Here is a 72,089-nt window from a genome sequence, read left to right as displayed (position 1 = left end):
GAGAAACAAAGACCTAGAGGAGACAGAGATCAGAGTGGACCAGGAGCTGCCCAGAGAAGGGGAGGTGTTGAGTGGGCCCTGACTTTATCACAGCTAGGACCATTTACCCCACTGGGGCCCTGCACTTCTTCAGAACTGGGTGCCTGGAAGGGGAAGCAGAGACAAGACCAAGTCACACATCCTACCTTGGGAACCCATGCTTGGGAAGGTGAAACAAGTCTCAGATTAGCTCTGAGGCCCCCAGAGTGCAGCTCAGGCCCTGACCAGCCAGGAGGAGGCTGAGGGGCGCCTCACTCAGCTTTGTGTCCAGCTGCCTGGATGGAAACAGCTGAACTTCAAAGGAAGCATGGGGTTTACCCGAGGGCAGCTGTGGATGTGTGGGTGGATGGGACGCCAAGGGGAGCTGAGGAAAAAACTGGAGAACAGAGACAGAGAGAGAGACTGAGATTCCGGAAGGAAATTAACAGACTTTCATTTGGGCTTTATTTACGAGGTGAGGTGGGTATACTTGGGATTGTCTTCCACTTTTGTGTTTTAATCAGCACTCAACAGTAAACTCACCCCGATCATCTCTTGAATATCCATGCAGAGAAACTGTTTCATGGTAATTCCATCTGAAATCCTTTCCCTCACTCATCCTTTAAGCACCACTATTAAAACTCCCTGGAAGCCAGAAGGTGAAGAACTTGGGGCATCCACGTCATACCCAGCAGATGCTTTTGTGAGCTTTTTTTTTTTTTTTTTCATGAGATGCAGTGATTTGAGAGAGTTTGGCTAAAAGATGTTGAAAACTTCAAACAAACAAAAGCAAGCCACTCAGGATTTGGAAGACTGAACAGTTAAGAGCCTGAACCATGTTCTGTCTCAGGAAGACACGGGAAGACAGACGGGGCCCCCTAGCAGTTTCACAACAGGTGAGAAGATGTTATCGAAGGAATTGCTTTCAATGGCTTAAGTTGCAGGAGGGAAAACATGGGCTCAGAGCTTGTAGAAGTTAAAACGAAACAAAACAAAAACTAACAACAACAACAATCATGGATTGTGCAGAAAAAAAGAACTAGTAAAACAAGGGAAGGAACTGCCAAAGAAAGTGGAATTTCTATCCCTGGAGCTATTTTCAGTGGGAGGAGGGACCTCTTTATTACAGGTTGTTTCGAGAAATGAACTCCATTCCATCACAATGCCTGGGAATAAACTAAATGACCCAGGCGAAGCTCCTTCCAGCCCAAACGACTCCGTAATTATTGACCCAGGTGGCCAGGGGTTTGTCTCAGAGGATGAAGAGTCCGTTTTCCACTGACTTGCAAAGCCTCTGTTGCCAACAGTGCTTTGTCATTGCCTGGATCGTTTTCAAGTCATTCTGTTCAGCAAAAACTCCAATGGGGAGTCCACACAGCAACCCGCTAAGCACTTGCTGAGGGACTTTGAGGCCTCAGTTCTTTCTGGCCAAATTTAATTCCCAATTGCATTGTGCAGGCTCAGGAAAAGTCCTAAGGTCTGCTGAAGAATCCTGCAGAATTCTCCTGGGAGAAATGGAAGTAGCAAATACCCTCCATTTTTTTTCTTGCTAAAAATTTCCAGCTATTTGCTTCTAAAGCTGGTGGCTGGAGTCCTCCCACCCCCAAGGACTGTAGAGCATAGCCTACCTCCATCCTGTTAATGTGAAATTACTCTGCATTTTCCCATGTTTTCTCACCCACAGGCTTGGCATGAGGATATCCTGTTCTCAAAATACAGTCAGAAAAAACTCCCAACCCATTATCCCCCTCTCCTTCTCCCTTCATCTTCCAGTCTCAGAAATGTCATTTAAAAAGGGGTTTTAGAAAAACTGTTTCATCATTTTATGTCACTAGACAATTAATATTTTGTAATAATAATTTAAAAAATAAAAACATGAGCCTTAATTTTCTCAGGCTTTACCAGCTTGAGGGGGTAAATGGCCCCTTCGCTAATGAAAAAAACCACACACGACCTGGCTCCTGCCCCACCTACTTAATACCTGGGGCCCTTCAGTGTGCAGCTCCATCTGGGGGATCTTAGAGGGTTCTAGAAAGAGCTCTCACAGACACAGGAAGTCCACCCTGACTCCCCTCCCCAGGAGCCACTCCGAAGGGGCAATTCACTGTCCCCCACTGCCAGGACTCATAGTGACAACATGGATTTCCAGACTAGAGTGCTTACTCTAGATGGTTCCAAAGTGGCCAACCCAGAGGCTGCAGCAGAGCTGTGTTCCTTGGGGCTCCTCCAAAATGCTGACAACACAGGTTCAAGTCCTACTGACACATGGTGACATGGTTTGGCTGTGTTTCCATCCAGATATCTTCCTGAATTGTAATTCCCACAATTCACATGTTGTGGGAGGAACCAGGTGGGAGGTGATTGAATTATGGGGGCAGGTCTTTCCTGCGCTGTTCTTGTGATAGTAAATAAGTCTCATGAGATTTGATGGTTTTAAAAATGGGAGTTTCCTCTCTTTTTGCCTGCAGCCATCCATGTTAGATGTAACTCACTTGTCCTTGCCTGCTGCCATGATTATGAGGCCTCCCTAGTCATGTGGAACTGCAAGTCTGTTTCTTCGTCGTTTACCCAGTCTAGGGTATGTCTTTATTAGCAGTGTGGAAATAGACAATACACTTGGGAAGACCCCTGTCCCTGAACACCCATCTGTGAGACTCAGATACCAGTCATGGGGTTTAGCCAAAGTGCTAAAACTTGGGACAGATGAAGCTCTACCCATTGTCCTCCCCTACCAAGGATCAAGAGCAAAATTCCCTCTTGCTCTGGGCTCCCAAAGACCCCACCCATCAGACAACCAGTTATGAATTCAGCTGTGCTTCTTGCAGTCACTATCCAATTCCAAAGACCATTATACTTTTTCTTAAGTTATGCCTGTTGACCCAATAATTCTGTGAGTCATATTTTTCTAGGAAACTATTCTGAGTACAGAAGAGCTAGTATACACAAAGATGTGTACAGAGCATCATTTAGAAGAGTGAGAAATCAGAAATTACCAAAATATTCAACCATTAAACAATGGTTGGATAAATTATGCCCTTCAAAGGAATAGTGCACAGCTATGTTTGTGATGCCTTAGAATGGTCTTTTTATATCTCTCAGTTATCTAGTTAATAAGCTTTGGCCTTACTAACAATTCTTTATATTAAATTATCTGTGTTTAAATAGCTGGAGTGGCTTCTGTCACTAGGGTGAGATTGCAAATCTCCAACTGCAAATACCCCGGAACCCTCACCATGCTACTTCTCCTACTTCACAGAAAAAGTAGACACCTTCAGCTGAGAATTACCCACTTCTCACAATCCACACCTAAAAATGTACCCACATCTCCTCTCACCTCCTTTCCTGTTTTACAGTAATTAAAGCCATCTCTCCTCCTGTTTAAAATGCTGTCCTACTTGTGTGGTTTTGATTCCATCTTCCTCCTGCCCTCTGAGCAAACGTACACTATTGACGTTTGCTCAGAGGATGTATAAACGTACATCCATTTCCTCTCATATATTCAACATTTTCTCAAATGGATCCTGTCTATTGGCTTTTGAATATGTGCAAATCTCACAAAGTAAGAAGAATCCTTCCTCGATTCCCACCCTCCACCAGCTACCATTCCCACCCCCCACTCTACAATCAAACCTCTTCAAGAGATGCCCCAACGCACTGTCTCCATTTCTTCCCTTTCCACTTAGTCCTCGGTCTACTGCAATCCAGTTTCTGGTCCCAGCAGTCTGCTCATGCACCCATGAACCACATGCCGTGGTTATCTTGAGGGAAGTCTTCAGTGCTTCTGCCTGTGGCTGCCTCAGACACGGTGGCTTGTACGGCACAAACTACCTGTGGTCAGAGACACTTACCACAGGTAGGATTTTACATTTATGCATGGGGTTGGTTCGTTGATGTTGGTCTCCCCACAAGTTGCATGTTCCAAGCAGTCAGGGAGCATACCTGCCATGGTGTCTGCTTGAATTCTCAGGGCCTGTCTCTTTCTTAAGATAGGTGAGCATTTGTGGAATGAGTGAATTAATGAGTTTGAACTGCAGACCACTGCTCTTGGTACAATACTCTCTCAATCCCTTCACATCAATCCCTTTACATTATTGGGCTACAATCTTGGAAGAGATAGCTCCGAACTCCATAATCCCAAAGGTTGAAATCCCAAAAGACCAAAATGCCAGAAATATAATTCAGAAAATTAAATCTAAAAATTTCTTTAAAAAATATTTATTTACATTTTAAAAAGGGGATTTGAAAAAAATGTAAAACATGACAATACTTTATCCATCACTTTAAACAGTAAAATAGACAGTAATAACATATATATTTTTGCAAGCATACATACTCAAGTACTAAAGATGGTCACATGGATATAACAGTTGCGAGCAGATGAACCATATTCGTAAAGGAATAGGTCAAAAGAAAAATGTAAAAACCCATTTACACCTAGCTTTGTAACTGCAGTCATCTGAAATACCTTGACAAACAACCTAAGCCTTTTGAGAAGATAACAAACCAAAGGAATCACCACCATATGCAGTTGTCTAAAGAGCTGAGATGTAGAGGAATTTCATCATTCACAAGTGTAGATGTACAAAAAACAACTCTTTGTTGAGGAAGTTTCAATGTTTGTGCGCACATACATTATGCTTACACACAACGTCAATATTGTGATGATACACCACTTTTGTGTATTCAAATTTGCAAAAATTGCATAAACCAAAGTAGACCTCTAAAAGTCTTTATACAGTGTATACCTCCAGTATTGGAAATGATGCCAGGATGCAATACATAGCACAGTGAGTTGTAAAAAATAATGCCAACATTTAAAAATAGTGGGGGGGTGGAGAAAATAATATAATCCCTCTCTTTAAAAAACTTAAAAGAAAATTTGACGTATGCAAAAGTGCATTACAGGGATAGATTGTGGGCAATTAATTTCAGAAGTAGTCTATAAAAGCTGGCTGATGTTCATAATCATTAACAATATTTTGAAAGCTTATATCTTGACGAATAGTTGCTTTTTTCTTTTATGGCGTGGCTCCTCAGAAAATATGTTCCCATTCATTTTCTATGTAGCATTGCTCTTTTTGAAGTTCTGTAATTCTATATGCACTGACACGAGACTTCTCCATGACATTTTCCCATTTTTTTGTGCCATGCTTCTATGCTGTTTTGTATGTATGCATTCATGCATATGGAAATCCATTCCCCGTGTTTTTGTATGCAGGCCACAGAGTTGGCAGAAACAATACAGGTGATGGGACAGCAACACCACTGGGAAAGTCACTCTTACTGTATCACACACATAATTATTTTCCAACCAGTTAGTAACTTTGTTGTCTTCCTCAGGCAGATGCAGCTTTAGTTCATCAGAAAGCTCCCAGAATTTCATCAGTGGAAAGGAATTTCATCAGTTGGAAGGAATGCCAATGCAGATAAATGATGGCATGATATTCCTTTGTTGGATGAAGCAGTCCTAGAGACCATCTGCGTTTAAGAGAAGGGAACATCAACTCCACTTCTGGATGTGAAAAGTGTGACAAAAGCTGTGGCTGTTTCATTGTATCGTAATCAGCTACATCAGAATTATCTTTCAATGCTTTGAAGATTTAGTTATTTATTTATTTTTGAGATGGAGTCTTGCTCTGTCACCCAAACTGGAGTACAGTGGCACAACCTCAGCTTACTGCAACCTCTGCCTCCTGGGTTCAAGCAATCTTCCTGTCTCAGCCTCCTGAGTAGCTGGGACTACAGGTGCTCACCATCACACCTGGCTAATTTTTTTTTTTTTGTATATTTAGTAGAGACGGGATTCCACTGTGTTCACCAGGATGGTCTTGATCTCCTGACCTCGTGATCCGCCCACCTCGGCCTCCCAAAACGCTGGAATTACAGGTGTGAGCCACCGCTCCTGGCTGCTTTGAAATATTTTTTACCTTAGATTTTATTTCTACTTAGAGTAAATACTGCCTATAAATTTAATTTGTCATTGTATTGTGCAAGTCTTCATGTTTGTACAATGACATCTATTAATAACTCAGACGTGTATACAGCAATCACAGCAGGCCATTGAGATGGGAGGTAACATAAAAAGAACAGAGGGGTAGCAATATTTTGTGACTAATGAGTCCTACTTGCTAAAATATAATAGCTCCCAGCAAGTCATGGACACCCAAAGAATATCTGAAATGGAATATTATTATTAGTGTTTTGATCACCTCTGTTTTCATGGTTTCTTCTCTCTTGCTTCCCTTCATTTTTTAAAGGCGTTGGGTTTTAATTGGTTTCATTTGTCTTTTAGTGCTTTATTCCTCAAATATCATTCTTTTGTCTTACAGCTTTATCAGCCCTTTTCTGTATTTTTTTAAAATTAAACTTTTTGAGATAATTCTAGATTCAAATGGAATTGTAAAAAGTCATACAGATCTCTTGTACCCTTCACCCAGTTTCCAAAATGACAGCAGTTTGCAAAACTATAGTAGCATTTCACAAACAGGATGTTGACATTGGTAAAGTCAAGATACAGAACATTTTTATCACCACAAGGGTCCCTCACGTTGCTCTTCTATAGCCACACCCATCTCCCTCCCATTTCCACCCCTCCTTAACCAGCAGCAACTACTCAACTGGTCTCTATTTATATATATATATGTATTTTTTCTTGAGATGGACTCTCACTCTGTCGCCAGGCTGGAGGGCAGTGATGCGATCTTAGCTCACTGCAACCTCCACCTCCTGGGTTCAAGCAATTCTTGTGCCTCACTCAGCCTCCCAGGTAGCTGGGATTATAGGCATGCACCACCACACCCAGTGATTTTTTGTTTTGTTTTGTATTTTTAGTAGAGACTGGGTTTCACCATGTTGACCAGGATGGTCTAGCTCTCCTGACTTTGTGGTCTGCCCGCCTCGACCTCCCAAAGTGCTAAGATTACAGGCATGAGCCACCTCACCCAGCCTATTTTTATAATTTTGTCATCAGAAATGTTACCAAGGGAAATCATAAAATATGTAATCTCTTAGGAGTGGCTTTTTTCACTAAGCAAAATTTCTGGCAATTCATCTGGATTGTTGTGTTTTAAAAGTTCATTATTTTTTTATTGCTGAGTAATAGTCTATGAAATGGATGAACCACAGTTTACCTGTTGAATATTTGGGTCATTTTCAGTTTTTGGTCATTACAAATAAAACTACTATAAACAGTCAAGATGGCGCTGTGAGAACAACCCAGGATTGGAGCTCTTGTTGAATCCGCAAAGAGGTGAGTCGGAGCTGCATTTCCAGACTGATCTTTGTTGCCCACAGAACGGGGAAACTCCCAAGTATAAAAAAGACATGGGACGCCAGGCAGTACATCTGCCTGGCGAAGCCGGCAGCTGGGGCGGCGGCGGCCGGCCCTACCCAGCAATCCCCATAGGGCGCGCTTGTCTGGGTGCCCTGTTGAACCGGCAACCTGAGACTTGAGAGGGCTGGACTTGAGACTGAACGAGACTTGGACAGTAGGCCAGCCCAGGGGATTGCAGGGACAGAGCGTTAGGGGTACCCAGTGGGACGAACAAAACCGTGATTTCAAACTATCCCAAGCAGACGGTCCGAGACGCTCTGTGGGGGAGGGGCGTCCACCACTATGGAGGCAACCCACCCCAACTGAGATACACGCCCACTGCTGACGCAGCCAGCCGTTGCGGAGGCAACCCGTCCCTACTGAGACACACGCCCACTGCTGACGCAGCCTGCCGTTGCTGAGGCAACCCGTCCCTACTGAGATACATGCCCACTGCTGACGCAGCCTGCCGTTGCCGAGGCAACACGCTACAACGAAGAGACTCCGCCACAGGGTGTGGCGGAGACCACAGCAGAGCCTGCAGGAACAGGGCGAATCACACAACAGCAGGGCGGAGCCACGGCAGGCAAACAGTGGCTAGTCTGCCTCCTAGCTGGGCAGGACACCTCAACGGACATCGAAAAATAAAGCCCAAACCCCCCAACACAGAGCATTTGAGAAAAAAAGGGTTTTTTTTTAATGAGCTCTGTTGCAGCAGAATCAAACATAGCGGCCTAACCGCCCTGAATGAACAACAGAGCTCACAGCTCAGCAGTTGAGCTCCCAAAAAGTACAGACTGTCTCCTCAAGCAGCTCCCTGACCCCTCTATATCCAAAAGACTGACATTTGGCAGGCATCATCCTGGGACAAAGATAGCAGAAAAAGAAACTGGTAGCATCCCTCACTGTGCCACAGCTGCTAGAGGTGCACCCCAGACAAGCAGGGCCTGGAGTGGACCTCAGAAGTCATACAGCGAAGGGGCTAGGCTGGTAGAAGGAAAACCAAGTAACAGAAATACTTCATCATCAACAATCTGGGTGTCCACTCAGAGACCCAATCGAAAAGTCAGCAACTACGCAGACGACAAGCGGATAAACCCACAAAGATGGGAAGAAACCAGCGCAAAAAGGAGGAAAACACCCGAAACCAGAACACCTCGCCTCCTAGAAAGGACCAAAACTCCTCACCAGCAAGGGAACAAAGATGGACGGAGAATGACTGTGACGAAATGACGGAATTAGACTTCAGAAGGTGGATAATGAGAAACTTTTGTGAGCTAAAAGAACATGTATTAAATCAATGCAAAGAAACTAAGGAACTTAAAAAAAGATATGAGGAAATGATAACAAGAATGGATAACTTAGAGAGGAATATGAATGAATTAAAGGAGCTGAAAAACACAATACGAGAACTTCGCAAAGCATGCACAAGTTTCAATAGCCGAATTGACCAAGCAGAAGAAAGAATATCTGAAGTCGAAGACCAACTCAATGAAATTAAATGAGAAACCAAGATTAGAGAAAAAAGCGCAAAAAGGAATGAACAAAGTCTCTAAGAAATGTGGGACTATGTGAAAAGACCTAACCTACGTTTGATAGGTGTACCAGAAGGGGACGAAGAGAATGAATCCAAGCTGGAAAATATTCTTCAGGACATCATCCAGGAAAACTTCCCCCACCTAGCAAGACAGGCCAACACTCAAATGCAGGAAATACAGAGAACACCACAAAGATATTCTGCAAGAAGAGCAACCCCAAGGCACATAATCGTCAGATTCAACAAGGTTGAAATAAAGGAGAAAATACTAAGGGCAGCCAGAGAGAAAGGTCGAGTTACCCACAAAGGGAAGCCCATCAGACTCACAGCAGATCTCTCGGCAGAAACACTACAAGCCAGAAGAGAGTGGGGGCCAATATTCAACATCCTTAAAGAAAAGAACTTTCAACCCAGAATTTCATATCCAGCCAAACTGAGCTTCAGAAGTGAAGGAAAAATAAAATCCTTTGCGAACAAGCAAGTACTCAGAGATTTTGTCTCCACCAGGCCTGCTTTACAAGAGCTCCTAAAAGAGGCACTACACATAGAAAGGAACAATCAGTACCAGCCATTCCAAAATCACACTAAATGCTAAAGAGCATCAACATAATGAAGAATCTACAACAACTAACAGGCAAAACAGCCACTTAGCATCAAAATGGCAGTATCAAATTCACACATAACAATATTAACCTTAAATGTAAATGGACTAAATGCACCAATCAAAAGACACAGACTGGCAAAGTGGATAAAAATCCAAAACCCATCAGTGTGCTGTATCCAGGAAACCCATCTCACACGCAAGGATACACAAAGGCTCAAAATAAAGGGATGGAGGAAGATTTACCAAGCAAATGGAGAGCAAAAAAAAGCAGGAGTTGCAATACTCGTCTCTGATAAAATACACTTTAAAGCAACAAAGATCAAAAAAGACAAAGAAGGCCATTACATAATGGTAAAAGGATCGATAAAACAAGAAGAGCTAACGATCCTAAACATATATGAACCCAATGCAGGAGCACCCAGATATATAAGGCAAGTTCTTAATGACTTACAAAGAGACTTACACTCCCACACAATAATAGTGGGAGACTTTAACACTCCACTGTCAATATTAGACAGATCAACCAGACAGAAAATCAACAAGGATATCCAGGGCTTGAACTCAGACCTGGAGCAAGCAAACCTGATAAACATTTACAGAACTCTCCACCCCAAATCCACAGAATATACATTCTTCTCAGCACCACATCACACCTACTCCAAAATTGACCACATAATTGGAAGTAAAGCACTGCTCAACAAATGCAAAACAACTGAAATCATAACAAACAGCCTCTCAGACCATAGTGCAATCAAGTTAGAACTCAGAATACAGAAACCAACCCAGAACCGCACAGCTTCATGGAAACTGAACAACTGGCTCTTGAATGTTGACTGGGTAAACAATGAAATGAAGGCAGAAATAAAGAAGTTCTTCGAAACCAATGAGAACGAAGACACAACATGCCAGAACCTCTGGGACACATTTAAAGCAGTCTCTAGAGGAAAATATATAGCAATAAGTGCCCATATGAGGAGAATGGAGAGATCCAAAATTGACACCCTATCGTCAAAATGGAAAGAGCTAGAGGAGCAAGATCAACAAAACTCAAAACCCAGCAGAAGACAAGAAATAACTAAGATCAGAGCTGAGCTGAAGGAGATTGAGACACGAAAAACCCTTCAAAAAATCAATAAATCCAAGAGCTGGTTTTTTGAAAAGATCAACAAAATAGACAGACCACTAGCCAGATTGATTAAAAAGAAAAGAGAGAACAACCAAATAGATGCAATAAAAAATGATAAAGGGGAAATCACCACAGATTCCACAGAAATTCAAACCATCATCAGAGAATATTACAAACAACTCTATGCACATACACTAGTAAACCTGGAAGAAATGGATAAATTCCTGGACTCCTGTGTCCTCCCAAGCCTAAACCAGGAAGAAGCTGAAACTATGAATAGACCAATAACAAGGTCAGAAGTCGAGGCAGCAATTAAGAGCCTACCACACAAAAAAAGCCCAGGTCCAGACGGGTTCACAGCTGAATTCTACCAGACACACAAAGAGGAGCTGGTACCATTCCTTCTAAAACTATTTCAAACAATCCAAAAAGAGGGAATACTTCCCAAATCATTTTATGAGACCAACATCATTCTGATACCAAAACCCGGCAGAGACCCAACGAGAAAAGAAAACTTCAGGCCAATATCCATGATGAACATAGATGCAAAAATCTTTAATAAAATATTGGCAAGCCGAATGCAACAGCAAATCAAAAAACTTATTCACCATGATCAAGTAGGATTCATCCCGGGGATGCAAGGCTGGTTCAACATACGCAAGTCTATCAGCGTAATTCACCACATAAACAGAACCAAAAACAAAAACCACATGATTATCTCAATTGACGCAGAGAAGGCATTTGACAACATTCAACAGCCCTTTATGCTAAAAACCCTCAATAAACTCGGTATTGATGGAACGTATCTCAAAGTAATAAAAGCTATTTATGACAAACCAACAGCCAATATCATACTGAATGGGCAAAAACTGGAAGCATTCCCTTTGAAATCTGGCACTAGACAAGGATGCCCTCTTTCACCACTCCTATTCAATATAGTTCTAGAAGTTCTAGCCAGAGCAATCAGGCAAGAAAAAGAAATAAAGGATATTCAAATAGGAAAGGTGGAAGCCAAATTGTCTCTATTTGCAGACGACATGATAGTATACCTAGAAGACCTCATTGCCTCAGCCCAAAAACTCCTGAAACTGATAAGCAACTTCAGCAAAGTCTCAGGATATAAAATCAATGTGCAAAAATCACAAGCATTCGTCTACAGCAATAACAGACTTAAAGAAAGCCAAATCAAGAACGAACTGCCATTCGCAATTGCTACAAAAAGAATAAAATACCTTGGAATACAACTCACAAGGAACATAAGGGACCTCTTCAAGGAGAACTACAAACCACTGCTCAACGAAATCAGAGAGGACACAAACAGATGGAGAAACATTCCATGTTCATGGTTAGGAAGAATTAATATTGTAAAAATGGCTATACTGCCCAAAGTAATTTACAGAATCAACGCTATCCCCATGAAGCTACCATTGACTTTCTTCATAGAACTGGAAAAAACCACCATGAACTTCACATGGAACCAAAAGAGAGCCCGCATAGCCAAGTCAATTCTGAGCAAAAAGAACACAGCAGGGGGCATCACACTACCGGATTTCAAACTATACTACAAGGCTACAGTAATCAAAACAGCATGGTACTGGTACCAAAACAGAGATATAGACCAATGGAACAAAGCAGAGGCTCCGGAGGCAACACAACATATCTACAACTATACAATCTTTGATAAACCTGACAAAAACAAGGAAGGGGGAAAGGATTCCCTGTTTAACAAATGGTGTTGGGAAAACCGGCTAGCCATGTGCAGAAAGCAGAAACTGGACCCCTTCCTGACACCTTACACTAAAATTAACTCCAGATGGATTAAAGACTTAAACATAAGACCTGGCACGATAAAAACCCTAGAAGGAAATCTAGGCAAGACTATCCAGGACATAGGAGTAGGCAAGGACTTCATGAACAAAACACCAAAAGCATTGGCAACAAAAGCCAAAATAGACAAATGGGACCTAATGAAACTCCACAGCTTCTGCATGGCAAAAGAAACAGTCACTAGAGTGGATCGGCAACCAACAGAATGGGAAAAAATTTTTGCAGTTTACCCATCTGGCAAAGGGCTGATATCCAGAATTTACAAAGAACTCAAACGGATTTACAGGAAAAAAACAAACAAGCCCATTCAAAAGTGGGCAAAGGATATGAACAGACACTTTACGAAAGAAGACATATATGAGGCCAACAATCATATGAAAAAATGCTCATCGTCACTGGTCATCAGAGAGATGCAAATCAAAACCACATTGAGATACCATCTCACGCCAGTTAGAATGGCGATCATTAAAAAATCTGGAGACAACAGATGCTGGAGAGGATGTGGAGAGAAAGGAACACTTTTACACTGTTGGTGGGAGTGTAAATTAGTCCAACCATTGTGGAAGACAGTGTGGCGATTCCTCAAGGCCTTAGAAATAGAAATTCCATTTGACCCAGCAATCCCATTACTGGGTATATATCCAAAAGACTATAAATCGTTCTACTATAAGGACACATGTACATGAATGTTCATTGCAGCACTGTTTACAATAGCAAAGACCTGGAATCAACCCAAATGCCCATTGATAATAGACTGGATTGGAAAAATGTGGCACATATACACCATGGAATATTATGCAGCAATCAGAAATGATGAGTTTGTGTCGTTTGTAGGGACATGGATGAATCTGGAGAACGTCATCCTCAGCAAACTGACACAAGAACAGAAAATGAAACACCGCATATTCTCACTCATAGGCGGGTGATGAAAAATGAGAACACATGGACACAGAAAGGGGAGTACTAAACACTGGGGTCTATTGGGGGGAAAAGGGGAGGGCCAGTGGGAGGGGGAGGTGGGGAGGGATAGCCTGGGGAGAAATGCCAAATGTGGGTGAAGGGGAGAAGGAAAGAAAAGCACACTGCCATGTGTGTTCCTATGCAACTGTCTTGCATGCTCTGCTCATGTACCCCAAAACCTAAAATCCAATAAAAAATTAAAAAAAAAAACAAAAAACTACTATAAACATTCACTGACAGGTTTTAGTGTGAACCTAAGTTTTCATTTCTCTGGCATGTGTAATTGCTGTAGTAGTGCATGTTCCCTTATTTAAGAAACTGTCAAATTGTTTTTCAGAATGGTTGTACCACTTAGCATTTCCATCAGCACTGCATAGAGTGACCCAATTCCTCCACACCATCTCCAGCATTTGGTGTTGTTATATTTTAATTTTAGCATTTTCCATCTGTATATCCTCTTCAGTGAAGTCTATTCATGTTTTTTGCCCATTTTCTATTCTGATTGCTTGCTTTCCCACTGTTGAGTTTTGAGAGTACTTTATATATTCTAGATATTAGTCCTTTCTCAGATATGTGGTTTGCAAATATTTTCTCCCATTCTCTAGCTTGTCTGTTATTCTTTGAACATGATCTGTTACAGAGTGAAAAGTTTTTAATTTGATGAAATATAATTTATTAAATTTCTCTTTGGTGGTGTGTGATTTTGGTGATAAGTCTAATAACTTTACCTACCCTAGATTCTGAAGATTTTCTCAGTTTTTTCCCTAAAGATAAAACCCCTCAAATCCATTTTGATTTTTAGTTTTATTTCTTGAGATGAGGTCTTGCTCTGTTGCCTAGGCTGGAGTGCAGTGGCATGATCACAGGTTACTGCAGCCTCAACCTCCTGGACTCAAGCAATTCTCCTATTTCAGCCTCCTGAGTAGCTGGGACCACAGGCATGCAGCATCACACACAGCTAAATTTTTTTAGACTTTTTTTTGGGTAAAGGTGGTGTCTCCCTATGTTGTCCAGGCTGGTCTCAAACTTCTGGGCTCAAGTAATCTTCCTGCCTTGGCCTCCCAAAGTGTTGAGATTATAGGCATGAGCCACCATGCCTTGCCTGGTTTTATCTTTTATACTTAAGTTAGTGATCCATGTTGAGTTAACTTTTGGATAATAATGTGTGGGGGTTAGCTCAAGATTACTTTTCCCCTATGGTTGTCCAGCTTCTGTAGCACCATTTGTTGAAAGGGCTGCCTTCAATCCATTGAATTGGGGTTTTCACCTTTGTCAAAAATCAACTGAGTATATTTGTGTGGGCCTATTTCTTGGTTCTCCATACTGTTCCATTGATTTATGCATCTATTCCTCTGCATATACAACAGTCTTGATTATGGTAGCTAGCTAAACAGTCTTGATATCCAGTACATTGATTCTTCCAAATTTGTTTTAGCTATTGTAGCCAAGATGCCTTTCCAGATAGATTTTAGAATAATCTTTTCTATATCTATAAAAGTCCTGTTGAGATTTTAATATAAATTTTTATATAAATTATGACAAACCTCTATATCAGTTTGGGTATAACTGGCATCTTTGTTACGGTGAATCTTTCAATTCATACATAGAGTATGTTATACCATTTGTTCAGAACTTTGACTTTTTCATCAGCATTGTGTAGCTTTCAGTATACAAGGTCCTATTTATTAGATTAACAATTAAGTATTTTATTTTTTGAAATGGAAGTAAATGACATTGTAATTTTAATTGTGCTGTTGTCTATTGCTGATATATAGAACTATAATTGTCTTTTCCATATTTATCTGGTATCCTGTAAACTAGCTGAACTCCTTTATTAGTTCTAGGAGTTTTTTTTATAGATTCCTTGAAATTTTCTATGTCGACAATTATGTTACCTGCAAATAGGCACTGCTTTATTTTATTTTCCCAAACTTGTATGCCTTTTGTTTTTTTCTTGCCTTATTCCACTGGCTAGCAATTCCAACACCATGTTGAATAAAAGCAGTGAAAGTGGACATCCTTGACTTGCATTAAGTCTTTCACCATTCAATATAACAGTTGTAGGGTTTTTATTGATACTCTTTATCAAGTTGAAGATGTCTCCTTGATTTCTATTTTTCTGTGAGTTGTTTTTTAAATCACTCATGAGTGATGAATTTTGTAAAATGCTTTTTCTGCATCAACTAATGTGATCAAGTGATTTTTCTGTCATAAAAATTACATTGATTGACATCCAAATAGCGAATTTGCTTTGCATCCTTGAAATTATTTCCATTTGATCATGGTGTATATGTTGTTGAATTCTATTTGTCAATATTTCATTAGGGATTTTTGCATTTCTACTCATGAAGAATATTAGTCTGTAGTTTTCATTTTTTGTACAGTCTTTGATTTTGCTATAAAATTAATATTAGCTTTGTAAAATAAATTGGGAAGGAATTTATTTTTTTCTATTATTTAAAAAATTGTGTAGAATTGATGTTAATACTTAAAACATTTGGCAAAATTCTTCAGTGAAACCATCTGGGTTGGAGATTTCTCTTTTGGGAATTTGAAAATTATAAGTTCAATTTCCTTAATAGTTACAGGGCTATTCAAATGATCTATTTCATATTGGGTGAGTTGTAGTATGTTTGTTTTTTTAAGCAATTGGTCCATTTCATCAGAATTGTGACATTTATATGGCAATGTTGTTGCATGGTGGCGTGTGACTATAGTTGCTGTAGCACCCTTTGTTGAAAAGGCTATCTTTTAGATGTTTTCAGGATCTATAGAGCTATATTCCATGTTTCATTCCTGATACTGGTAATTTGTGTCTTCTCTTTCTCATTGTCAACCTTGCTATACATTTGTCAGTTTCATTTATCTCTTAGAGAGTCAGCCCATTCTCACTTTTTTTCTCTATTGTTTTTCTGTTTTTAATTTCATTGATTTCTATTCTTGTCTTTGCTTGCTTTGGGTTTATTTTGCTCTTATTCTAGGTCCTTGAGATGAAAGCTTAGATTATTGATCTGAGACTCTTCTGCTTTTTTTTTTTTTTTTTTTTTGAGACAAAGTCTTGCTCTGTCATCCAGGCTGAAGTGTAGTGGTGCTATCTTGGCTCACTGTAACCTCTGCCTCATGTGTTAAAGCAATTCTCCTCTATCAGCTTCCTTAGTAGCTGGGACTGTAGTTGCATGCCATGCCCAACTAATTTTTGTATTTTTAGTAGAGATGGGGTTTCACCATATTGGTCAGGCTGGTCTCAAACTTCTGACCTCAGGTGATCCACTTGCCTCAGCCTCTCAAAGTGTGATTTGAGACTCTTCTAAAGCAGGCATTTAGTACTAGAAATTTCCCTCTCAGTACTACTTCATCTGTGTCCCACAAATTTTGATACACTGTATTTTTCTGTTATTTAGTCCTATGTATTTGTTGACTTCCCATAACGTATCTGTTTTGACCCATGGGTGACTTCGAAATGTTTTGTTTCCATGTATTTAGAGATTTTTCTTATTTCTCTGTTATTGATCTCTACTGGTCAGAAAACAACCTCTGTTTGATTTCAATCTTTTACATTTGTTTGTTTTATGGCCCAGAATGTAGTCTATTTTGGCATATGTTCCATGAGCTCTTGAAAAGAATGGGAATTCTGCTAATGTTTGGTGAAATGTTTCCTAAATATTTATTAGATCCTGACAGATAATGGTGTTGCTGAGTTCTTCTACATCCTTGCTAATTTTCTGCCTAGTTGTTTTATAAATGATTGAGAGAGGTGTTAATGTCCAATGACAATGTGGATTTGCCTATTTTTCCTTTCAGTTCTATAAGCTTTTACTTTACATATTGCAGCTCTGTTATTTGCTGCATACACATTTAGGATGACTATGTCTTTTTAGTAGATTGACCTTTTTATTGTTATACTATGTCTCTCTCTGTCACTGGTAATTTTCTTGACTTTGAAGTCCTCCTGATTTTCTTTGATTAGTATTTGCATAAGATTTATTTTTCCATCCTTTTACTTTCAACTTGCCTACTTTGTTATATTTGAAGTGAGTTTCTTATGGACAAAATATACTTGGGTCGTAGTCTTTAATCCACTTTGCCAATGTCTAGGTCTTTTAATTGGTGTGTGTACACCATTTACATTTAAAATTATTTTTGGTTTATTAGATATTACATTTGCCACTTTATTTTATTTCCCATTCTCCCACTGTTTTTCATTTTTGTTTTCTGTTTCCTGACTTGCTGTGGTTCACCTGAGCATTTTTTGGAATTCCATTTTGATTTGTCTATAGCGTTTTTAATATATCTCTTTTTATGGCTGTTTAAGTGGTCGCTCCAGATATTATATTATATACACATAATTTATCAGTCCACCTGTGTCATCATTTTACTAATTTAAGTGGCATGTAGAAACATTGTTTCCCTTTATGTTAATTTATCCTTCCCCATATAATAAAATGTGTTGAATATTTTCTTTCATATATTTGGGACCACATTGGACAGTTATTAGAATTTTTTCCTCCAATCATCAAACATAATTTAAAAGACTCAAAAAGACAAATAAAGTCTTCCATATTTTTGTTTTTCATAATCTTTCCTTCTTGCTGAGAGTCTAAGATTCCTTCTATATAATTTTCTTTCTGTTTTGAAAACTTCTGTTAGCTGTTTTGTAGAGTAGGTCTGCTGGCAACAAATTCTCTTAGTTTTTCTCCATCTGAAAATGATTTGATTTTGTCTTAATTTTTGAAGAATATTTTTTCTGGGTGTAGGATGCTGTGTTGACAGTTTTGTTTTGTTTCTCAGCAGTTGGACAATATTATGTCACTTCCTTCTGGTCTCCATGGTCTCTGTGAAGAATTTCATTGCCACTAGCATTGTTTTCCTCCTATAAGTAAGGTGTCGTTTCTCTCTCGTTGCCTTCAGGATTTTAAAATATGCCTTTAGCTTTAAGAAATGCGACTACGATGTGTCTTGATGTAGACTTCTTTGGGCTTCATCTGTTTGGGGTTCACTCTGTTTTTTGATCATAACATTTAATGTGGTAAGCCAAATTTAGGATATTTTCAGTCAGTCACTCTTCCAGTACTTTTTAAAAACTTTACTCTCTTTTTCCTATCTTTCTGGAATTCCAACAGCACAAATATTAGATCTTTTATCAATGTTCCATAGGCCTCAGAAGCTCTGCTCATTTATTTTCTAATTTTTCTCCTTTGTTCAGATCAGGTAATCCTATTCTTCTATCTTCAAATCCAATGATTCTTTCCTCTTTTCCCTTCATTTTGCTTTTGTGCTTGTCTACCGAGTTTTAAATTTGTTATTATATTTTTGGTTATGAAATTTCCATTTGGTATTTCTTTATATTTCTTTTATCTTGCTTGGCCGAGACTGTATTCTTTTATTCATTTCATGTTGTTCATAATTGCTCATCAAGACATTCTCAACATGGCTGCTTTAATATCTTAGTTAGATAATTTGAATTATCTTTGTCATCTCAGTGACGCATTTAATTGGCTTTTTTCATTCGGTTTGAGATCATCCTGATTCTTGGTATGTTGAGCCATTTTGAAGACAGAACATCACCTCATATTGGCCAGGTAGGGGTGGAAATCCAGCTCCCTCTTGGCCTCTGTTGATACCCAACTTGGAAGGGAGGGGTTCCTGTTAGTGCTAGTGTGGGTGAGAGTTCTCATTCCTTATCAGACCCTTATTGACACCCCAGAGTGGGGTGGCCTCCTTAATGCTGAAAGGTCATGAAATTCCTGATTCTTCAGGTCCTCTCTGATATCAGTACAATGGAGTCATGGAATAAGGACATTTCATTACTCTTAAGTGGGGGCTAAAGTTCAGGCTACCCATATGGCCTTCACTGATTTCACATGGACATGGTGGGGTTGCGGATGGGGAGCTCCTTATCACCTGGCAGGGATGAAAGCCCCAGCTACATAGCCATCTCTAACACCACTCCAGTGGGGATGGGAGTGGATTTTGGGTGTTTCCTTACAGCCTGGTGGGGATGGGCCCCTCCCCATCCATGACAGCAAAAGCCAAATGGTAAACCTGGATTTCTGTGTTTTCTGTGATGTATAGCCATAGTAGAGTGATTGTTCACCAAGTGTTCTTTCTTGTTAGGCTGCCCCTTACCTTGTCTGTTTGCTAGAGAGAGAAGGTTTTTGTTAGGGCTTTTTTTGTTTGTACGAATCTGCATTTCTAGGTTACTGGCTTTTCCAGCACTCGGTCTGGGTTACATGAGTCAAAAACAAATTCTGTGTAGCTCATCATCGTGTTATTCTTCAGGTCTCCTGGCTCCTGACCCATCTGCCTCCCTCCCCACCCACCTTGCAGAGCCTTCTGACATTTGTTTTGTATACAGTGCTCAGGGTTTTTAGTTGTATTTAAGAAAAAATAGGAAAAAGTACATCTGCTTCATTTTCCCAGAAGCTGAAGTTCTCACTTATCTTTATTTTTAGAAAATAAATATTTTGCTTTCAATAATAATTTCAAAGATGCAGGTTGCACAGAAGGAAAACAAATATAGCCAAAATAAAGCTAACTTAGATGTGATGGATGGAGATAAATACTCAGCAAATTCTTTTAAAGAACTCTTCAATCGTTAAGACTTAAAAACCCTTACTAAATAAAAACAGTGCTCCCTTATGTTTAGAGTTCTTTATATTTTCTTAAGTAATTCCTCATTTGTTACCTTGTTTGGTCCTGCTAGGAACCTTGTAAAGGAGGTAAGGCAATAACTTTATTCCAGTTTTACAGAAAGGGAAAGGGTACTATAAAAATCAGAGTATAACATAGGCTCCACTAAAAATTTATACTGAGCAATTGCTACATTTGTTTTTCTACTGTGAAATAATTGTCTGTTATTGAAAATAAAGAAAACTAATATTTTCAGAAAGCTCTCTTCCCTATCATCTAAAAAGAGAATAATTTACCTGCTATCATGTTTCCAGGTTCCAAGCATGAGAATACTTGTTTGGAATCAATGAGACAATGGGAATTTACTGCTTCTCCACCCACTTCAAAAATACTGCACCATAATTCCTCCAACCCATGAATCATCTTTTGAAAGTCTTGAGTTATATTCTGAATCCTCATCTGGACCCAAGCTGGAGATATGGCATCTTCTTTGAATTTTAGATTCCTCCTGTGCAATGGAGGCCAAGCCCTGCAGTGTTTTCCCTACCTGCCTTCACATGTGCAGCATGCTGAAACATGGGAACCATTTTGAGGAGCATGTCATAATGAAATGAGATGATACCTCTTCTGACCCTGAATTACAAAGTACATCATAGCTGAATTTTTCTCGGGCACAAAAAAGTCTCACATGATGGAAAAATTCCTTGGGCCTGAATCTCAACCATCTTCCTGAATAGTTTCCACAAGTGGCAGAGAGCACAGAGGAACTAACTGGTCATAGGGCTTTCTCCCAGAGAAGCAGCAGTTTAGTTAGGTTGTTGTGCATCTTTAAGAGATTCAAATACAGAATTTACTAAAGAGGAGAGTAAAGTAAATCATACATTAAAATAGGAGCTGTCTTTTATAAAATCATAGTCAGAAAGGAAGTGTTTGAGAGTAAGGAGTTGAAGCCTGGCAGAATATGATCCTGAGTTAATTGAGGGACTCATAGTGACTCCTGAAATAACTGAAGCAGTAATACGTCTTTACCATCTACTTAGCACCTCCTCATCTTCTCATCTCTATGTCTGGCCTCCTCAGCTGGATTGGAAACTTCTCAAAGGCCGAGGCGGAGTCTTCTTGACCCCAGAAGTTGCGTTAGTCAGAGATTGATGGGCAACAGGTAATTCCTGAGAATGGATAGGAAAGCCAGATCTTGGCCTAGTTGGAGAAATTGTATGAAGAAATGCTCAATAGATCCAAGGCCTTAAGGCATGGAGAAACCATTTCCCCATAAGTCAAGGTCTGGCTTTCCTGCTCAGTCTCAGGAATTATCTGTTGCCCATCACCTCTGACTAAGGCAACTGCTGGGGTCAAGAAGACTCAGCCTCTGCCTTCAAGAAGCTTCCAATCCAGTTGAGGAGGCCACATCTAGAGATGAGAAGATGAGGGCGTGCTAAGTGGGTAAGAAAAATGTGCTACTGCCTCAGTTATTCTTGGACTTAGCTGGCTCTAAGAAGTAGGCCAGAGATGTAGACGGAGAAAGAGATTTAAGCCAAGGAGGAAAAAGGAGGAAAGGCAGGTGGGTCTCCACTTTATTCTGAGGGACAATGAATGGAAATGTCTCTAGGATCACCACTAAGAAGAGGACTTTGGAAGGACATGGTGAAAAAGGAAGCCAAAGAGAAAGGACAGGTGAGATCAGGACTTCATTTGGCAAGGAGGGAGAGCTCCTAATGGTCAGTGGGGGAAGAATTGACTCACAGCAGGATGCACTTTAGAAAGATGAATCCCGCAATGGAGTATAGGATGGTTTGCAAACGAGAGACCTGTGTAAAGTGGGGACAGGCCATTTATTTAGAAAGAAATGTTTCCTTTTTATTTAAACAGCAAAACTTCATAAGGGAATAATTGATTTGTATTATCTTGATTTGTTTACAATAAATATGGTCAAATAAATGTCCCATATCCAAACTCAGCCAAGTTTAAGGTTTATCCACCTGGGGATTTCACTAATGTAATTGAAAAGCTATTATTCAACATCCTCTGAGCAGCTTCTGAATCTCTGCACTGGATCATACTCCAACGTCTAATTTATGATGCAGGACTGAGAATAAAAATCACTTTACTCACCAAAAGGAAAATATTTTCCAATTTTGAAATGCTGCATTTACCCAAAATTAAAGTTTGGCTTCATGTTTGTGTAAACATAATTCAAACCCTTTGGTGAAATAGGGAAAAGTTAAATAATTCATATGGTGAAAACAAAACAAAACCAAAAAACCCCACATCCAACTGAAAAGTTTGCATAAGATTCTATTAGAAAAAGGTTGGTAGGCCGGGCATGGTGGCTCACTCCTGTAATCCCAGCACTTTGGGAGACTGAGGCGGTGGATCATGAGGTCAGGAGATCGGGAACATCCTGGCCAACACGGTGAAACTCCATCTCTACTAAGATATAAAAAATTAGCTGGACATGCTGGCATACATCTGTAATCCCAGCTACTTGGGAGGCTGAGGCAGGAGAATTGCGTGAACCCAGGCAGTGGAGGTTGCAGTGAGCCAAGATCTCACCACTGCACTCCAGCTGGGCGACAGAGCGAGACTCCGTCTCAAAAAAAAAAAAAGAGGTTAGTTAGTTTTGTCTCAGCATTCGGAACTAGGAATGCCCTTTGAGACAAATGTTTTACAAACCTTTTAGTTTATAGGAGAGAATGTTGAAGACCAGAGGGGTTTCGGGGCCTGTCGCCTGTCTGAGGAATGGCCAGGCAGGACTGTGCTGGACATGGCCCACAACTTCCCTTCTGATGTTCCCTAGGATGCATGTTTATTCTAAATACCTTCCATCTCAAATGCATTATGTATTTTTGAAGACAGAAAAGGAATATCTTTTTTTCTTCCTCCCAGAAATATGATTTAACAAAGGTTTCTGAGAGGCTACTCTGTGGGAAGAATCATGCAATGCTGAAGAGGTAAGTGAGAAGGGCCCAGCTGCTCTGAAGGTGCTGGAAAGGGGAGGAGACAAGTACAAGCTAGTAACATCCCAGGCTGAGAGTCAAATATGGGAGAACTGCTAACCCAGGCTGATGCATGCCCATGAGCCCCAGGTAGAGTCGACCTTGGGAGAAGCAGCTGATTACAGAGCACCCTGAATCTGGGGCCCTTTACACTGATAACTTTTGGGTTGGAGGTTTTTGAAACCAGTCTGTTTGTTCTTGAAATGCAGGCCATGCCACTCCCCACTGGCAGTCACTCTGGTCTCTCGTGGCACCCAGTTTGGGCTACTCTGAAGAGTAAAGACACTTGTCTAGACCCATCCCAGACTTCACTGGAGTGAGTCTCACATAGGTCACATGCTCCATAGTTCAAGTCAAAATTAAGTAAAAAATCTAAATTAGGTGAAAAATGAAATCTAAATTAAGTGAAAGATAAAATTAAATTTCTACAAAAGCATCACAAGAAAATTAAGCCACTTTCTTGTGATGCTTTTGTAGAAATTTAATTTTATTTAAATAAATGTCCTATTTCTTTGAGAAAGAAGATTAAGGCAACTAATAATGAGTCAATGGGATAACAAAGTTAAAAAGCAAGTGTATCCCTTTCCCAGGGCTGCCGTAACAGCATGCCACAACCAGATGGCGTAAAACAATGGAAATTTATTGTCTTACGTTTTGGAGGCGAGAATTAGAGACCAAGACATCAGCACAGATAAGCTCCCTCTGAAGGCTCCAGGGAAGAATCCTTGCTTGCCACTTCCTAGCTTTTGAGGGTTCCTGGCAATACTTGGCATCCCCATGCCAGTCTCTGCTCCATTGTCACATGGCCTTCTTTCTGTGTCTCTCTGTGTGGCCTCCCCTCTTCTTATAAAGACACTAGTCACTGGATTTAGGGCCCGCCCCAACTTGTATGACCTCATCTTATCTAATTCCATCTGCAAAAGCTCATTCCCATCACATTCTGATGTTCCATATGGACACACATTTTGAGGGGGAATGCTATTCAGTTCACTACGGTAAACAAGAATATTAGGGGTAGGACAGGGAAAAGAGCTTGCCAAGTAAAACCAAGGCTGTGGCTAGGCACGGTGCCTCAAGCCTGTAACCCCAGCACTTTGGGAGACCGAGGCAGGTGGATCACTGGAGGTCAGAAGTTCGAGACCAGACTGGCCAACATGTTGAAATCCCGTCTCTTCTAAAAATACAAAAATTAGCCAGGCATGGTGGCGGGTGCCTGTAGTCCCAGTTACTTGGGATACTGAGGCAGGAGAATTGTTCGAACCTGGGAGGTGGAAGTTGCAGTGAGCTGAGACTGCACCACTGCACTACAGCCTGAGTGACAGAGTGAGACTCTGTCTAAATAAATAAATAAGGAAACAAATAAATAAATAAAAATTAAAGCAAGTAAAACCAAAGGTGCTATGGTCTAAACGTGTCTTCCTGAAATTTATGTGTTGAAACCTAATCACCAGGTTGATGGTATTAGAAGGTGGGGGCTTTTGGAGGAGATAAGGTCATAAGGGCTGTACACTGTGAATGAGATTAATGCTCATATATAATTCTTTATAGTTCTTATAAAAGAATTCCCAGAGAACCTTGTCACCTCCATCATTTGAGGACACACAGAAGACACTGCCTATGAAGTATGGCCCCTCATCAGTCACTGAATCTACTAGAGCCTTGCTCTGGGACCTTCCAGACTCCAGAACTGTGAGCAGTACATTTTCATTGTTCATAAATCACCCAGTCTAAGGCAATTTTTATAGCATACTGAATGGACTATGACAAAGGATAAGGTTGATAGTCAAGGTGTCGGTCAGAGGGTAGTCCACACACTGTTAGAAGGCAGGCTGCAAATCTGTCATGGCAATCTCTTACATAGGAAAGTTGCTATGATTAAGATTTTGGGCATTTGCTGACTTGTTTATGGTTTGAATCCTTGCTGGTTTCGCCAGTGTTATTTGGAGAAAATTTCTACCCTGTGCCTCAATTTCTTCATCTGTAGGATGGGAATAGTGGTTGGGGTAATAAAATTAAATAATGCATGCAAAGTACTTGTCACAAGTAAGTTCTTGTCATGGAAATGTTGGCCATGCAAGGTCTACAAGGCAAAAAGTAAAGGAAGCTTCAAAGTTATGGTGGGGGAGGAAATTTCAAATGAATGCTAAAGTCTGACTAGGGAGTTTAGAAAAGGCTTTGTGCAAAGAGTGGCCATTAGAACAGTTCGTGCACTTGGAGATGGATGGGAAGATATTTTTCCCAGCCAATCTGGTTTTGGGGGGAACAGGGACCAGTCTAGTTTGGCTGGAGCATAGAAAACAAGAGAGGAAATGTGTGGGACTGATTGGAAAGATGGGCAAAGCCCACCTGTGGACATCAGGGTGAAGAGGCTAACCCAATTGGCACAAGTAATTGTGCCCTCTGCATTGGCAATGGCTCTCCCAGGGAGAGGGACATTCCTTGGTCTCTACAGAAGCCTAAACCAGCCTATGCCCTGTATCTCTGCACTGCTCCACTGCTGTTCCTCCTCCTGTCTGAGAGTTTCCAACCTGTTGTAAATTTTGTGGCTCTGCTTTGATGTATCTCACACCACTCCTCACTGGTAGAAGCAGAACTGCCCACTGTTAGGGTTTTACACTTAACTCAGATATTTTATTCCAAACTTGGAGTTTTACAATCTTGTATCACGCGTCTCTCCACCCCCTTGATTCTTTAACTATACGCAGGGTTATATACGTGACTCTGTGTCTGGTCCACTGTGACCCCTGGATCATTTCCAGCCTGTCTCTGGGATCCACAGGCATTCTAAATCTTATCCTGACCTAATTCGCTTCTCCCCTCTCTGCACTATGATGCGCTCACATAGTACTGCTCTGTATCAGAGATGTGGCAAGCTGCTCTCCCCCAGCCACAAACCATAAAATTAAGAACGGCAAGACTCTCCTGATTAATTTCATTTGTCTGTCTTTAAACCCATTAACGAAAATGCCTGTTTCAATCATTCTTTTGCAAGCATATTTGTAAATAATACTTAAAAAAACACTTCATCTAATTATTCTTACCACAGTTGAATGCTAACAAATTGAAGATGAGATTTATGTTTAGACAGCTTTAAGGTACTAATTTTTTTGCACAGCAATAGACGCTGCAATTGGCAAAATTAAAACAGAAGATGTAGACCAACAACAATTAATTTGCACCAGGCTTAATAGTTTTTCTAAGTAAATCCAGTCTCTCCTTGGCTGCCTAAGAAAAGCCATAAAAATTTCTGAGAAGAATCTGGAGTTTAGGATTCCACACTAATTACTTTCTCTCCCCTTTTACCTCATCTCCTTTTCTTGTTCGTCTTGACTGCAAGGGGACACGCAGTTTCCATGTTCAGAATGCCTTAGGCTCTGCTGGGGTAAGGAAGTCAGGGGGAGGAGGGGGCAGGCCAGGGAACCACATAAATAAATGGGAATCTCTACACAGACATGAGGATTTTCTTCTTCGTTTAAAAAAAATGAGAATAAGGCACGAGTATAAATTCCAAAAAGAGCAATTTATTTAAGTCTATCATTTTTGGCAACACAATAGAACACGCTTTGGGATGAACAGTCACAAATCACTCCCCTTCCCACTGTCTGTTTTCTCCACCATATGTTGTGGAGAATACAATTCACATGCTGAAGTTTTGCCTCCTTTCCATGTGAGAAAGCATATTGTGCTATCGGTGGCCTGGTCACCGAGCCAATGTTTTTTGGAGAGATGCGGTGGGAAGAAAGAGAAAGTAAGGAATACAGCTAACCCTCCAGTCAAATAGTTTTCCTTTTTATTTTTTTGATGGAGTTTCACTCTTGTCACCCAGGCTGGAGTGCAGTGGTGAGATCTTGGCTCACTGCAATCTCTGCCTCCTGGATTCAGGCAATTCTCCTGCCTCAGCTTCCCGAGTAGCTGGAATTACAGGCATGTGCCACCATAACTGGCTAATTTTTGTATTTTCAGTAGAGATGGGATTTCACGGTATAGGCCAGGCTGATCTCAAACTCCTGACCTCAGGTGATCTGCCAGCCTTGGCCTCCCAAGGTGCTGGGATTACAGGCTTGAGCCACTGGGCCCGGCCACCAGTCAGAATATTTTTCAAAGCCTGAAGAACTTGAAAAATAGTTTAGTTGCCAGCAATATGGATTGGCCTGAGCTGGACTGGGCATTTCCAATGACCACTTTCATTAACTCTCAGAACTTCTGGGCAGAAGACAACTTGGTCACCAAGCAAGCAGGTAGTTTTGATGACCTATCAACATCTTTCTCAGTTTGCTATTTTATACAGAGCAGTCGCTCTGCTTCCCCAGAACCAGTGAGGTGTGAGTTGGAGGTATTAGTAGAAAGCTTAGGTTTTGATATTTACCCATAGCCTCCCATGGACTCTCCTGGTCCTTCCCTGATGCACTGAAATGGGAGAGTGGTCACTGGTGAGATAAATTAAAGTAACTGCCTGGCATACCAACTATTGCAACCTCACTAGTACTTTGTTGTAACCTAACAAGCTGACACATCCACAAGGCATCTATACACCCAGAGACACACTAAAGCTGTGCAAGAGCCTTCAATGCCAGTCTCTTCATCAGGACAGTGGCCATTGGATGTTCTCTGTGCCATTGCCTTCATAACCCCACATCCATGTACTGGCACAGATGGCCCTGATGAAACAAGGCTTTCTAGAGACATTCTAAGCTGACTCAGTATGAGGTCAAATATTTTATTAAGCCCTGTTCTTTCAGATGTTTAAAGAGAAAAAAGAAAACCCTTGTGTTTTCTTTTGCAGCATGACAATTTTGAAACACTATTTTAACAGTGTTCTAATCAATTACAAAATGAAAGTTACCCTTCATGCGACTTCATGAAAAGCAAGAAAAATCTTGGGAGTTTTAAGAATCACAGGTAAAAAAGGAGATTTGATTCCTTAAGTTACACATCAAACTTTTCTTCTTGTCCCAATTAAACGGAACAGATGTGGAAAACAAAATGAGTCAGGGTCTCCCCATATAATTCTAAACGAACTTTCACGTTCTGCTTCCTACGGCTGATTTTAGCCTGGGCTGCCTTATTGCCTAAAATCTGCAACTCGATACTAAAAGCTTGTCAAAATTAAGTGCATGCTTTATAAGTTTACATTTTTACAGTCTAACTGTTTTTCTTTGATATTTGACAGGGACACAGGTTCCCATGTCATCTGGCCTTGAAGTACTTTTAGAACTTTCTCCTAGACCAGTCTGAGGGAGCTCAAGGTTGCGGTGAGTTATGGGGTCTTTAAGTTGCCTGCCCAGCAGCCGGCCCTTGTGCCCACACTTGAGGGCTAACACCTGCTGGCTGGACAGAGCTATTAATTTTTTTAAAAATGTGATAAGCCGCCAAAAATCAAAGCTCAAGGATAAAAATATAATTTTACCTCTTAAGCTTCCAGGGATGGCCTTTGATCTCTTCCAATGCTTATGTGGCAGGAGGCATGGATTTTAAATTTTCCTGCAAAAGAAGCACCTTTGAAAGACACCAAACACAAAACGCTGACTGTCTCTGTCTTCCGTCCTCTCACTCTTGCATCATTACGCTGACACCTAACTGAGATGGTCCCTCACAGCAAAAAGACAAATCTAACAAATGTCCCCTTCTTTAAAAAATTATCATTGAAAGCTCTTAAATTATACCACAGTTCCATCCCTTGTAAGATCAAATGTTATTTCCCTAAGAGGCGATAGTCGGGTTTTCCAGTTGATGATTATAATGTGGCATTTGTTTCAGAATGTCTGTACATTAAATAGATAACTGTGAACTTCAAAGAGCAAAATACCAATCATGGGCTGGGGCACGGCCACACATACAGCCTCCCTCCTTCTCCAAACTCTTTGGTAGCCAAGACAAGGTCACTGGTCAGGGTAATTTGCAGGAAAAGTCAATTTCTCAAGTACCGAAGCAGGTGTTGTGGCACTCTATGAATCTAAATTGAGGAAGTTGAAAAAAGCAAAGGTCATGATCCACAGGAAGAAAGGAGGAAAGAAAATCTCTTTGACTGTATTTTTAACTCCTTTCAAACAAGATGCACTCACCAACCGAGACAATTAACGCTAAAAATAAATAAATGAAAATCGGGGTAGCTCATTCCAATCAGCAACTTACCTGATTTCTTTCAGTAAAAGCAGAGGATTTCATGTTTGCCTGAATTCACAAGGAAATAAGCTCAATTTATAAGAGCTAAAGAACAACTCTTCTCCTTGTGAGTGGGTAGCAAAAATCAAACCAAGATATCAGAACTTTCTGTCTTTAAATCAAATAATATATATTATATGATACATACTACTTAGCATAGGGTATATAGTATAGTTATAGAATAATATATGATAGACATATAGTATATAATTCTGGATATTTTATTTTAAATCCACACATTCCCTATTTCCCCAAAACTAGGGATAGAGAACACAGTCAAAATGGAAAATTCTTTCAAGAAGGGAAAAGAAACATGAACCTTACACTTCATAATGTTGTTGATGTGGCAAGGAGAGCATGGGATGTGGAGTTAGAAGATTTGAACATAAATTCTAGTTAATCACTAATTAGCTGTGTAATTAGAACAAACCACTTAACTTCTTTAAGTCTTCATTTTCTCATCTGTAAAATAGGAGGTTGTAAGGATTAGATAAATGAATATATGTGGAAGCATTTGGCAAGTTAGAAATATTTCATGATCACTGTTCACCCTTACGGTGTACTTTCCCGAAGGGTAAAATGCACACACCCTGGTATGCCTAAGGTTGGGGCAAGCACTGAAGGTTTTTTTTTTTTTTTTTTTAAAATGAGTCAATGTGAAAAATAAATAATAGTACAGGTGGAAAATTACTGAAAGTCGCATGCAAAAGACTGACGTTTGGGTGACTTTTCCAGATTTAAATTCTTCTTGGGAGGAAGGGATAAGAGATGGAACCATCAAACTCCCTAAGAATATCTCCAATACAAAAAAAAATTATCTTAAAATGTAGATAAATGAGTTACCTTTTAAACACCCAACCTAAAAAGAAAAAAAATATATGATTTGTTTGCCTGTCAACTTCTATTAAAAAAAAATCTCATGAAAACAATACTGTCCACATAATCCAAAGCTGAGTTCTAGCTTGTAGCTCAATGTTTTCAAGCAATATTACATGCAATAAAATTGCATTTCCAGAATAATCTGAATGTTTCCCTTGGAATATATGTCCTCTGTCTAACAAGGGAAGCTCATACAGTGTTTTTGGTAAGAGTGTGATAGCCCTAAGTTACCCTAAATGCACACTAACCTCCTCATTTTATAGATAGGGAAACAGAACTGGAGAAGGACAGTCATTTGGTGACTCTCCATATGTTGCAGATCTGGAACTAGAACCGGCTTTGGGTCCATAGAATAAGTCCAGGGGCCTCCTCCTTCCTAAATGTCAAGTAGTTAACATCCAAGCAAAGTCAGGAGAAACGCTTGACATTGAAATTCCCTCTGTTCATTTTTTCTTTTTAAATTTACTGGTACTAGTTAAAATCCTATGTCAAACATAGAGGGCAACCTTAAAAAGCATGAAGCACTCAATACGTTAAGAATGGAAATATATTACCTTCTTTCAGTTTCATATTCTTATTTGTTCTTAAATTTTATGGTTCTTCTATATTCTTAGTTTAGTTCTGAAGTTACTTTCCCTGTTTCCGTTATCTCCCCTTGAGTATAAAAAATGCTTTCACAAAGATGCTTCTTAATTTTACCCAGGGTGTTTGTGCACCATCCACATTTATAGGAATACATATTTTTTTGAGATGGGGTTTTGCTCTTGTTGCTTGTGCTGGAGTGCAGTAGTACGATCTAGGCTCACTGCAATCTCCACCTCCCGGGTTTAAGGAATTCTCCTGCCTCAGCCTCCCAAGTAGCTGGCATTACAGGTGCCCGCCACCACACCCGGCTATTTGATTTTGTATTTTTAGTAGAGACAGGGTTTCACCATATTGGCCAGGCTGGTCTCGAACTCCTTACCTCAGGTGATCTGCCTGCTTTGGCCTCCCAAAGTGCTGGGCATGAGCCAATGTACCCAGCTTGTTTACAATAATTTTGATACTTTACGTCATCTTCAAAATGCTTTGCTCTGCTCTATATTTTGGGAATTCTGTAAGCCAGAAGCTCTTGTTCCCATACAAATAGTTTTAAATTAATTAGTTACATAAATTGCTCAGATGGAAGGAATACTCATGTTTAAATTTGTATGCCAAACATGTTAACACAACTTCTAGTGACTCAATATGAGTCACACGATCACGTCCCAAAGTGTGTTTTATGCTAAAATTGCAAACTTGCCTGAGTGCTTGTGCTTTGTGGAGGTGGGTGCTTGTGCTTTGTGGAGGCATGGGAAGTTAACTATAGACCCTCACCTAAGTGCCCTGGAGAAATTTTCCCAGCATCAGTCTTGAGAGCAGGCTTGATTTCCTCTTCTGGCTAAAGGGTCACTTGAGATCTTTCCACAGCTTCATGATGTGAATTACATGAGATAAAGAAAGCATTAGGACAGTGGCTGGCTCATTAAGTGCCCAATCACTTGTAGACATAATTGATTTTATTAGCTGAATGAACTAACAGTCAAATATGCTTTGTTTTGCATGAAACAGGATAAAATATATTTTCAATTTGATTTAAAGTAATTAGCACATTCATTTTCCACAGCTTTTCTAATCAAGCTAAATGCTAGGTCTCCTCAAGGAAGAATAAATAAGTCCAATATTATCTTGAAATTTTAAAAGGTTAAGAAAACACATGAAAGTAAGAATGGAGAACAGGGGTAGGAGCTATATTATTTGTATATTGCCATGGAACTTTACTTACAGTGCAATAGAACAACACACCCATATACTTTCTGACTGTCAAATCATATTTCTAATCTTTGTCCAAGGTCTTAGTATAGGAACGTTTACAGGAGAAATGAAATAAAATTAGAAGGCTCCTTCTTTCCTTCTCTTTCTTTCTCCTCTCTCTCCTTCCCTTTCCCTCTTTCTTTCTTTCTTTCTTTCTTTCTTTCTTTCTTTCTTTCTTTCTTTCTTTCTTTCTTTCTTTCTTTCTTTCTTTCCTTTCTTTCTCTCTCTCTTTCTTTCTTTTCTCTTTGTCTCTCTCTCTTTCTCTATTTCTTTCTTCTCTTTCTTTCTCTCTTTCTTCTTGCCTGTTTCCTTTCTGTCTCTCTCCTGCTCCCCCCGCCCCCCGCCTTTTTTCTCTCTCTCTCACTGTTTTTCACAAAGGGATACATCTAGCTTAGGAATGTGGCACTGAGCTAATTAGCCAGGCAAATAAATAAATACAGTAGAATATACAAATAAAGGTGGCCACACCTGCAGGCACTTGGGTTGAGTGAGAGGGGCCCAGACCCTCGACAGAGGGTCACACTGGCCTCTTTTCCACCAACCACTGACTGTCCTGCAAGCACAGCTGACACCACTTCGCCTCCAGCAAGGTCAGAGCGCAGCGTCACAGGAACAGAGGCAGCATTGTCTTCACGTTCACACGGAAACACTGTCCAATGTGCTCTGATAAGCAGCTGCAACGTGGCCTTCCCCATGGTGGCAGCACCAGGGCCTCCCTTGAAAGCCATCTGCCTCATCCTCCAGTGGCCACTTTTCTTCCTTAAATCTGCCTTCCATAAAATGCCTTTTCTTGGCTTTTAAAAAACCCTTCAATCCTTCTGGGACTGTGAGAATTATCACCTTCCCTATTTCTACAAATTGCCTTTAAATGAGAAGTTATTTGGCCTGTGGTAGGCACAGTCACTTGGAGCCAAAAGCTCAATATGAGCTATGATTAATGAATTATAAAGCCAATTCACTGAGCCATGACATTAGTGCAGCACTGTCGTAAGCAGGAACTAATTATATGTGGAAATAATCATTCAACCTGAGAAAGGCATTTCCTATCCATTAGAAAATACTGTGAAGAGATAATACTTAAAAAAAAAAATCCATATACTACCATTGGCCAAAACAAAAGACTATTCACTCTTTGAAAACAAATTTAGATTTTGGCTTAATTATAGGCTTTGCTCTTATGATAAAAGAAGTGCTACTTGATTATTTGATTATAAGCAATTTAGTACACGACTAGTTCTTGAAAAAAAATTCTTTTAATTAAAAGCTCTCAATTTGTGTTTTATTAACAAAAGCCTCCATGGGCGGAAAAATGTTTTTAAAACTATAACACAGGTTTAGGAAAAAATTTTGGTGATTATTGTTCATTTATTTTCCTTATTAAGCTAATTTAATTATCATTGAGACACAAACATTAGCTCCAGTACTGGGCTTCTCACATCTGTTAGTAAAGATTTGATTAGGGCTACACAAATGTGCTAGATTAAACTATCTAGTTGGTGAAATTCAAGCCACCTGGATATTTTAGCGACATCAATAAGAATAATTCTCTTTTTCAAAATCAGTAAATCCAAGCTATATTAAAAAGAATTAATTAATGAGTGCCAGATAGGCAAAACAAACATTTGACAATGAATCATATTATCAGAGGTTTGGAGGGAGATCCCTCTCAGCTTATGTTTAGATGTCAAATTATATTACCAAAACCAAACAATCTGTTAAGATGATGTCTTAATGCAGTAAGTCTCCAGTGCCATACGGGGTTTTCTTGATTTTTTTTTTAACTTCTTAAACATCATTAATAGAAAAAAAGATATGCTCTATTTACCAATGATAATCAAATCATAAGACATTTGCCCCAAAATGTTACCTTGGATATTTCCAAGAGCTGTTAATCATTGAAATCCTATTTAAGATACTGTTACAAAGTTTAGTTAATGTACCACACATATATCTTGATATATGCTTCATAGGAGGAACTCAGTAAAGAATTAATATATAAACATTAGGGGTTTCATAAAATATATAAAGAATTCTAGAATTAGAAAGAACTCAAAAAAAAAATCATCCAGTCTAGGGCTGGCAAACTTATTCTGTCAATGGGCAGATAGTAAATAATATTGGCTTTGTGAGCCTGATGGTCTCTGTAACAACTATTCACCTTTGCCCTTGTAGTCATAGACAAGAGTAAACTAATGGGCATGTTTGTGATTCAATAAAACTTTATTTACAAAAGCAAGTGGGAGATGGAGTTTGGCCCACCAGCAGTATATTGATAATCTCATGGAACCCAACTTCCATATTTTAAAAACCAGACACCTTTGGCCTCATGTGGGATGGCAGCTTGCCCAAGGTTAAACAAAAAGTTAAGCAGCAAGTGGCAGAGCTGAAGTTGAATTTGACCCTCTCAGCTTCCAGGGAAGTGCTGAATACATTGTAATGATACAGGGATGGCTGGCTGTGTCCAGATGGAAAGTCTGCCTCACCCTTAAAGCAGATCTGAAATGCCTCATACATTTGATGTCTATAGAATTGTGATGTGTGGATGACTCTTCATATCTCCAGTGAATAAGCTGCTTTTCAGAGACCTAAGCAGAATCACAAATAATATTTTTTGGGAAAGGAACATGAACATCCGTACAGTTAACCAAGCATGAAAATGCTCGCCTGAAAACCCACACATGGCTTGCTTCATTAAAGACCATTTCAGTCTTGAAAAACTGCATTTCTATTGAATATTTATAACAAATATGATTGAATAAGAAGAATTTAAAGTGGAAAAAACCCTATGTGTTGTGATTCCAAATTAAATCTTATTTTCATGTTTGACAGTGTTTTGTATTTCCCAGGTTTGAATGGTATAAGGAACCATCTTATTACAATGCCCTTTTTTAACACCAAATGATAAGACTTTCTAGATTAACACTTGAGTCACCAACATTCATTTTCCAGTGTGGTTTCCTCCTTTCACATAACTCATTCTTTTCATTTGGAAGGAAGCAGAAGAATGAGTCCCTAAGCAATCCTAAATGGGGACATGGGTGTGGATCTTTCTCTGGGATGTCTGCATGGAAGGGCTTTGTAATCCTCACTCTAAAACTGACAGTCCAGAAAGACATGATTGATGAAAGGGAACTGGATGTTTGAGTCAAAATGGACCGTCATTAACTAACTGAACCAAGTAAATGAAATGGAGTTTCCAAGGGGCAGTGGGGCACATTCTTCTTGAAAACATGGGCCCAATGTTCAGGATGTGTTTTACTGAAGGGGGTGGGGGAGTGGTGGGAGCCATTACTTAATGGATCCCAGCTTGCAAAGGTGAAGTAGCCCATACTATATATATGTGTGTGTGTGTGTGTGTGTGTGTGTGTGTGTGTGTGTACATAGACACACTTTCTTTTTTCTTCAGCAGCTCTGTGTTGATGTTGATTTGCACATCTCTCACTGAAAGATGAGGGTGCATATTCTCCTGTGTCATGCATTTTCTGGCTCTGAAATCACAAAAATAATACTTATAGATGCAAATAAAATTATGCTGCTGTAATTGTTTTCTATAGTTTAGTTAGGCATTTTACACCAGCTTCGAAGTAAATTAACCTGTATGTTTTACTACTTTATGTAATACAAGATGAACAATATAAAAATCTTACATTTATGTGAAATTATATTTTCATATATGGGTTTCTTTTTGATCAAAATGTTAGATTTTTAAAATTAATTGCATTCTTTTTACAATACTTCATGTTAGAACTTAGCTCATATGTAATATCAAGGACAGCTTTAGAGTATAATAAAAATCCATATATTATTGAAATATTGGAGCATATACATGTTTTTAAAATAAAAGTTCTTCAACCTATGCCCCACCACCAGCCCCCACACACAAAAAAACTACCACATTGCTTTAGGTCAAGGATAACAAAAGCATGAATGATTCAGATGAACACCTTTTGAACTTTTTTCGGGAAGACTTGAGTGGTAGGATAACTAAAAGTCTTAACCAGAATGAATGCAGGTGGCCCTTTCTCGGCTTGAGACATCTTGAAACAGTTTTTGTGCCTAGCAAGGAGGCTCTTGTGTCATTATGGTGAGCTCAAGAGGGATGGAAAGAGAGTATGCAAATGAGTGCATATTTATTGGTTCAGAAGCAAGACTGACCACCTTAGAGTTGAGTGGTGCAAAATCTCATTATGATTTTTTAGAAGCTGGCCAGAGTACATAAAGGGAATAAAAGTGCATTTTCATTATGTTGTTTTCACTGAAGGAATTTCTTTTTTTGTGTGTGTGATAGATGCTTAAAGAATACAGGATAGCATGTTATGCAAGAATAACAAAGACAAACAATTAGCAAACTATTGAGTTAGAGTGGAGCTACTGCGGTGCATGTTTAATTGTAGGACCAAACAAATGTCTGTGCATTGTTAATGGGTGAAAATATTGGCTGAGCTAGCTGAGCTATTCCTGCTTATAAAATAGAACCTGAAGCAAGTATATAAGACTTTGTAGTTTGTATTTTTATATTAGCCTTATTCTTTACTCCATGTTATGTTCTTACTTTTGTTTTTCTCCTCATTTATGTTATCTTGAAGTATCTTATGTACCCTTAGAAGCTACTTTAGGTCCAATTTAGAACTAGAGCTACACATATAGTTTGCATTTTACACAATTATGGAAATTTGAAGATGTTATCATTCCCTGATAGGCACAAATTATTATAAGAAAAGCTGAAGTCATTAGCCCAATAAAGGATTAGAATTAACAATGAAAGTGAACTTAGAGCATAATTAATGAATTCTCTAATTGCTCTTCCTGTGTTAGTTCATTAAGCCTGACTATTGAGTGGATATTCAGGCATCTGTCTCCAACATCTGTCATCTCATTGATTCCCTGAGTTGATGCTATTGAAGCCTGGGAGGAAGGGTGCCTTTCCTCCTTCACTGTTCTTTGCATTTCCCTCCAAAATGAACATGCTAAGAAAACGAAAACCTTTCTCTAATATGATTGTCTGACAATGAGCAGAAGCACTATGAGACTTCCATGGAAAGGATGGAGATTATGCTTACTTCAACCTTCGCTGTCGTCGATTATGCACGCTTGATAGCAGAACAGCTCTTGGTCATGTGGCACCTTTAGGATCGGGGTTTTACTGGTGATGAGATAATATTTGGGCAGATATCTGCTCAAATAGATGACATCCCCAACAAATGAACCCACAGACTCATTCGTTGGGAACAAGTTCACAGTCAATGTGTGGGAGGCACCACATGACCCTCCCAAGCAGGAAGACTTGCAATAGGTTGCACTGCGTTCAAAGACTGACAGCATAGAGGGGAAATGAGCTCATCCTTTACTTGTCTGGTATTCTAGTCCAACCTTTATTGGACTGCTGTTCTAGGTAACCCACTCACTAAAAATTGCAGGGGCAGAAAGATCTAAAAAGCTGTGTCACTATCTTGTTATCAGCTTGTTAAGTTCCAGGACTTTGCATTAAAAAGGAATAGTTGCTTAGGCTATTATTAAAGGGAAAAGTAGCACTTTAGCTGCAGAGTAGTTGGCTGGCAAAAGCAATCCCAGGATCAGTTCAAAGCTGGAAATGATGTTGGTTTCGGGGCAGCATGCTGGGTTAAAACATTTTCTTTGCAGATACAGGTAGTGATTTACACACGGCAATTGAAGTGTGTTCAGGATATATATCATAAAGCTCACAGCTACTTTAAAAATAGGTTGGCTTCAGCTGGTACCTGCAGATACTTATACATACACTTGCTTGTGACCACTAGTATTAATAATGTGTAACATTTGAGATATTTCAGAGTTCCACACTTGACCTTGCCCAAAAGATCTAGAAGTAATTTTTTTCAGAGTTCCAGCTGCATGGATTTATTAGAAAATGCTCGGCCGGGCGCGGTGGCTCAAGCCTATAATCCCAGCACTTTGGGAGGCCGAGGTGGGTGGATCACGAGGTCAAGAGATCGAGACTATCCTGGTCAACATGGTGAAACCCCGTCTCTACTAAAAAAATATACAAAAAATTAGCTGGGCATGGTGGCGTGTGACTGTAATTCCAGCTACTCAGGAGGCTGAGGCAGGAGAATTGCCTGAACCCAGGAGGCGGAGGTTGCGGTGAGCCGAGATCGCGCCATTGCACTCCAGCCTGGGTAACAAGTGCGAAACTCCGTCTCAAAAAACAACAACAACAAAAAAAAGAACAAAAAAACAAAAAACAAACAAACAAAGAAAATGCTCTTCTGGGTGGAAGATATGGCTTGCTATTGTATTTCCCTTTTGCAGAAAAGTAAGTCCAACAAATGAGTGAAATTATTATAGACAGAAATTATCTATGGGGCTCCACTTCCCCAGGCTATATTTCAAATTGGTGTGGGAATGGTGGGCTATATGGAAGTTAAGGGGTGGAAAAACCATGGAATCATCAGGAGATTAAGTTTCCAGTCCAGATTCTGCCACCAAACAACCTCATAACCTCAGCAGGTCTCCTTTCTGTTCTGTCTTTGTAGAAGAAAGAGTTGAACTCACTGATTTCTGAAGCTTCCTTCCAGGTCTGACTTGTTTGGACATTATGTGCTTTCCCTTCTGGAGAAATAAGGCTTATTCCCTGTGGGTGGTGGTCTCCGGAAATCACTCTCAGTGAGTAAACTGCCCTCCTCTCCCTGCAGTGGGAATCACAACTTCCTCTCCACTTAAGTTGCTAGTGCTTTTGCATTTTAAAATTACTAAATCAAAGATCATCAACCAAGAGCCACCTGATCAATCAATTCATCCAGAAGGCCCTGGTTGATCATCTTGTAAGTAAAGTACACTCACTGACTCTTCGGCTTGCTTGTTTATTCACTTATTCAACAAATATTTACTGAGTACTTGCCACGGGCCTGTCACTACAAAGAGGATAAAGCAAAGAACAGGACAGAGGAGTCCCTGTCCTTCTGAAGCTCATGATTGAAAGAAAGATGCAGATTTTAAAGCACAAGTGATTACAATAGAGTGAAAGGAATAAAAATGTAAGTAGGCACAGAAAGCTGTGAGAATGCTTAGTAGGGGAGTCCCAATCCAATCCAAGGGTCAGGGAAGGTGTTTCCTGAAGGGCTGGCATTTAAGCAGAGACCTAAAAGATGAGGCAAAGTTAGTGAGCTGAAGGGAGTCTTGGAGGGAGGGAAGAAAGCAAAAGTCATTTATCCATGTTCTGCAAATCACCTGACAGACGGAGACACCTGCTCCAGGTGACAGGATATTAATGGGCGGCTCAGAAGGAGACAATGGAACCCTTTGAAACAGGAAAATATTCAAAGTCTGATTCTGACCTTTGGAGGGATTGATGGATTCAAAGAGGATGTATCATACAGGGTCTTACTTACAAGCAATAGACCTTGACTCTAGAAGATATATGCACAAAGGTACTTGCATAAAAACATATTGGACAGGGCCTTTTCTTTTGATCAAATTGAAATAAGAGAGACTGATTTTACTCTCCTGAAACAACCAAAAAGCTAACAGAATATAAACAGTTTTTGAGATACTGATTATCAAACAACGGAGAACACTGATCCCTAGGAGACAGGTTTATTAATGAGGTGACCCTAGGATTGCCCCAGCTTACTGCCTGGAGTGAGTTTCCAGGCTGTGATGCAGGACCAGACAACCTGGCAGATTCCCTGGTTGAAGAAGTGGAACTGAGAATCTGAGGAGACCAAAGGAGCTCAAGTTCACAAGACAGGGTGCCATGAGGAGAGAAGGCACACGAGGAGAATTCCAGAAATCTGCCGAGGAACCCCTGCAAATATTTAGCTGATTATTTTTCATTACATCCAAGTTAATGAAAAAAAAAAACTATCCAAGCTAATGAAAAAAAGAAAAACAAAAACAAAACCAAAAACTGAAAGGATTAGAGGCAGCAGCATCCAGTATATCACAGGATCTGGAAAGTGGTGTGTTCCCACCAGTCAGACTGGAAAACTTCCTGGTTCATAGGGTATTGGTTCATTGTTCGTTGATAGTGGTTCGAAATTAATGTCTTTAGACTGAGCACACCTCTACTACCACATCCCAAATCTTAAAAGTAAAACCCAACAGTCCAAACTGTTTTCAAATAACTGAACTATGTCACAAAACAGCTCAAAAATATTTACAGGAATACAAAAATATCAAGCACCCAATAAGAAAAAACTTATACTGTCTGGCATTCAGAAATAACTAGGCATGTAGAAAAATGGAAAAATAAGACCTCAATGAAAAAAAATCAATCAAAAGCAACCTGTACTGACATAGATGTTATAGCAAACAAGAATATCCAATTATTATATATATTTCATATATTTTAAAAATTAGGCAGAGACATACATGGAAGATATTTTAAAAATACTAAAATTGAGGTCCTAAAAATCTGCAATGTATGAGATGGCAAAAACATTGTATGGGATTAACAGAAGATTAGACCTTGCAGAAGGAAGGATCAGTGAACTTGAAGATATATCTATAGAAACTTTTTTTTTTTTTTTTTTGGAGTGGAGTCTTACTCTGTTGCCAGGTTGGAATGCAGTGGCGCAATTTCGGCTCACTGCAACCTCCGCCTGGGTTCAAGTGATTCTCCTGCCACAGCCTCTCGAGTACCTGGGACTACAGGCATGTGTCACCATGCCCAACTAATTTTTTGCATTTTTAGTAGAGATGGGGTTTCACCATGTTAGCCAGGATGGCCTCGATCTCTTGACCTCATGATCCACCCACCTCGGTCTTCTCAAAGTGCTAAGATTACAGGCATGAGCCACCACACCTGGTCAAAAAAAATTTTTTTTAAATGAAAACAGCATTAGTGAGCTGTGAGACTTTAGAGGCTTAATATAACTAGAACTGGAATTTTCAAAGAGGAAGAGAGATGGGGAACAGAAAAAAATATTTGAAGAAATAACATCTGAAAAGTTTTCTAGTTTCATGAAAACTGTAAATCCAGAGGGCCAAAATGTTAGACAAAACACAAACATGTGAAACACGAAGAAAACCACACCTAGACACATCATAATCACATTGCTCAATAGTAAAATTGTTTTAAAAATTCTAAGAAATAAAAAATTCTAAAAATAGCCAGAGGGAAAACAAAGTTATGCTACATATAGAGGAAAAAAGATATGGATTCTAACAGATTTCTTGTCAGAAACAATGTGAGAAGACAGTAGAGCAACATGCTTATAGAGCTAAAAGCAAATTTGTGAACCCAGATTTCTGTACCATAAAAATATCCTCCACAAATAAGGTGAAATAAAGGCTTCTTCAGAGTTTTTAGAAAATATAGGTTTTCATCAAGGAATGAAAAGAAGAGGAAATGGTATTTACATAGTTAAATATTTTTTCTTATATTGTTTAAAAAATTCTTTAAACAATAATTGACTATTTAAACAAAAATAGTTATAATGTAGTATGGATTTGTAACACATGTGAAAGTAAAATTTGTAGCAATAGCCAAGGTCTAAGAAAGGAGAAATGGAAGCATAGTATTAAAAAAAATCTTGTAACATATGTGAAGTCATATAAAATCATTTGAAGGAATAAATTAAATATGCATACTGTAAACCCTAAATAAATTAAATATGTGTACTATAAACCCAATCATAAAGACGACAACGAAGACTTATGGCTAAGGAACCAACAAAGGAAATAAAAATGATAACAACAAATATCAATTAATCCAGGAGAAGACAGAAAAAAGAGAGGAAAAGGGAGCAAATAACGGAAGGGATAAATAGAAAACAAAGAGCAAGATGATAGACTTAAACCTAACTATATCAATAAGCACATTAAATGTAAATGATGGAAACACCTCAACTAAAAGCAGAAATTATAAGGTGGGGTATCCTGCCTTTAAGAAGCCCATGTTACACATAAAGACACAAAAAGGTTAAAAGTGAAAGGATGAACAATATATACCATGCCACACTAATCAAAAGAAAGTTAAAGTGGCTACATTAATATTAGACAAAGTAGATTTCACATCAAAAAATTTTACCAGAAATAATGAAGGCTATTTCATAATTTTAAAAAGGTTACTTCATTAAGGAACATAATGATCCTAAACATTTATGTACTCAATAACAGAGCTTCAAAGTATATGAGTAAAACTCATAGAACTGAAAAGAGAAATTCAAATATCAAAAATGATAGCTACAGATTAGAATACACCTCTATTACTAATTGAAGAAGTAGACAATCACTAACAATATACTATAGAATATCTAAATAATATTATCAACCAACTTGATCTGATTGGCATTTATGGAATGCTCCACCTAATAACAGCATAATATACATTATTTTTTAAGGACATAAATTACATTTACCAAGGATTACATTTTGGGCCATAAAAAGTGCTCAAAAAATTTAAAGGAATTCAAATGGACACAAAGTATATTCTTGGACCCAAATGAAATTAAATTAGAAAACAATGATAGAAAAATATTTGGCAAATCACCAAATATTTAGAAATAACATACTTCTAAATAAACCACTGCAAAAAAAATCAAAAGGGAAATTAGAAAATAGTTTCAACTGAAAGAAAATCTAAATATAACATATCAAACTTCGTGAGATGTTGCTAAATAGCACTTAGAAATGCAGTTAGCATTAAATGCATATGAGAGGAAAGAAACATCTCAAATCAATGACCTAATTTTTCACTTGGAAAACTAGCAAGAAAAGAGAAAACAAAATACACAGTAGGAAGAAGAGAGGAATAATAAAAATCGGAGCAGAAACCAATAGAATAAAGACCAGAAAAACAGTAGAGAAAATCAATGAATCAAAAAATTAGCTCTTTGAAAGGGTCAGTAAAATTGAAAACTCTCTAGCCATACTGATCAAGAAAAAAGTAGAAAACACAAATTACCAATATTAGAAATGAGAGAGTTGGGTGATATCACTACAGAATCTACAGATATTAAAAGAGTAATAAGGAGATTTTATGAAACATTTTATGTCAATAAATTCAACAGCTTAGACAAAAGAAACTAATTCCTTGAAAGATATAAACTATCAAAACCCACTCACAAAGAAATAGCCTGAATAGCCCTATGTTTAAATTGAATTTGTAAGCAAAAATCTTCCCACAAGGGCAACTCCAGGCCCAGGCGGCTTCACTGGAGAATTCTACATTAAAGAAATTAATAATAACAATGCTACACAAAATCTTCCAGAAAATTGAAAATGAGGGAATGCTTCCTAACTCATTCTATGAGGCCAGCCTTTCCCTGATAGCTAAACCAAACAAGATATTATGAGACAAGAGAACTACAAACTAATACTGTTGTTAATATGGATGTAAACATTCTAAACAAAATTTCAGCAGGTTGAATTCAATGATATATTGAAAGGGGTAATACATCATGTCTGTTATGGAAGGGTTTCTATGTAACATTGAAAAGCAATCATAATTCGCCATACGAATAAACAAAAGAAAAATCATTTGATGATCACAACACACGCAGAAACAGCATTTGACAAAATTCTACAGCATTCCTGTTCTTTTCTCTGTAAACATTTCATTCTTTATAACCTAGGAATAAAAGGGAACTTCCTCATGCTGTTCAAAAGCATTTAATTAAAAACCTACAGCTAACATTATACTTACTGCATGTTTTCCCTCCTAGAACAGGAACGAGACAGGAAGGTGTACTCTCTCTGCTTCTATTCAACATTTATTGGAATTCCAAACAAGTGTAATAAATCATTGTATGATACAAAAGTGTGGCTTAAACCTGTAATCCTAGCACTTTGGGAGGCTAAGGCAGGTGAATCACCTGAGCTCAGAAGTTCGAGACCAGACTGGCCAACATGGTGAAACCCTGTCTCTACTAAAAATACAAAAATTAGCTGGGCATGGTGGCGGGTGCCTGTAATCCCCGCTACTCGGGAAGCTGAAGCAGGAGAATCCCTTGAACATGGGTGGGGGTGGGATGGAGGTTACAGTGAGCCGAAATGATGCCACTGTACTCCAGGCTGGGCAACAAGAGTGAAACTCTGTCTCAAAAAAAAAAAAAAAAGTCACCCAGATTGAAAAGAAGTAAAAATGATTTTATCTGCAGAAGACATAATGATCAGAGCAGAAAATCTGATGAAATCTACTCAAGCATTACTACAACTAATAAATGAGTTTAGTAAGCTTTCAGGATACAAGATCAACATCCAGAAATCAATTTTAAATATATATATATGTATATATATATATATATATATATATATATATACACACACATATACATATATAAAATGAACAAGAATGAAAATGATAAAAACAATACCATTTATAATAGCATTATATAACATGAAATACTTAGAAGGAGATCTACTTAAAGATCTGTCCCTAAAGAGAAGCCTGACTAACACAGATGTGAAAGACCTGCATACTGAAAACTATGAAAACATGGCAGAAAGATATTAAGAGAGACTTAAATAAATGAATAACTTTTGTTCATTAGTCAGTAAGTGAAATTATATTTTCAGTTGTTTCCTTAGTTCATGTACAAATTCAATGCAATCCTAATCAAAATTCCAGCAGATGATTTTGTAGAAATTGACCAACTTATTCTAGAAGTTCACATAAAAACATTAAGGATCTGGAGTAGCTAAAACAGCTATGAAAAATAAGAACAACTTTGGAGTACTAACACTGCCTGACTTAGGACATATGAAATTACAGTAGCCAAGACACAGTGGTATTGGCATAAAGATAGAAAAAGAGATAAATAGAATAGAATAGAGTCTAGAGCTAGACCTTCACATATGCAGACCACTAATTTTCAATAAAAGTGCAAAGGCAATACTGTGACAAAGGGATAATTTATTTTTTAAATGGGTCAGAGCAATTGATAAGTATTTGCAAAGATATGTAAAACTTAAAACTATACAACTTTGAGAAAATAACATAGGAGAAATCTTCGTAACCTGCTGTTAGGCAAAAAATACTTAGATGTAATGGCAAGCTTAATTCAGAAAGAAGCCAATTGGTAAGTTGGACTCAGTCTTAAGATTTAAAACTTTCGCTGTTCAAAAGACACTGCCAAGGAAATGGAAAAAAGAAGCCATGAACTGGAAGAAAACATTTGCAAACTATATATCTAATAAAGCACTTGTATACAGAATATATAAAGAACCCTCAGAACTCAATAATTAAAAAAAATCAAAAAGATGGGCAAAAGAATTGAAGGATACTTCTTCAAAGAAGAAATATAGTGACAAATAAGCATAAGATGAAAGGCTGACATCATTAGACAATAGAAAAATACAAATTAAAGCTGTAATGAGATACCACTACAGAACCAATGTTAGTGAGGAGGTGAAGAGATTAGAACTCTCATACACTGGTACAACTGATGGGTAAAACAGTTTGCCAGTTTCTGAAAATGTTAGATATCCACTTACTATATGATCTAGCCATTCAACTATCAGGTATTATTTATCCAAGAGAAACAAAAGCACATGTCCATAGGAAGTCTTGTACGTGACTTATACAATGTGCTCGTACAATATTCATTTGCAGTATCAAAGATCTGGAAACAATTGAAGTGTCCATCAACAGAGGAATTAATAAATAAACTGACAAAACCATACAATGGAATACTATTCAGCAACAAAAAAGAGAATGAACTATTGTTAGACACAATGGTGTGATGCAACCCCAAATTAACAATGTTAGGTGAAAGAAGATCAACAAAATGAGAGTACATGCTATATGATTTCACCAAAATAAATTCCAGAAAATGTAAACTTAGTGTCAGAAAGCAGATCAGTGGTCACCTGGGGATGGAGAATGAACAAGCCAAAGAAAACTTTTGGGAGTGATGAATAGGTTCATTGTCTTGATTGTGTTGATGATGTAGGTTCAGCTTCCTCTAATTTTGTACTTTGAGTGCAATTTATTGTATTTATGAAGATTTTAAAAAGGCAAACAAAAACTGGAAAAGTATATTTGCAACAAATATAAAAATTGTATCTATAATAGATAAAAGGTTAATATAAATGGACACAAAAACACTAATATTCTAACAGAAAAACAGGCAAGATCACACACAGATTTTAAAAATAATAAAAATATAGATGGGGTGTGGTGGCTTATGCATGTAATCCCAGCACTTTGAGAGGCCAAGGTGGGTGGATCACTTGAGGTCAAGAGTTTGAGACCAGCCTGGCCAACATGGTGATACCCTGTCTCTACTGAAAATACAAAAATTAGCTGGGTGTGTTGGCACCTGTACCTGTAATCCCAGCTACTCAGGAGGTCGAGGCAAGAGAATCGCTTGAACCTAAGAGGTGGAGGTTGCAGTGAGCTGAGATCATGCCACTGCACTCCAGCCTGGGCAACACAATGAAACTCCAGCTCAAAAAAAAAAAAAAGAAAATAATAAAAATATGACCAGTGTTTTAAATGAGAAAATGTTCAGCCTCATAGAGAATTGAGAAAATAGAAATTAAAGCAACTCAAATATATCATTTTTTACTTTACATGTTAGGAAATATTATTATGTTTTTGAGACAGGGTCTCACTGTGTTGCCCAGGGTGGTCAACCTACTGGTGCAGTAGCTATTCACCGGTGACATCATAGCACACCAGTCTTGACCTCCTGGCCCCAAGCCATACTCCCACTTCAGTCTCCTGAGTAGATGGGACTACAAGTTCATGGCTGGAAATATTTTTAAATGATGAAAACAATATTCATTAAGGTATGATAAAACAGTCTCTCATATATTGCTAGTGAGCATATAAAATTATATTATTCTTTGGACAACAATTTGGCAATGTGGATTTCAAATAACAAACAACCTGAGCCTTGAAAATAAACTTGATATTGATTCAATAATTCTACGACTGGGAATCCATCCTAAGGAAGAAAGTTCTAGAAATGGAAATCCACTCCCTTTCCCACAAAGATATTCATAGTAATACTACTTTTAATAAGGTTATCTTGGAAACAATGTAAAATTGAATCATAAGGAATGAGAATGAGTTTTTTTGTTACTGTTATATCAATTTCCTGAAAAATTATACAACCATAGAAATTCTATTTATAAAGATTTCACAATAACTTGGAGAACTGGGGGAAAATATTATAATAGCAAAAATAAAAAAGTATACAAAATCACAGTACAATTACAACTGTTTTCTTAAAAAGTGTTCTTACAAGAAAAAAATGTGTTAAATAAAGATTACATTTGAATGCATCAAGATGCCGACAATGGTTTTCTTTGGGATTCTAAACGTATAGTTGAATTATTTTTCCTTCAGTATGTTTTTTTTTCCCTTACTCGTGTGTTTCCAATTTTTATGTGGTTACTTTTGTATTAAGAGGAAAAAAAATCTTAAAAAAAAAGAAAGTCTGACTAGTTAGTCACAGATTTTACAATTTGATAATGAAAGCTTGAATTATGTTTTCCTTCCTAGTTATTTGGAGACTGTTCAATATAGGCTGTTTCTACTCACAAATTGATACTGTAAAGAATCGATAGTGATCTGTTTCCCATTTCCCTTTTTTGTCATTTCTCATCTTTGTCACCAACTCTCTGTGTGACAAGGTATTTTGTTTGTTTGTTTATTTATTTATTTATTTTAAATCTAAGTTTCTTCATCTTCTCAATGAGAGAACTGAACTGGGTTTATACATTCCTGGGACACGTATTTCCAGAACATCTGCTCTGGGCAGGGCCTTAAAGAAGGGAGGAGGGGCAGCTGGAGAACCTACAAACTTCGCAGTGTCCAAGATTCCCACTGGACAGCTCATGTGAAAAGCAGGTTTCTGAGAAAGGATGATTTTTCCACGGGCCATCCTCAGGGGTGAGACTAGCATCAGAGAAGAAAACAGCACTTACCGAGAAGGGTGAAAATAGCTCAGATAACAGGGTAAACGCACCCTGCAGGGCATGGCCACCTCTAAGCCAAAAGGACAAATAAGTTGGAAGAAAAAAATTTTAAGGATCAGGCAAAAATAAAGCATAGCATTTCTTATTGCCGAGGTAACACATCCAACATCAGCTCAGAGATAAGCAAGAGTGTGGAGGTGCTTCTCTGGAGAAAGAGATGGCAGGGCGAGGAAATAGGTTAGGGAGACAAAAAGGCAAAGTGATACTTTTTTGTGTGTTGGGGGATCCACCCTAGATGCCAGGAACTTATAACATGTTTGTAACCAAGTTAACTTAGTCCCATAGACTGGGGGTTTTATATTAGCTGAATGGCTCACAAGCTCTACTTTCATGGAAGGTTACATTCCTCCAGCAAAAAACACCTTGACTTTGGAACACACCCTCCTGGGTCTACTTCTGCCTCTTCCATCCTGACTTGTGAACTTTGACAACTCCAGAGGAAGCTGACTGCTTCACACACTCATCAGGAAAAATGTGCTTGCTGTAGCCTGAATCAACATTGTGCTTCTGATGGAAGCCTAAAAAAAGAGAATCTATTTTGACTTTCTTCTGTAAGCAAAAAGTGATCATTTGCTGATGGTTCCTTGTGCAATTCAAAAAGAAAATTATTAGATGTATGTAGGCAAGTACTGACTTGCAATGACAGTTTCTGGGAAGATGTAGAATGTATCAAGAATATATTGCTAGGAATTTTCTGTTTGTTTTCATTATCTAATGTGCATTAGGTTTGAGGGGGGTGAGTGTGTGTATTTGCACGTTTCCATGCATGGAGAAAGTGCAAAGTTATTAACATTTTCATCTGCAGAAACTGATTGAAATTGTGTTCATTGACTCACAAGTAGGATCCATTACAGGGCACTGGTTGGCAATGTCTTCTGTAAAGCACATAATAAACCAGAAATTATAATGCCCAAGGCAGCTGCAGCTGCTGCTTCTAGACAAGGGTTTTGAGGGTCGGTTTTCAAGGGACCTGGCTTGAGTTGGAGGGCTCTCCAGGCTCTGGGGAAGGGTTTGATAACAGTCAATGGGTCACACTGTGGCTTGTCACTTTCTCTGGAAAAGCTGATCTCTTTTCTAAGTCTGAAAGTGATAGGATTATTGTGTAAGTGCTTCTGAGATGCTTTCATCTTGACTGTTTTTGTTTAAGGCTGTTGCAAGGAGCTTTGCCAAGAAAAGCAAAGAATAAAATTGAAAGACACCCAGTGCTAATGTACCAGGTTCCACAGGCACAGGTGCCAGGGACTGCAACTCTAAATGGGATGGCCTCCGAGAGGTCCTGGAGATGGGAGGAAGCACATCAGAGGATAAGACACAGCCGGGGGACACTAAAGGGCCTCTGTGGCCACTTCTCTTTGCCCAGGGAGGATCCTCCAGGCATGGGGGTTTTCTGTTCCACCTAGGAATGACAAATCCATCCAAAGGGTACATTTTCAGCCAGTGCAACAGCTGATTTTGTGCAAGATCCACAGGATACGTGCATGTTGTTGACTATGCTGCCTTCTTTTAAGAGGCTCAATGCTTTCTCAATGTTCCTCTCTCCGTCAGAACCATGCCATGTGTTTCTACAACTCTGGTTTATAGTCTCCCTGCTGGACCGTTTCCACTTACCCGTATCTGTCCTTCACACTGGGACCAGGATCACTTTTTGTTGTGAACAGACTTGCTTTTGTCATTGACATTTTCTTTGGACATTACTTTTCTGTCCTCGATAAATTTCCATTCCAGCTGGAAGTGTCAGAATGTCTGCAGTGACCAATCCATCCAAAGGGTACATTCTGGCAAGAACTCACTGATGGCAAAATGGGTTAAGTGGGACATTAGTCTTCAGCATGTCTCCACCTCCCATCTGACAAACATCCTGCACCTGAGCTGCTTGTAGTATACAAGGAACATCAAACACTTCTCTCTCTCCTTCCCCTTCTCCCATCAAAGCTTATATATCCTGGGTACCAATCTTTCAGGTCCCTCTTCAGACCTGAACTTAAAGTAGAATAGTTTGTAAATAAGTGTCACCTTCTCTACAAACACTTTGGTATTTAAAAGGGGCTCTGAATGCTTTGAGGTAAAATGGGAAGCAAAATTGGCCTTTTGGGCTCTGAGGTATATTACGAGTAGAGAAGAATTTTGGAACCATGGAAGGAGTTTAAGTGCTCCTGTTTAGGGTCCTTCACATCATGCTAGAGATGAATGTCCAGGAAATGACTTCCTTGAGAAATTCCTACTAATTCCAGGGCACTTAGCACAGTATCTATTGTGCTGAGAAAGCAATGCAGCTTTTAAATGCTTCAATAATTACCCTCAGACACAGAGTGTGTGTGCACGCATGCATGTGTGTGTGCATGTGTGTGTATTAGCGTCACTGATCATGGTTGTGCAGGTTGTAAACTGCAAAAGGGCCACATATAAGGAGGCATCATTCCTATGGCAAACATTGATGCATATCTTAGTTATATGACAATCAACTGGCAGAGGCCATTTCTAATTGGGAGATGGAGGTTTCAGTGAGAGACAGAGGCAGGTCCTAGCTCATCCCTCTTGGGCTCTCCCCTGCTTTGAGGTCCTGATCTCCTTCCCTATAACTTCAGACTCAGCTGAAGAAGAAATTGCATCTTCAGTCTATTTCTCCTGCTCCTATGATTGCTTGCTCTACACCATCCTATTGGTCCTGCTTGTCTCACCCTGACTGAGACAGCCTGACCTGAGCCTGCCCACAGCTTCTCACCTCCTGCACTCCAGCATCCCCAGACCCTCTTTCTGTACCTGGGAAATGCCACATGCTACTCCCTCCTACCCTACAGTCTTTGCAATGCTGTGTCTTCAGACTACCCAGATTATATGAGAATATAACTTGACTCACACCCTTCAGCTACAAAAGAAAAAAAGAGGGGGGGATGTCCCCAGTTTCTGATGAATGAAGTGCAAGACTGTTTAACAGCCAAGACATGCCCAACATACTTTTCCCCTTTCTAACAGCACCTGGTTTCCTTTTTCTCTCCCCTGCTGATAGCTGGCTGAGGCTGACACTGGGAGCTCCACCCTCTCTGAGACAGGAGGCCACCAGCTCCCTTGAAGCTTCACTCCTGGGAATTTGAACCTTGAGCAGAGGAACAAACAGCTGGATTCAACTAGAATCGCATCCTGGCCCTAGCTGCCTGTGTCTGACCCCGCAATTGGGGCGGAGTCTGCCCTCCAGCGTCCACACTACCTTAGTTCCAGCCTATAGATGGGACCTTTCAAAATCCTTCCAATAAATTCCTCACTGTTGAAGTTACCCAGCATTGGTTATAGTCCTTGTTAACTATCAAAGAATGTTCTTCATACCCCTGCCCTTCTTGCTCCTATTGTCAAATCTTACCCAACTCTCAAGATGATGCTGTGCAAATACTGCTTCCTTCACAAAGTCTTCCAGCATCTTTGCCCTCTCATCCCAGGCCAAAAGGAAATGATCCTTTGTACTTCTTCTCTCTCACAGTCCTTTATACTTCTCTGGCACTATGTATCAGATAGTACTGTGTGCTAGTTCTGGATGAGGTCTTCATTCATTTGTGGGTCCCAAAGGTCCTTTCACAGTGTCCTCAGCAAAGCCTTGGTAAATGCATATTGAATTATTAATAGTTGGAGTGGTTGGGGTGTATTATGTTCTCTCTGCCTCCTTGGCTAGTTCTGTGCATGTGTAATTATCTCTTCTTGTTTCCATTATTTTGAAGAAACTGAGGTATTCATTGTTTACAAGTTTCAGAGAACTCTACCCAATAGTATTATAGTGGCCAGCTTGGATCTTGCAAATAGCTAAAAGAGTGATGATTTTAGGGGGTAAAAATAACCTGATGGCACAGAAATGTTACAGGCTCAACTGCACCCTGAAATGTTAATAGAGCTGGGTAAATGAGTTCTTATAATCTATGCCAATTGGCAGTGGTCTTCCAGTTCACTTCCCACACAGGTGAAGGCTCATCATCTCACAGCTTCCCCTGCGTGTGTCTCTGTGACCCTGGGCACAGGGGGAACAGCACCAGGCTGCTGAGGCTCTGGTGTCCAGTGGTCCAGGGCTCAGGGGAGCTGATGAAAGAAAATGACATCCATGGAGAAGACAGGGGAGAAAGACAGAGAGAATGAAGACTTTCCTGTTTCAGACTGAAAATATATGTTTCAGGAAAATTGAGCAATTGAAAAGGCATATTTTCTTTCAGACTCTTTAAATTCCTACAGGAAAATTGGAGGAGACATGGAAAATTCAAAGCATGCCATGCCTCCATGAACTGAATTATGCTATCTGATTTGAAGACTGCAAGGTTATTAATAATTTTATTTATACTAGCTCATGAAATTAGTTGACTTTGGAATATATCTTTGTTAAAGTGAAGTAGAATGCCTGAGTGATCTGGGGACAGGCCAGAACATTACCATAACTTTTGAACATATCACTTGGTTTCCTCCCATCTTGTCCAGTGCCTTGCATGTCACAGAATATTAAATTTGGAAGGACACCTAAAACTTCTCTTATGTGTCAGAAACTATTTCAGTGGGCAGTTGGCCTTTTAAAAAATTACAAACTTCATTTCCTTTCAAGGACATTTTAGCCTGGCGTTGGCATTACTCATTCATGTGTGTAGTGCTACAAGAACACCTTGGGTATGGTAGAAAATAAAAGCAGTACACAGTTTTGCCCAACTTTCCATGACATATTGGGGAGGATTGATGCAGTGCACAGATGTTTAGAGGAACTGTACTTCATGTCCTGGAAAGACTATCCCAGAGTCTTTACAAAAGCCTCAATAAGAGATTGTCTTCAAGATGATATTGCCTGCTTGTGGTGCTAAACTGATCTTAACTAAGAGCTCCTCTCATTGATCAACCCAATTAAAAACTGGACTTGGGCCAGGCATGGTGGCTCCAGCCTGTAATCCCAGCACTTTGGGAGGCCGAGGCGGGCGGATCACGAGGTCAAGAGATCGAGACCAACCAGGCCAACATGATGAAACCCCATCTCTACTAAAAATACAAAAATTAGCTGGGTGTGGTGGCATGTGCCTGTAGTCCCAGCTACTCAGGAGGCTGAGGCAGGAGAATTGCTTAAACCTAGGAGGCGGAGCTTTCAGTGAGTCAAGATTGTGCCACTGCACTCCAGCCTGGTGCCTGGCAACAAAGTGAGACTCTGTCTCAAAAAAAAAAAAAAAAAAAAACCAAAAAACTCAACTTGTAGCAATGGCATTTAGGACCAGTAGGGACCTTCCTGATCATCTTTCCTCATGTCTTCACATTGTTACTTGAATCTGTTCATCTTCCAGTGTCTTCACCTCAGTAAATGACCTGCCTTCACCCTATTGCCAGCATGTCATCTTCAACATTCATCTAACCAAATCCCCAATCTAACTGTATCTTGTACCCACATCTCCCATCTCACTCCCATTCACAGTCTGAGCACCATCATCTCTTTCCTAGACTGCAGCCATGGCATCCCAGTTGCCGTCCCCAATTTTGCTCTTCTTCCTCTCCCTTTCCCATCCATTCTATGTACAGCAGCCTAGGCTATATTTTCAAGACAGCAATCTTATTGTGTCTTACCCCTGCTTCTCACCCATCATGTGGATTCCTCTGTGATACTTTAGCATGGCCCCTGCCGCCCAGCATCTTCTGGCCCCTCTCTCACTCTGTATCACATACCATGCATTCACTCTACCCATGCCTTAGCCAGGCAAACTTTCCCTGTGTTCCTCAATGTGCCAAGACTCTGCCAATTCAGGATCTGCATTTATGCTGTCCTTTCTACCTGGGACTATATAGATCCCCCGACTTTGTCTCAAGCCTCTACCCTTCCACAAACTTTCCTGGACACCCAATTTTCAGTCACTGATCTTACCTTAAATGCTGGTTCCTCAGAAATACCATCCTGAACACTGAGATTCGATTCCTTCTGTTAGATGTGCTTAGAGGAGGGGCAGTAAACTTTTTCTATAAAGGTCAGAGAAAAAATATTTTTGGCTTTGTTGGCCATATGGTCTCTGTAGCAACTACTCAACTCTGCAATTGTAGCAGAAAGCAGCCATAGACAATATGCACATGAATAAGCATGACTGTGTTCCAATAAAACTTTATTTACAAAACCAAGCTGTGGGCCAGACTGAGATCAGGAACCATAACTTGCCAATCCATGCCTAGAACATCATATCTCTTTGCATTGTACTATTTATAACAATATGTAAGTAAGTAATTATATCTGCATAATTATGGGTTAATGCCTGTCTTTGCTCCCTGGACTTCTTTTTCATGAAGACAGAGATCAAACCTTCCTTGCAGCCTCCAGCAGGGACAATAGATACCCAAATAAAACAGTGATTTAAGCCAAGCTAATTTGCCCAGTCAGGCTTTATCCCAAGTCTTTAGCTTGAGCAATGGGAAAGGGGCCTGTATTCTTTCCTGTAGAAGACAATTACTTGAGTGTATGGAAAAGATGAGCTGCTGCAACTATCTTGGCATCAGTAGAATCTGAGAATGAAACCAGTACTGAGGAGTAGATCTGAGAAATTAAGAAAATCTAACTGGTTTATTGCTATATCTTTTCAGCACTGGATTAAGCCCTATCTGACTTAATCTATCTAGTTCTTTTTTTTTTTTAAGATGAAGTCTCACTCTGTTGCCCAGGCTGGAGTGTAGTGGTGCAGTGTTGCCTCACTGCAACCTCCATCTCCTGGGTTCAAGTGATTCTCCTGCCTCAGACTCCCGAGTAGCTGGGATTACATATGTCCACCATCATGCCCAGCAAATTTCTGTATTTTTAGTAGAGATGGGGTTTCGTCGTGTTGGCCAAGCTGGTCTCGAACTCCTGACCTCAGGTGATCCATCTACCTCAGACTCCCAAAGTGCCAGGATTATAGGAATGAGCCATAATGCCTGGCCTTCTAGTTCTTGATCCTAAAGTTTCATGAGTCAAGATATTCTCATTTTATTAAACACATTTTAATTAAAATTTTCTGTGGCTTGCAGAGGAAAAATATGTATAATATGTGATATTTTCTCATTTGTACAGTGAGGGATAATAAAACATAACTTGAAGGGCTTTATGAAGATTTAAAAATATACATAAAGATGCCTAACTGCATATTGCACACAGAAACCACTCATGTTTGTTAGATAAATGAGTAACTATTCTCATATATTTTATGAAGCACTGTTTATAATAATATACCTTTATCACATGCCTTGCCCCATTTACAGTTTTGATTACAGACAGTTTTGACATTATTGTCAGTTGGTGAGCAATCGAAGTAGAGCTGTCATCTTAATATTTAGTACAAGGTACCATGAAAAGGGAATGCAAATTACAAAACTTTGTTTTATACACAATTTCAAGAATGTATGCTGTATTAGTTCATATTCATGCTGCTGATAAAGACATACCTGAGACTGGGTAATATATAAAGAAAAAGAGGACTCTGTTCCATGTGGCTGGGGAGGCCTCACAATCATGGCAGTGAAAGGCCTGTCTTATGTGGTGGCAGGCAAGAGAGAATGAGAATCAAGTGAAAGGGGAAACCCCTTATAAAACCAGCAGATTTCATGAGACTTATTCACCACCATGAAAGCAGTATAGGGGAAACCACACCCATGATCCAAATATCTCCCACTGGATCCCTCCCACAACATGTGGGATTTATGGCAGTTACAATTTAAGATGAAATTTGGGTGGGGACACAGCCAAACCATATCACATACTTTGTCAAAAAAGAGGCTTGCTGACCAAAGAAGATGTGCAAATGGTGAGTAAGCCTATTAAAAGAAGTCCAACATTATATGTCATTAGGAAGTTGCCAATTAAAATAACAATGAGGTATCTCATTGTTGCAAATTAAACTACACACCCATTAGAATGAACAAAGTTCCACATACTGATAACACCAAATGCTAATGAGCATATGGAGCAATGGGAATGCTCATTTATTGCTGGTGGGGTTGCAAAAGGGACAGCCACTTATGCAATCTGCCAGTTTCTTACAAAACCAAACATACCCCTACTATATGATCCATCTAGCATGCTCCTTGGTATTTACCCAAATGAAAATTTATGTTCATGCCGAAACCTGCATATGGATGTTTATAGCAGCTTTCTCATAACTGCCAAAACTTGGAAGAAAGCACATGTCTTTTGGTAGTTGAATGGATAAATAAATGGTGGTATGTCCAGACAATGGAATATTATTCAGCACTAAAAAGAAATGAGCTATCAAGCAAGCCATGAGGAGACAGGGAAGAACTGTAAATGCATTTACTAGTGAAAGTAGCCAACCTGAAAAACCATACTGTAGGATTACAACCATATGACATCATGGAAAAGGCAACACTATGGAAACAATAAAAAGATCAGTGCTTGCCAGAGAGGTTGGGGAAAGCAAGAAATGAATAGGCAGAGCACAGAGGATTTGTAAGGCAGTGACACTATTCTGTATGATACCATAATGGTGGGTACACATTATTTTACAATTGGTCAAAACCTATAGAATGTGCAACACTAAGAGTGCACCCTAATGTAGACTATGGACTTTGGGTGATAATGATATATCAATGTAGGTTCATCAATAGCAACAGAGGTACCAGTGTGGTGTGAGATAGCAATAGTTGGGCAGATATGTGTAGAGGCAGGAAGTATAAGGGCCCTTTCTGTACTATGTGCTCAATTTTGCTGGAATCCTAAAACTTCTCTAAAAATAAAGCTTATTAATTAAGACATAAAGTGCATTTTAAAAAGAGGCTTGCTCATGTCGTGGTTCAAATAAAATGTATTTAATAATAAAATTTTGGAGTGACTGGTACTGGTTGTTCCTTTCTATGTGTAGTGCCTCTTTCAGGAGCTCTTGTAAAGCAGGTAAGGTAGTAACAAAATCTCTGAGTACTTGCCAGCCACTCCAAAAACATACCAAATGGTAAAGAGCATCAGCAAAATGAAGAATATGCATCAACTAACGGGCAAAACAGCCAGCTAGAATCAAAATGGCAGTATCAAATTCACACATAACAATATTAACTCTAAATGTAAATGGGCTAAATGAACCAATTAAAAGACACAGACTGGCAAATTGGATGAAAAGCCAAAACCCATCGGTGTGCTGTATCCAGGAAACCCATCTCACATGCAAGGATACAAAAAGCCTCAAAATAAAGGGATGGAGGAAGATTTACCAAGCAAATGGAGAGCAAAAACAAGCAGGAGTTGCAATTCTCATCTCTGATAAAATAGACTTTAAAGCAACAAAGATCAAAAGAGACAAAGAAGGCCATTACATAATGGTAAAAGGATCGACACAACAAGAAGAGCTAACGATCCTAAATATATACGGACCCAATACAGGAACACCCAGATATATAAGGCAAGTTCTTAATGACTTACAAAGAGACTTAGACTCCCACACAATAATAGTGGGAGACTTTAACACTCCACTGTCAATATTAGACAGATCAACCAGACAGAAAATTAACAAGAATATCCAGGTCTTTAACTCAGACCTGGAACAAGCAAACCTGGTAGACATTTACAGAACTCTCCACCCCAAATCCACAGAATATACATTCTTCTCAGCACCACATCACACCTACTCTAAAATTGACCACATAATTGGAAGTAAAGCACTGCTCAGCAAATGCAAAACAACTGAAATCATAACAAATAGTCTCTCTGACCACAGTGCAATCAAGTTAGAACTCAGAATTCAGAAACTAACTCAGAACCGCACAGCTTCATGGAAACTGAACTGGCTCTTGAATGTTGACTGGATAAACAATGAAATAAAGGCAGAAATGAAGAAGTTCTTCGAAACAAATGAGAATGAAGACACAACATACCAGAATCTCTGGGACACATGTAAAGCAGTCTCTAGAGGAAAATATATAGCAATAAGTGCCCACATAAGAAGAGTGCAGAGATTCAAAATTGACACCCTATCATCAAAATTGAAAGAGCTAGAGGAGCAAGATCAAAAAAACTCAAAACCTAGCAGAAGACAAGAAATAACTAAGATCAGAGCAGAACTGAAGGAGATAGAGACACGAAAAACCCTTCAAAAAATCAATAAATCCAAGAGCTCGTATTTTGAAAAGATCAACAAAATAGACAGACCACTAGCCAGATTAATAAAAAAGAAAAGCGAGAATAACCAAATAGATGCAATAAAAAAAGATAAAGGGGAAATCACCACAGATTCCACAGAAATTCAAACTATCATCAGAGAATATTAAAAACAACTCTATGCACATAAACTAGTAAACCTGGGAGAAATGGATAAATTCTTGGACACTTGTGCCTTACCAAGCCTAAACCAGGAAGAAGTCGAAACCATGAATAGACCAATAACAAGATCTGAAGTTGAGGCAGCAATTAAGAGTCTACCACACACACAAAAAAGCCCAGGTCCAGATGGGTTCACAGCCGAATTCTGCCAGACACACAAAGAGGAGCTGTTACCATTCCTTCTGAAACGATTCCAAATAATCCAAAAAGAGGGAATCCTTCCCAAATCATTTTATGAGACCAACATCATCCAGATACCAAAACCCGGCAGAGACTCAACAAGAAAAGAAAACTTCAGGCCAATATCCATGATGAACATAGATGCGAAAATCTTCAATAACATACTGGCAAGCTGATTGCAACAGCACATCAAAAAGTGTATCCACCATGATCAAGGAGGATTCATCCCGGGGATGCAAGGCTGGTTCAACATACACAAGTCTATAAACGTAATTCACCACATAAACAGAACCAAAAACAAAAACCACATGATTATCTCAATTGATGCAGAGAAGGCATGTGACAAAATTCAACAGCCCTTTATGCTAAAAACCCTCAATAAACTCCGTATTGATGGAACGTATCTCAAAATCATAAAAGCTATTTATGACAAACCAAGAGCCAATATCATACTGAATAGGCAAAAACTGGAAGCATTCCCTTTGAAATCTGGCACTAGACAAGGATGCCCTCTCTCACCACTCCTATTCAATATAGTACTGGAAGTTCTAGCCAGAGCAATCAGGCAAGAAAAAGAAATAAAGGGTATTCAAGTAGGAAAGGAGGAAGCCAAATTGTCTGTATTTGCAGACGACATGATAGTATATCTAGAAGACCCCATCGTCTCAGCCCAAAAACTCCTGAAACTGATAAGCAACTTCAGCAAAGTCTCAGGATACAAAATCAATGTGCAAAAATCACAAGCATTCCTGTACACCAATAACAGACTTAAAAAGAGCCAAATAAAGAATGAACTGCCATTCATAATTGCTACAAAGAGAATAAAATACCTAGGAATACAACTAAGGAAGAGTAGTTCTCCTCAAGAACTACAAACCACTGCTCAACGAAATAAGAGGGGACACAAACAGATGGAGAAACATTCCATGTTCATGGTTAGGAAGAATCAATATCATGAAAATGGCCATACTGCCCAAAGTAATTTACAGATTCAACGCCATCCCCATCAAGCTACCAATGACCTACTTCACAGAACTGGAAAAAACCAACTTAAACTTCATATGGAACCAAAAGAGAGCCTGAATAGCTAAGTCAATTCTAAGTAAAAAGGACACAGCAGGAGGCATCACACTACCAGACTTCAAACTATACTACAAGGCTACAGTAATCAAAACAGCACGGTACTGGTACTAAAACAGAGATATAGACCAATGGAACAGAACAGAGGCATCAGAGGCAACACAACATATCTACAACCATACGATCTTTGATAAACCTGATAAAAACAAGCAATGGGAAAGGATTCCCTGTTTAATAAATAGTGTTGGGAAAACTGGCTAGCCATGTGCAGAAAACAGAAACTGGACCCCTTCCTGACACCTTACACTAAAATTAACTCCAGATGGATTAAAGACTTAAACATAAGACCCAACATCATAAAAACCCTAGAAGAAAATCTAGGCAAAACCATTCAGGACATAGGAATAGGCAAGGACTTTATGACCAAAACACCAAAAGCATTGGTAACAAAAGCCAAAATAGACAAATGGGACCTAATCAAACTCCTCAGCTTCTGCACGGCAAAAGAAACGGTCTTTAGAATGAATCAGCAACCAACAAAATGGGAAAAAATTTTTGCAGTTTACCCATCTGACAAAGGGCTGATATCCAGAATTTACAAATAACTCAAACAGATTTACAAGAAAAAAACAAGCCCATTCAAAAATGGGCAAAGGATATGAACAAACACTTTAGAAAAGAAGACATACAAGAGGTCAACAAACATATGAAAAAATGCTCATCATCACTGGTCATTAGAGAAATGCAAATCAAAACTACATTGAGATACCATCTCTCGCCAGTTAGAATGGCAATCATTAAAAAATCTGGAGACAACAGATGCTGGAGAGGATGTGGAGAAATAGGAAAACTTTTACACTGCTAATGGGAGTGTAAATTAGTTCAACTATTGTGGAAGACAGTGTGGTGATTCCTCAAGGACCTAGAAATAGAAATTCCATTTGACCCAGCAATCCCATTACTGGGTATATATCCAAAGGACTATAAATCGTTCTACTATAAGGACACATGCACACGAATGTTCATTGCAGCACTGTTTACAATAGCAAAGACCTGGAACCAACCCAAATGCCCATCGATGATAGACTGGACTGGGAAAATGTGGCACATATACACCATGGAATATTATGCAGCAATCAAAAACGATGAGTTTGTGTCCTTTGTAGGGACATGGATGAACCTGGAAAACATCATTCTCAGCAAACTGACACAAGAACAGAAAATGAAATACCGCATGTTCTCACTCATAGGTGGGTGATGAACAATGAGAACACATGGACATAGGGAGGGGAGCACTACACACTGGGGTCTATTGGGGGGAGGGACAGCGGCGGTGGGGAGTTAAGGAGAGATAGCATGGGGAGAAATGTCAGATATAGGTGAAGGGGAGGAAGGCAGCAACTCACACTGCCACGTGTGTACCTATGCAACAATCTGGCATGTTCTTCACATGTACCCCAAAACCTAAAATGCAATTAAAAATAAATAAATAAAATTTTATCTAGGCATCTTTTCAAAAAGTTATTTCCCCAAAGACATTATTTCTGAAGAATCAGAAAAGAAAAAGAAAAAAAAAAAAGAAAACAATCAAACCTCCAAACATACCTGAGGATTGAGCAGACTGTGTCTTTGGTACCAGGGTTTTAATGAGGTTAAAGAGAACGGAATCTGTTTGCTTTTGTCTTACAGCCCAGGTACATGAATAACCATTGACTGATGCTTGCAAAGACATGGAAATAGTGAGAGTTAATCTGATTCAAGGAACAATCATATGAATCAGAATAGAAGAAAGATGACAATACCAAAGAAAAAAGCACCACCTAAAATATAAACTGGAACCACTTTTTCTCTATCCTAAGACATTCACTGGCCCTTCAGTTGGAATCAAACCCTAAATTCCTACCAGTACTGAAGAAGCCCTGTGTGAGCTGGTCCCAGGCTACCTCTCCAGCCTTCTCACTCCCTCTCTGCCACGCCACACTGGCCTCCTGATTGTTGCTGCCTGAGGGCCTTTGCACTGCCTGGAAAGCTCTCCTCTTCTTGCATGACTTTCTGTCACTTCATTCTAGTCTTTGGTCAAATGTCACTTACCCAGAAAGCCCATCCTTGGCCACAAAACTTAAAATATCAACCTGCTTCCAACCTCTCTATTCCTCTAGGCTGCTTGATGTTTCTTCACAGCATTAATCACTACCTGATCCTATTACATGTCACTTTATTCAATTGCCCCATGTGTCTTCCCTGCACTTTTTGCATATGAGCTCCTGAGGACAACCTTAGCATCTGAGCTGGGCTCAGCCTCAGCATCTTACCTCAGTATCCTCTCCTCAGCATCTACAACAGTATCTGATACATGGTAGCAACTCCATAAATATTTATTGATTGAATTCAGTGCAACCAATTTCTATATGTCAACTTGGTAATCACATTAAACTTACTGTTTGATTTTCTGACAATAAAAAGAAATCTCAGTTACTACAGACCTCCATGGAACAGCTCACATGTTTCCAATGAGGAAGGCATAGGTGGCCAAGAGTGCAACCTACCTCATTTATTCCAGATCAAACTTAAAACACTCATAATGTAAAGAATATCACATGCTTCCTCATGGCACTGAGACATACTTTTCAAGAGGATTAGCTTATAAGAGTCAGATAATCCTCCTGGGTTGGATAAATAGATCTTATAGAAATTCCTGGGGTGTGTTCTACAGAAGGCCTTTCACTATAATTAAATTAGCAACAAAATGAGCTTTACTTAGGGGTAAGTTAAAGTTTTTTTTTTTTTTTTTACAAGCTCTTTTAAATGATCACAATCTGATAGGAAGGGTCTTTCTTAGACACACATGGTGTTTTGCATGTCTCATTGTAACCCCCGTACCCTCATCCTAGGGAGTGAGGCAAGGAGAGGAAGCCTGGAGTTTTCCAAGGGGCATTAGCCATGTTTGCAAAGGAAAGATTTGGAATTTCTATATAAAAAAAGAACCTGAGAATTTCAGGGATTTAGGAAAATGACTTTTTTAAGTTGGCATCTACAACAACATGAAACACTCAGGGGAACTTCGATGAATAAAAATATCATCCTTCCACCTCCTAACACACAGAAACTGAGATTTTGATTATATCATATCCCAGCGTTTGTCAATAGCTATCAGTGGGGTGGTGACCTAACCCAGGGCATATCCACACAACAATACTGAAGTTTGCTTCTTTACTACAAAAATATTGGTCCTGGAGAGGTCAGCCCAAGCACCTTCTTCTCCCTCAGGTGCAGTACTGTCTCTACTGTTGACTGAATCACACAACTGTGCAAATATTTTACTTTCATATATCATCTGTAGCAAGTGTAATACTGAGATTTAAAGGTAAATAGCTAGAGAAATTGCAGTTGCATTATCAGACTGACATTCCTATGTTCGCAAATCAAATTTTGCTGTGTGCAGCCAAAAGCAAATAGTGGTTTTTAGACACAGCCTTTTTATGGGCTCTTTCAGATCATATATACAAGGCTGGTCAAGAAGTAATGAGATAAAAATACATTTTGCAAGGATTATTCCCAGCTAAGGGGTTGAACTCTTTAATTTAGCCTCACATTCTCTTCTCACTAGAAGGAGTTAGAACTGAACTGGGGGGAATTAACGTTCTCATGGTGATTTAGGAAAAGGAAAAGAGTAGATTTGAATGGAATCTTAAAGCATAGTTAGCTTCTGAAAGAAGCTGGGTTAACATGTCATGTATCTTATCTCTGCAGATGTCTCAACTGAAGTGCTCAGGCCTGGGCTGTCATTTTTCTGTGATGATGAGTGACATTTTCAAAATGTGATTGTGCAAATCAGGATGAAGAATCATTCACTGAATCAATTAATCCATTCATCCATCCATCCACCCATCCATTCATCTTCTCATTCATCTATCCATCCATCCATCCATCCATCCATCCATCCATCCATCCATCCATCTATCCATTCATCATCTGCCCATCCATCCATCCACCCACCCATCCATCTATCATTTGAGACCAGCCTTGAGCCAACCTCTGTGCTAGAATTTGAGGATATAAAATATCCCCCCACTGCCCAGTTATTTATGTAAGTATCAGAATATATGACACATGGGCACTGATGAATATTAAGTAAATGTATTACACAGTTAACAGTGAAAGGATTCTCCAAGGAGAAAGGCTCAGGTTCAGTGTGCAGTGAAGCAAGAGTGAAGCCACATGGGGGTTTGAGTGTGTCACTAGGGCTAGGACTAGACAGTCCTTAGCACTGTCTAAAGGCTGTGCTATTTGAAATCCACAGGTACACAGAGGTATTAGTGTTCAGGCATTTCTCTTACTGAGTCACACAGGTGATTGGGGTAGCGGCACATGTAGAGAGCGAACCTGGGTAGGTTGTCAGTGGCCAAATGACAATCATGGAGTCAGTGGCTTTATTACAGAAGCCCAGGGGAATGTGATGTGGTGAGAGGTTAGGCCTAGGCCAGATGCTTCAAACTGAGCCAGGTACCAAGATGCTGGCAGCACAAGAGTGGAGGGTGAGGGCAGGCTCAAGGTCATGTAGGCAATAAGGGCAGAGTAGCATCTGACACATGATTGGCTGTCTCCACAATCCCTGTTTTCCATATGTATTTGGTCCTGATTAATTCAGCTTATCATCCCAGTCTATGATTGGCTGTCTCCACAATCCCTGTTTTCCGTATGTATTTGGTCCTGATTAATTCAGCTTATCATCCCAGTCTATCTCTCCAAGAAGAGCTAGAAGCATTGTGTCTTGAGTGGCAATTTTGCAAACCTGATAAGTTTGTAAGCAGGAAGGTTTAGAAAATTTATCAATCTCCTTTTATATTCTAGCCCATATAAATAAGGCTTTATTTTTACCCAACTCATACATGGATTCAGGAAGTAGCCAGGTCTTCCAGCCTGAAAAGAGATTTAAAAGCTCTCAGCACTTCTAAAGGGAGTGTGATGGAGAGATAGTTTTCTATTCTATTCTATTCTATTCTATTCTATTCTATTCTATTCTATTCTATTCTATTCTATATTCTATTTTCTACTCTATTCTGAGTGACTGAGTACCCTGTTGATTCTTCTGTTCTATTCCATTCCATTCGGAGTGACTGAGTACCTCATTGATTCTGTTCTGTTCCATTCCATGCCATTTGGAGTGACTGAGTACCTAGTTGATTCTGTTCCACTCCACTCCATTCCATTCCATTCCATTCCATTCCATTCCATTCCATTCCATTCCATTCCATTCCATTCCACTCCACTCCACTCCACTCCACTCCATTCCATTCCATTCCATTTGGAGTGAATGAGTACCTAGTTGATTCTGTTCCACTCCATTCCATTCCACACCATTCCATTCCATTTGGAGTGACTGAGTACCTAGTTGATTCTGTTCCATTCCATATCATTCCATTCCATTGCATTCAGAGTGACTGAGAACCTAGCCGATTCCTGGCAGAGTGGAAGTTGCACTATGATCAAGACATATTTCTGCCATCCATAGGGTAGGAAAGACATTCATCTACAGGGCATAAATACAGCATATGGCACAGATAACAACATACGAATGAATCTTGGTGCAAGACAGTCTGACTCCTACATCAGAAGGGAAAAGGCCAGACACTCGTTTTCCCAGCCTCTGTTGAAACTAGCAAGTGGCATACTGACCCTAGACTCCAGTGGTCAGATTCAGTCATCCTAGATTTTTCAACTGGTGGTTCAGACAAGTAGGGACAACCAAGGATTCTTTTTGAGAAAGAAGGAAGCAGAGGCATGATGCACATACTCATTGTAGTAATGATAGTGATGTTAATGACAGCAATCAGGGCTAGGAGTTAGGTTGATGGTATAAGTGATATCATTAAGTCTCCTAAGTTAAGCAGTTCTGTGGTTTGAAATGAGGCACATACACATTACAGAGGCATATCTTGGTACACACATTACACTAGGATGTAATAGTACATATTAATGGTTTGAAAAACTGCCCTAAATTCCTTTAAGTGACATTTAAAAATCAGCTTTATTGAGATATAATTGGCATACAATACACCACACATATTTAAAGTTTACAATGGGATAGTTTGACATATATATGTACACCTGTGAAATGATCACTACAACTAAGATAAAAACAGACCTGTAAAAGTTTCTTCAGACCTTTGATCTTCTAACAGATCAGTTGCATTTTGTAGAATTGTATGTAAATTAAATCATATGGTGCAATGGACAGTGTGAATGTTTGTATCCCTTCCAGATTCATTTGTTGAGATCCTAACTCCTAATATGATGCCATTAGGATGTGGGGCTTTTGGAAGGTAATTAGTCATGATGGTGAAGTCCTCATGAATGGGATTTTTACTCTTACAAAAGGTATCCAAGAGAGCTCTCTCTCTCCCTCTTTTAGCCATGTGGGCACACAGCTAGAATATGGCTGGCTATGAATCAGGAAGCAGGCCTTCATCAAACACTGAGTCTTCAAGCATGTTGATCTTGGGGCATTCCAGCCTCCAGAACTGTGAAAAATAAATTTCTGTTTTTCAAGCCACCCAATCTGTGAATTCTATTATAGCACCACAACCTGACTAAAAAATACAGTGAAGTGTCTTCTTTATTTGTCTTGTTCTTTCAGTCAGCATAATATTTGAGATTTATCCATGCCATTGGGTGTATCACTAGTTCACTCCTTTTTATTGCTGAGTAGTATTCCTTCATATGAATATACCAGTTTGTTTTACCCACTCACATATTGATAGACACACTTGGGTTGTTTCCAGATTTTGGTTATTACAAATAAAGCTTCTATAAACATTTATGTATACATCTTTCTATGGACATATGCTTTCATTTCTCTTAGGTAAATAGGAATTGAATGGCTAGATCATATGGTAAATGTTTATTGTTTTCAGAAACTTGCAAATTGTCTTCCACATTGATAGTAACATTTTACATTCCCACCAGCAGTGTGCACTCAGTCTTTACTTTAGCCATTCTAATAGGTATATAGTAGCATGTCATTGTGATTTTAATTTGTATCTCACTAATGACTATTAACACCAACATCTTTTTCAACTTTTCTTTTAGATTCAGGGGGTATACTTGCAGGTTTGTTACCTGGATATATTGCATGATGCTAGAGTGGTGTGGAATGGAATGGAGTGGACAGGAGTGGTACAAATAATTCCATTATCCAGGTACTGAGCATAGTACCAATAGTTTTTCAACCCTTGCCTCTATCCATGTCTCTCTGCTCCAGTGGTCCCCCATTTCTATTTTTGCCATTTTTATGTCCCACAAGTGCCCAATGTTTAGCTCCCACTTATAAGTGAGAACATAAAGCATTTAGTTTTCCATTCCTACATTAATTTGCTTAGGATAATGGCCTCCAGCTGCATCCGTGTTGCCGCTAAGGACATGATTTCATTCTTTTTATGGCTGGGTAGTATTCCATGGTATATATGTACCACATTTTCTTTAGCCAATCGACCACTATGGGCACCTAGGTTGATTCCAGGTCTTTGCTATTGTGAACAGTGCTGCAATAAACATGTGAGTGCATATGCCTTTTTGGTAGAATGATTTGTTTTCTTTTAGCTATACGTCCAGTAATGGGATTGCTTGGTCAAATTGTAGTTTTAAGTTCTTTGAGAAATCTCCAAACTGCTTTCCACAGTGCCTGAACTAGTTTACATTCCCACCAACAGTACATAAACATAATGTTGAACATCTTTTTATGTGTTTATTTTGGTGTATGTATCTTCTTTTGTAAAATGTCTGTCCATATTTTTTTTGCCCTTTTCAATTGGGTTGTTTATTTTCTTATTATACAGTTTTGAACAGTTTTTCTATATACATGTCTTTTGTCAGACATGTATTTTGCAAAAATATTCTCTGAGTCCATGGTTTGTGTTTTTATTCTCTTAATAGTGTTTTTCTAACAGCAAGAGTTTTAAATTTTGATAAAGCCCAATGTATTCATTTGTTTTTCTATGGATCATGCTTTTGATGTCATATCTGAGAACTCTGCCTAACCCAAAGTCACAAGGATTTTCTATTTTTAGAAAGTTTTAAATTTGCACCAATGATCCATTTTGAGTTAATTTTTGTAGATGGTACAAGGTAAGCATTAAAATTCATTTCTTTTCTTTCATTCTTTTTGTTGCTGTTGTTGTTGAGATGGAATTTTGCTCTTGTTGCCCAGGCTGCAGAGCAATGGCAAGATCTCAGCTCATTGCAGCCTCTGCCTCCCAGGTTCAAGCAATTCTCCTGTTTCATCTTCCCAAGTAGCTGGGATTACAGGAGCATCAAAGTTCATTTCTTTGCCTATGCATAACCAACTCTCCCAGCATTTTCGCTAAATTGCCTTTGTACTTCTATGAACATTCAGTTCTTCATATAAGTGTGAGTCCATTTCTGTACTCTATTCTGTTCCATTGATCTATCTTTATGCCAGTACACATTCTCTTGATTGCTGTAGCCATATAGTAAGTCTTAAAATATTTTTTTTCAAGCAGTTTTAGCTATTCTAGGTTCCTCATATTTTCATATAAACTTTAGAATAAATTTTTCAATTTCTACCCCATAAAGCCTACTGGGATTTAGATTGGAATTATGTTAAATCTATAGATCAACTTGCAGAGAACTGAATTCTTAAAATTGTTGAGTGTTTGAACTCAAAAGTGCTCTGTATTTTTCATATGTCTTCCATAATTTTTCTGAGTAATATTTTGTAATTTTCAATGTCAGGTCTTTCACATCTTCTGTCAGATTTATTCTCAAGTATTTCATAATGATGCTATTATAACTATTATTTTAATTTCCAGTTATTTGTGTCAAGTTGTTTAATTATAATCGCTATGGGTTGAATTATATAATTCTTCAAGTAATTATAGAGATACTATTAATTTCTGTACATTGATCTTATGTCCTAAGGATTTACTAAAATCACTTACTAGTTTAGCAGCTTTTTACAATATTCCATTAGATTTTCTACATAGATGATACTGACATCGGTGAATGAAGAGTATTTTACCCTTTTCTTTATAATCTGGATATCTTTTAATTGTTTTTATTGTCTGATTTTGTTGTCTAGAAGCTCCAGTAAAATGTTGATTAAAAGTGATAAGAGAGAACATCTTTGTCTTATTCCTAATCATAGGGTGTGATGGCTAGTTTTATGTGTCAACTTGGCTAGGCTATGGTATCCAGTTATTCAATCAAAGACTAATGTAGGTGTTGCTGTGGAGGTATTTTATAGATGTAGTTAATATCCATAAGCAGTTGACTTAAGTAAAGGAGATGATTTTTGATAATATGAATGAGACTAATGCAATCCAAGTTGAAAGGTCTTAAAGAGAAAAATGAAGTTTCCAGAAGAAAGATGAAATTCTGCCTCAAGACTGTAGTAGCATAAGCTTCTGCTTGAGAGTTCCAGTCTACTCGCCTGCCCTACTCAAACTTGCCGACTTCCACAATCACATATACCAATTCCTTGAAATAAATTCCTGTAGATACATATCTACTGTATACCTATATGATATATAGATACCTAGATATCTAGATACCTGGCCACAGATATAGATAATATAGTTATAGATTTCTCCAACCCGTTCTATTTTTCTGGAGAACCCTAACTGATTCAGTCTTTTATCGTTAAGTATAATATTAGTTGTAGGTTTTCTCAGATGCCTTTTAATCAGAGAAAATGCCCTCTGTTTCTAGTTAGCTGAGACTTCTTGATGAGGAATAAATGTTGGATTTGGTAAATACAGTAAATACATTTACTGTATGTATTGAAATAACCAGATGGTTTTCTTTTCAAATTATAGTGATTGGTTTCTTTTCAAATTATAGTGATTGATTTCCAATGTCAAAGCAGTCTCATATGGTAATCATGAGGTGGTATCTTTTTAATATTGTTGGATTCAATTTGCGAAAATCTTGTTTAGAATTTTTGCATCTAAGTTTATGAAAGAGATTGGTCTGTAGTGTTCTTTTCTTATAGTGTCTTTGTTTGGGTTGGTATGAGAGTAATGCTGTTCTCGTAGTTGGGAGGCATTACATTTTTTATAATGTTATTGAAGAATTTTTATAGCATTGGTATTATTTATTCTTTAATATAAAATCCACCAATGAAGCCAGTCAAGCCTGAAGTTTTCCTTGAAGGAAGGTTTTTAGCTACAAATTCAGTTTCTTTAGTAAGTATAGGGCTACACAGATTATCTTTCTTAAGTGAACTTTGATGGTTACTATTCTTCAAGGAATGTATTCACTTCATTTAAGCTGTGACATTTATTGGCACAAAATTGTTTATATTATTCCCTTACTATTGTTTTAATATCTGTAGATACTGTAGTGATGTCACCTCTCTCACACCTCACATTGGTAGTTCGTGGTTTCTCTCTTTTTTGCTGATCAGGCTGGCTAGAGATTTTTCAGTCTTATTGATCCTCTCAAATGTCTAATATTTGTTTTATTAATTGTCTCAATATTTTTTCTGTTTTTATTCCATCCTTATGTCCTTTCTTCTCATTATTATGGGTTTAATTTGCTCTTCCTTTTCTAGTTTCTTGAGTGGAACGTGAAGTCACTGATTTAAGACCTTTCTGTCTTTCTAATATAAGTATTTGTGCTGTTAATTATCATAGTTTTTTGGTTAATTTGTGTTTGTTAATGTTTGCTGTTAATTGTTACAGTTTTACAGTATCGTTTTTGTGTGCGTCAGGCAGGCTATAGTAGAGCTGGCTTTTACTAGTCCATAAAAGCTAATTCTGTCCTTCTCAACTGTATGTTCAGCAATGTCTCATTGGGAGCTTGAAATCGACCCATGCTGGGAGTATTTACACTACAGAAATTGGCAAACACTGCATATTAGGGCTTTCTGTTGTTTTTTGTTTGTGTTTTTCTTGCAAGTCAGTTTACCAGCACACCACTGGAGTTAGTTCTTCCTCATAAATATTTTCGTACATTATTGTTTACTATTCACATGTATCATACCATAAACTTTATAATATTTTTATTTAAGATTTTTTTGGCATTGTATTCAAGCTAAATTTAATTGGGAAAAAATTCACATCTTCCATGACATTCAATCTCTTCATTCTGATAAAATATTCATAAATATTGACATACCTCCTCAAAAATGGTTGATAGTTTTCTTTGTGTGGGTCATCTAAATTTTATGGACTACACTAGTAATAGTATTCTAGACTGAGATTGTGATAAAGTTGCAAAATGACTGACTCAAAAAGAGAATGAGAAAAAATATACAGATGTCCCTTACAGAGTTGGGTTCCATGCTCATCTTGTGCTGACAACACTGACTCATCTAAATTTAAAGGAGCAAACAAGAAGCAATGTCTGGAATGCTCATTCTTAAAAAAGTGGACCAAGAGATAGAAAACTGGTCTTATTAGGCAAACCCAAAGGATCTTGATGCTTTGTCCTGAAGAAGAGAAGGCTAAAGTATAATCTGATTAAAAATACAGAAATTGTTCCAAAAATACGCTAAGGAGTTTATCCAAGAATGAGCACTTACTGGAAATAGTGAAGAAGAAATTCATCCAATAGTTAGGATCGAAGGAATGGACTTCTCAGGTTCTGCTAATTCTGATGGGGTAAGAGTTCAATTCTCTTTGATTATGATGAATAAACAAGAAGAAGCTGACTTACATCAAAGTAAAAGATTCAGTTCCGTGTAGGGAGAATTCGAACTCTCTTAATGCAAAAACAAATGGAGAACCAACAAAAACAAGCAACAAAATGCTGGAAAGGGGTTGAAGGAGGCTGGGTGCTCTCCCACTCTGTAGACTGTTTAGCAGTTCTCTTGAGCTCAGTTCAGTGGCAGAAAACTGGAAGATGATGGTCTCAGTTTGGCAACATTTTATTCATCTGCCAAGGTATTATTAGAAAACAAAATGAAGCCTGTATGTCTTAAGTGCCTGAGGGGAGGGGTATATTCTACCATTTGTCATCCACCTGCTGTCTACTGTCTAAAATCTTTTGGCTACAGGGCCTGCTGTAGTCATTTCTATTATCTGGCTGGCTCTGGGGGCAGACATATTTGAAGCCTCTGGCTTAAGCATTCAGTGCTCTCAGTTTTATGTATTAAAACCCAAATTCAGTCTTACAATTATAAAATTCTAAACATAGGATTTTAAGCTGAAAGTTATTACCACACCTTGGACTTTTAGTCTCTTTTTGATATTTGCTAACATGAGTTCATGCCCATAACAATGATTCAAAAGTAGCATCTAGCAGTAGGTAATGCTTTCTGGCCCCAGTTGAAAGTGGTAACATTACCACCTTCAGAGATGAGTTTGCTAAACCATTATCTTGGTTGATTATGTCATTAAGTATTGAATGGTGAGGGCCCTACATCAATATTGAATAAATATTAATTTACACATTCTTAAAATATATTTCTTCAAAAACTTCAAATAAACAAATAAAACAAAAAGATATTTTAAAATACATTCTAGATAATAAAATAACCTTTGTTTTCTACATATGAAGAAGTCTGGAGCCATTTTGATTATCACATTAAGAAATGGGTAAATATGAGTTCTAAAAGTTCGAATGCTATGAAGGCAGAAAATAGACTTCTAAAAATCCATCCTGATCATTTAGTAAATCACAATTATTGAATTTCTGACCATGGTTTCTGATCTTTTGCATCCAAGAGTAATGCAAATGAAAAGAAAAATAGCATAGAACTGAGAACAGGAACTCCCCAGAGGTCTGTGTCAGAGGT

The sequence above is a fragment of the Callithrix jacchus genome, chromosome 12, assembly GCF_049354715.1.
Source record: "Callithrix jacchus isolate 240 chromosome 12, calJac240_pri, whole genome shotgun sequence".
NCBI lineage: Eukaryota > Metazoa > Chordata > Mammalia > Primates > Cebidae > Callithrix > Callithrix jacchus.
This window is presented reverse-complemented; position numbering follows the sequence as displayed.